This window comes from Arvicanthis niloticus, chromosome 16, assembly GCF_011762505.2.
Source record: "Arvicanthis niloticus isolate mArvNil1 chromosome 16, mArvNil1.pat.X, whole genome shotgun sequence".
In the NCBI taxonomy this organism is placed as follows: Eukaryota; Metazoa; Chordata; class Mammalia; order Rodentia; family Muridae; genus Arvicanthis; species Arvicanthis niloticus.
Window position 1 is genome coordinate 55,973,878 of NC_047673.1, and position 72,089 is coordinate 56,045,966.

Genomic DNA, 72,089 nt, shown 5'->3' on the forward strand with positions numbered 1-72,089 from the left:
CTTTTAAGTTTTCCCCTGACCTCCACATGTCCCTGCCCATACACATGCACACACACACAAAAGAGATGTTTCAAAAAGTCTTCATAATATTTGTTATAATCTGCACAAGAAAGGAATAGCTGTAATAGTTAGACGAAGTTCTTAGGTTCAGGAGACTTCATTTTTCAGGAGAAAAAGAGACAATAAGGGATAATAAATATAATAAGTAGTACCTCATTTCATAAGTATAACTTGAAGATATAGGACAGAAAAAAAATGAGCAATAATAATTCAGGCAGCGACTAATACTCGAGTACCAAGGTTGACTGTTTGAGGGGTCTCTTCTCGAGTGTTACAAATTCCTAGGTAAAATGAATAAATAATTCTTGTTCTTATGTAAAGAAATAATACCAGCAAAGGGAAAAGAACATATATGGAGAATAAATCTGGTAGACTGAAGGACTTCTCAACCAGAAACCATGGGGCACAAGAGAGGGGGAGAGAGCAGAAGACAAAAATAAGAGAGAAAATTGCATCCAGATCAAGATCAAATAGAGCTTGTAACCTAAGCTGGGCAATTAGGTTGCTTTTTTGCTTTTTTTCTTCTTCTTTCTTTTTTTCTGCTTAGTGCAAATATTTAGGGTTTGGAGCAGAGGGAATTGTCTAATTTTTTTTTCCAAAGTGAAGATTTCCTGTTTTCTCAGATTAACATATCCGTGGATCTCTTTGAAAGTCTAGCTCACTGACTCTAATGTAAAAGCCTGCTATAGGGCTGGGTGGGTATGGGGCGGTCCTAGGGCTCCCTGTCCTGGGAGCCAATTCGCTACTTTCTTTCCATTTCTGTCCAAGATGATCTTAGACACTGGCTGGAACTCAGGAGTTTTCTTCCCGTCTGACAAGACAGACAGTGTAAGGCTGGAGGCGGGACTCAGTCGTAAGAGTTCTTGAATAACATATTAGAGGTCCTGCCTTCACTCTCCAGTACTGCAAAGGCCATTGGTGGCCCAGCAGCATGGGACAGATATAGTCAGATATGGTAGCTACCAGCTAGTTGAGTCTCTGTGTGGAGACCATTCTTGGGCTTTGTGATTGTTTCCCCTTTTATTGTTGTATTTGATGTGGGCCAGTTACAAAATATTGGCTTCACAGAGAAAAGTCTGAGCTATTCTTAGAAGGGTCAGCTTTGTTTTAAGGTTTAAAACAGTTGTATCTTTGTGAAGAAGTCTTGTTTTCTGGAAATCCCTGAGGTCAGCAGCATCACACAGTTAAATGATCTGCAGGGAGGTCCTTGAAATATGTTTGAGCCAGGGTTATGGCTACTGTGAATATAATAGTTACGTTATTTCCCAGACTGCAGACTTCCGTTTCTTACCTTACCAAGGATCTTCTTCATTCTAACTTTTCTGTATCTGTGCATTTCTGTCATAAAAATGCACAGTATAAAAACAAACAAACAGAAATGCCAGGTGAGGTACACCTTTAATCTCTAGGCAGAGACAGGTGGATTTCTGTGAGTTCAAGGCCAGCCTGATATACAAACGGTTCCAGGACAGTCAGAGCTACACAAAGAAACATTGTCTTGAAAAACAAAACAAAACAAAACAAAACAAAACAAAACAAAACAAAACAAAAAAACAAATGCCACAGTCTATGCTTCTAAAATTTCTTTCTCTACCACACAAATATTTCTCCTTTTCCAACTAATCTTTTTACTGAACTATACATTCCTTCTGAGTAGGGCTGTGATTCATTAATCTTCTTGTACAAACAAGTTATACAGCTGTGCATAGCTCAAAACAATGCTAAATAAACGACTTGGGAATGAACAGATGAGTTCTGGAATTATCCTTGAACTCTGCTTCTGGGCCTAACTTTTTATTGAATGGCTGTCTTGTATTTTAAATTCCCTTTGGCATTTTCAATGAATTGTGATGCTTTCTCCTCAGAGTCAATTTCACACACTCATTAGTGTTTTCCAGCTTCTCCAGTTTTACAGACAAGGTCAACATCTTTGTTCTTTCCTAGGTCACAAATTTTCTAGTACGTTGTTTCAGTCTTAAGATTTTGAATTGTCAATTATTCTACCTCGTTGACTTAACCCCTAGTTTAGACTGCCATCATCCTGGAATTCCTGAAAAAAAATATATATGTAACATTTTGCTGCCCACAGAATTATTCTAAATAAAATGTTTTCTAAAACTCAGCTGCGTATCTCCGGTCATTATCAATGATACATATTATTCAGAAATCCAAGCTTTGGTTCACTTTGCAGGGATTTCTGTACACTGAATGCATTTTGGACAAGCCTTGCTTCTCCATAAAATCTTATTTAATGTTCTATAAACTAAATAAAATAGTATTTTTGTCTGTATTTTATAGATTAAAAAATTAAGATTTAGTTAAGCCAGGTTTGCATATTTCAAGAAAAATGATAGAATTGGGGTTTTAGGACATGTGGATTTACTTGAGAAATTCTGCCTAACTGTTGTATCTACCATCTTCCAGATGAATTTCTACTTCATCTGGAAGGCTTTCCAGGACACAGCCCACCCATCTTAACTTGCCATTGTTGTGCTCTTGAGTCGTCCATTCTATACCTCAATTCTCTGCCAAGAATTTACCTTTGCTTTTATTTATTTATTTTGTCTTTGTTGTTGTTGTTGTTTTTCGACACAGGTTTCTCTGTGTAGCCCTGGTAGTCCTGGAACTCACTCTGTAGACCAGGCTGGCCTCGAACTCAGAAATCTGCCTGCCTCTACCTCCCAAGTGCTGGGATTAAAGGCGTGTGCCACCACTGCCTGGCTTACCTTTGCTTTTAAAACTCACACTTGATTGTAATTATTTTAATGTGCAGGAATGCCTGGATTAACTCTTCCTTTACTCTAGTTGAGAGTCTTTTATGGAGCTCTTACAAAATATTTTTCAGTAAAAAAATATGTAAAATTTTACATAGTCCTTCATGAATATGTATGTCTACTAAATTGTTGCAATAGCAATATTATTCGGTGAGGTATTGATGCATCAAACTGAAGACCCAGAAAACCAGATAATTCTGATCTGATCTTTTCCTATGTCTTTTTTTTTGGGGGGGGGGGGGGATAATCTTGCCTATCCTGGAACTAGCTCAGTAGTCCAGGCTGGCATCAAAATGACAGAGATCCACCTACCTCTGCCTCCTGAGTGGTCGGATTAAAGGCGTGCAGCAACACCTGCCTTTTCTCCCCAAGTCTTAAGAACTTTGTGCTTGAGTGCCTTACAATCTGACTAAAAGATGTCCAGATTAAAACGCTACATTTTAGAGTCACTCCACCCTTCCTATGAAACAGCATCCACTATGATATAGCATTGTTATAACATCATCAGTAAAATCCTTCGCATCTGTTGCCTTTTCAATATACTGGGGAAAAAAAAGTTTTTGTTTTTTTTTTTCTTTTACGGTGAGAATGTAAATGTGCTTTTTATCTTCATTTAACTTTCAAGAGAAATTACTAAAAGTGTCTTTTCAAGACGTCCTGACTCAAGATTCTCATGTACAGAAACTCGTACTATAATCATCCCTTCATTCCCATCATGCCTGGAAGCCCTAGCTTTAGTGAGAAACACAATTCATTAAAAGTAGTGAACTCGACGGCCTTAGGACCGCGCGGAAGTCAGGTTTCCACGGTACTTCGAATCCTCCTATCCCTGGGACCCAGTGTCTCGTCGATGACGTCACCCGCTCTCCCGGAAGTCCCTTGAACGACGCCGGGGGCGTGTTTTCAGGTCCCTCCGCGTGCGGTTACCTGAGAGACGCGCGAGTTTTCGTGCGGCCGGGGAGGCGAGCGCGTCTTCCGAGAAGAAGCCGGAGCAAGTCTGCGGCCCGTGCGGCGTCATGGAGGTGGTGGAGGCCGCTGCGCAGCTGCAGACGCTCAAGTTCGGCGGCCTGGAGTCGGCAGCATCGCCGCCACCTGAGGAGCGCCGGGACGCTGAGCCGGAGGAGCGGGCCGGGCCGGCCGGGGTGCAGCCGCCGCCGGCTCCGAGCTCGGATGCGGGCGGAAACCCACCGCCGCCGAGCGAGACCTGCGTCACCGGGCCGGACGCTGCCGCGGAGCCGCCAACCTTGCTGCAGGATTCGGACTCATCGGACTCGGATTCGGACAGGTCGAGTGCATGCGGCAGCCGGGGGACACGGGCCGGGGGGACACGGGGCCTAGGTAGTGGTGAGCGCGCCCGCGCTCTGCGGGGCGGCGCCGCTGATGCTCTTGTGCACGTGCTCTCTGGGAGCTGGTACCCCGATCTCGCCGCAGTGCTTTCCCACGGTCCCAGCTCACTTGTAGGAGTTCCCTCTTCCTTTCCAAACTTGATAGTCCGCAAAGTTACAAGTGAAGGTAGTAATCTGTTTACAGTGTAGAAAGCTCGACGTTTGTAGCTTATTTGTAAAATTACTTTGCTCTGTTATTATCATAGGAACTCAGATTAACATGTACTTCAGGGTTAGAACTTCTGGATTTTTGTTTCAGTTCAGATTGCTACTTTTTTCATCGAGTCTGCTTTTTTTTTTTTTTCAAACCTTAGGAGTTGAGGGTCAGGAAAAGGATGATTTACGTTTCAAAGTTCATTCACCCCCTTTCCCAGCAAGGATCTCGTGTAGCCCAGACTACTGATCGTGTAGCCTGGGAGGCAGACGTTGAACTGGTTCTCCTGTCTACACCCTCCAAGTGCAGGGTGGTGCAGCAATCCACCACTTTTCTCTTAAAGTTGCTTCTTGACAGTTAATGTTAATCTGTAGAATCTTCATAGGGAACAGGATTCTGTGAAATTTGCAAACCAGTTTCTTGGTTTTGGGGGCTCTGTGCTTTACACAGACATTTCCCCTGTGTATTGTTTGTGGAAGAAGACCCAGAATATAGAAGGTTATCAAACTACAGATGTTTGAGTAAGCATGAGGTGAGCGGGGGTTTCTTTTGAGCGGGTGGACAAGATGGACTCATGATGAGGAGACGGGGCACTTTGAGGAACCACTAAGAGAGGCAAGGGAGAATGGTTTCTATTAGAGAAGGTGTGAAGAGATGGGTGGAGAAAAAAGAGTGACTAGGTAAAACACTTAAAAATAGCACATAAAATGAGCTGAAGGTTAGGGTCCTGGTTGAGTCAAGCCTAAGAAGTTTTCAGAGTTAAGCGGTCACCATGGCGACTTTGAAGAATTCCAAGGTGAGAAGAACCTCAATTGAGTTAAGTGGTTTTATCCATAAGTGAATCAGACAGGTGCTTGGCCTAGACTTATCATTAGTCACTGATTGTCATCTGCTTATATTTGTAGAGATTTATAACAGGGCACTGTTGGCCCAGAGAGGGTCCAGGTTTTATGTCTTTAATAGTTATAGCCAATGACATTTGTGGCCTCTTCCCACAATTATTCTTCATCCCAGTGTTAACTCTGTCCTTCTCACAACCTTCCCTCCTAATGAGCTCTGTTCTTGCTTTAAGTCAAGGAATTAAAAATGAACAAAATAACCTGGTGTTGTGGTGCACATCTTAATTCTAGCGCTTGGGAGGCAGAGGCAGGCAGATCTCTCTGAGTTGGAGGCCAGCCTGACCCATAAAGGGAGTTCCAGGACAGCCATGGTTACACAAGAAACCTTGTCTTAAAAAACCAAAACAAACAATAAAGTAATATCCCACCCACAAGTCAGTTTGAAATGTTTCCTACTGAAGCAAGATTTTATTTTAATTATGATAGTACTTGACCAAGTTCTCAACTTTTCCTCTACAGTGAAACGGATTCAGATAGCTCAAGCTCCTCCTCTTCATCGTCGTCTTCGTCTTCCTCCTGCGTATCACTTCCTCCTGTGTTGTCAGATGGAGAGGAGGATGTCCAAGTTGAGAAAGAAAGTAAGAATTTTCCTCTTAAAACAAAAGATGAATTGCTTCTTAATGTAAGTACTTACATTGATTGTTCCATAAACTTAGTGCCTCCTTGGCTTTTTGCATCTACCTCTGCTGGGCTTTGGCAGTCTTCTACAAGAGTCTATAGAGAGCCTGCTTCTAACCCTGACACTCCATACTTAACTGATAGTCATGCTGATGCATTGACTTCACTTTGGTGACTTCTTTGTTTTAAAATCTGTAGAATACTTTCGAGGCTGGACACAGGACAGTCAGTTTTGGACCACTAGCATCATGAAAAACCCAAGGGTCTGTGTTCATTCTCTCGCACTAACAAGACAATGTGGAAAATACTCTACTGGCGGCTTTTGTGTCAACGTAACACAAGCTAGAGTCATCAGAGAGGAAGGAGTCTTAGTTGAGGAAACTCCTCCATGAGACCCAGCTATAAGGCATTTTCTCAATTAGTGGTCAGTTGGGAGAACCCAGTCCTTTGTGGGTGGTGCAATCCTTGGGCATGTGGTTCTGGGTTTTATAAGAAAGTAGGCAGAGCAAGCCAAGGAAAGCAAGCCAGAAAGCAGCACCCCTCTATGGCTTCTACTTCTGCTCCTGCATCCAGGTTCCTGCCCTATGTGAGTTCCTGTCCTGATTTCCTTCAGTGATGAACAGTGATATGGAAGTATAAGTCCTTTCTCTCTGGCTTGCTTTTTGTCATGGTGATTGACATGGTGATTTTGTAGTTCATGGCATTTCTTTTTTTGTTTGTTTCTGCTCTTGGTCCAGAAGTCAGAAAGTTTCTTCTAACGTAATTGAAACCTTTGAAATTAATTCCATTTGGAGAATTAGAATGCAGAATTCACCATGTTTATTAAATGTGTTTTAAGCTTTTTAGGTTACCTAGTCACTTGAAACCTTACATTCATTATTTTTAAAAGTCACAATTGGGAAACAAGTTATAGCGGCACCTCATTGAGGTGGTTGGCATAACTTTCTGTGCGGTTATTTTATCTTACAGCATGTAAATCTGCCTTCGAAAAAGGATAACAAATTTGGTTACAATCTACAGTTCCAGAGGACAGTCTCAGAAACTAGAGTCCAGGCTAAATTGCTTGTATTTGGTCTAGTCTGTGTACTTAAGTTATTATCAATGCTTTTTAAAAGTTTGGTAATCATAACCTGTAATTGGTGTAAAAGACTAAATTGGTGACTAGTTTAATATGAAAACTGAAGGCTGTATAGTTCTTGGCTGGATTCTATCAATATTCCTTATTGCCCATAGTAAAGATTTTTGTTTTACTTAGGCTTGACATTGTAGGCTTATGGATTAGTATGCCATGGTTTATGTGTTAGTAGTTCATGATGGATTCTGGCAAACAAAGACTCATAAGCAAGTAGTTTTCTCAAAGTACAAGGAAGCCTGGTGTCTATTTTACCTATGTCCTGATGACCTTTCAGAAGTTCTCAGGTTATAAAACCAACAAATAGGAGATTTAGCTATGTGGTTTAATTTGCCTTATTGAGTCTGAATTTTTAACATTGGGAGTCCTTTGAAATTTAAGTACATTGTTATCTTTTAGAACTTAGAACAGTGACTAGTGTGTTTCTTTTTCTGCCATTTCTAAGAGATCTTTTGGGAAAGACCTAAGAGGCACTGTGGTAGTCTGATTAGGAACGGCCTGCATAGATTCATGCCTTTGAATACTTGGTCCATAGGGAGTGCATTGTTAGGGGTATGGACTGCAATATTGGAGCAGGTGTGGCCATGTTGGAGGAAGTGTGTCACTTTGGATGTGGGCTTTCAGGTCTCATATATAAGCTCAAACTATACCCAATGCAGAACAAAGTTTCCTCCTGTCTGCCTTTAGATCAAGATGTAGAATTCTTGGCTCACACTGCCATGCTTTGAGCCATGATGATAATTGGCCTCTGTACCTCTGCAAGCCAGCCTAAATTAAATGTTCTCTTTTATAATAAGAATTGGGTTGTGTTGTCCTGTCACAACAATGAAACTCTAAGACAGGCACTTACAGTTTTTAGCTAGATGCTTTTAGTATATAATTTACTTATGGTTTATGTTCATTGGTGTTTTGCCTACATGTATGTCTGTGTGAGCTGCCATGTGGGTGCTGGGAATTGAATCCAGATCCTCTGGAAGAGCACCCAATGCTCTTAACCGTCTCTTCAGCCCTTATTTACTGCCTCTATTTATTTAGGATTTTGACACAGGGTTTATCTACATAGCCTTGGCTGTCCTGGAATTTATTGTGTAGACCAGGCTGACCTCAAACTCAGAGATCTGCCTGTCTCTGCTTACGGAGTTCTCAGATTAAAGGTATACTTACATCATACCCAGGAAATTTTTAATTTTAAAATGAATGGATTCTTGATTGGATGTTAACATATTTATATTAATAGTATTAGGAAGGAAAACATAGTTTTGTTGCTAGAGGTAATGGAAACAACTCTCAAAGGATTCAACAAATTCAAGACAGGAGAGCATCTTGGGAAAAAAACTAAAAAAAATTAGAGAAAGCTGAATTACAAAGATAGTATGACTTCAGTGTCCTTCCTGCTCTGCCTCTGTTGTTCTGTAGGGGTGGCAGTTTGTCCACCAATAAGCATTTTTATGAGGGATTAAATCAGCTAAGTACACTTGGTTACACAGCCTTGAATGAATAGTGGAGTCAGTGGAATGAATTGAGTTTGCTTGGACATGAGCCTTGGTTTGTGTGGGCCTGTCTGTAGGAGGTAAGAATGTGGGAAAGTGGATGCTGGAGAAAGTGGGCTCCTAGTGACAGTGGGAGTGCCTGTGAGCCACTTGGCAGAAGAGGAGTGTGAGTGTGTGGAGTGACAGTTTTGGAGTTTTGGTTTCTTAAAAAAATACAACACAGAAATAGTTATAATAATGTGTTTTCATTTTAATCCCAGGTGTGGGATATGGGGCTGCTTCAGATTCTCCATAACAGTTGGCTGTGATTTGCCCTTTGCTCTGGCGGGGGCAGAGGGACATGCTTTTGCCAGCTGTAGATAATTTCTGCAATTGTGTGACATTTGAAATTCTGGGGACTTGTCAGAAATGCTAGAGCCTCTAGAGGCGGACTGGGTTGTTTGTTGTTGTGTGTTAAGAAGAAACAACAAGAAGAAATCAAATATCCTGACAGTGAAAATCAAACTTGCCCCAAAGAACTCAGGTCCCTCGTCACCAGGAAGCAATCTAAATATAACATTGCACCCTTTCCGACCCCTGACTTCATTCAGAGATCTTTACCTTTCTTCTCTTTTTTCCTCTCTTATCTAGTATTAGGAGGTTTGATAGGTGGAAGAAAGAAGAACCCACATAGTAGCAACAGGCAGCTGCTAATGTATATTATTTGGAGGAGGGTGGGTATTGGGTTATTGGGATGGTTTTCTGACAAGTAAGGGATACTGAGCCCTTGTGATGCTAAGCTAAGGTTGGAGTCACTGCTATGGGAAGACGACTTAACAAAGAGAACAGAAAGATTTTTTGTGAACTTGGGTTGGAAAGCCGTGGGAACTAAGGCAGCTATTAGGTCATTGTTTCTGTGCCTCTTGGGTATTCTTCCATCTCCAATGGAAGCCATGTCTTTCCATACTGGCTTCCTGTGCTTATCTTTAGACTGAACTTTTTCATTCTAGCTTTATGGACTTCTCTATTCCTGGCTCTAAAAATGACATTTTCTTGCTAATTGGCTAATGTTTTGTTTCTTTTATTTTGAGTCAAAATATTAGGTTTTGTTTTTGTTTGTTTAATAAGTAGCAATTCATTATTCTGGGAAGTGTTCCCTCCTTGCCACAAGTATATGCTATAGGCTATTTTGTTAAGACCTTAGGTGGGTTACTTGAACTCTTAGGCAGTGTTAGCATGTCTTAGTGTGGAGCAGCTGGATATAAGCAGTCTATTAATTTCATATCTAGTAAAATTTGGAAGAAAATGAGTTGTTTTTGCTAAATGTTTAAACAGTTAATGGCAGCTTTCAGTTTGTGCAGGTCCTAGGGATGTCTGGATCCCAGACATGCCCAGTTTACTGCAATTTTATGTCCTATCTGCTTTTAAAGTGTTTTTATCTCCGAGGAGTCATCTCCTCACTTGTGCAGAAGATTCTCTCTACTTCCTTTCAGTCTCCTTTCAAGAAAGAATGCTGCCTCTGCTTCCTTAAGTCTTTGCTATTGTTTGAAAACTAGGACTCAGTGATCTGGCTGTAGGTTGAGCGTCCTTAGTGTGAGCCATAGAGTAACTGAAAAAAGAATCCCAGTTGGCCCTCTTGATAATGTCACAGTTCCAGGCTCTGATGTGTGATTTGACTCATTGCATTTCTTCAGTGTAAACCTTAGAGTGCTGAGAGGTTGCTGTAGAACCTGCTCAAATGCAAAGCAGCATAGGCATCTCAGCCTTGGAGTCAGGTTAAGCCCCATAGCAGATTGTGTGTCACTGACATAGAAAATTAGATTCTGCTCTTACCTCTTTATTCAAACAAATGAAATATAATTTAAAATGTAAATTATTAAAAACATTAGGGATGGCAATGTTTCAAGCTATGAACTACAAATAAATTTTATACATTGTTGCCTATTTTCTTATCTGAAAATTGTGACTTCAGTGCTTATGGGTAAGATTCAGTAGGGATAATCATGTGTATGTATGCATATAGTACAGCATGACCAAGGGAATGTGACATGCTGGTCAGTGTATGTATGCATATAGTACAGCATGACCAAGGGAATGTGACATGCTGGTCAGCAGTTGATGAGAAATTTAACTTCTCATCAAGATTGCCTTTATTAATTTATTTTTAGGTAATGTACTTTGTATTTAGGTTGAGGACAAGCATTCACCTGATTTTGCTAAATCATGCATGCAGGCATGTCTAAACACATCTTCACATGAAGGAAAGTAGTACCTGGGCCACTTCAGGTGGTTAGAAGTTGTACTGAACTATTCACTCCTGCCTGATGTCTCAACTCCTGAGAAATTGCACTGTGTTTTACACTAATCATTACTATGTGTTTTTCAGGGTCTGACGTATTTATTATTTAGCTTATCCCTAAATATAGGGAAATGCTTCTTTAAATTTTAATGATACTGGGTAGTTTTGGAATTTACTATAATCTAACTTGGATACTGATGAAACTTGTCACACTGCCTGATATTTAGCAGTGTTTTATAGACTCAGGAAGATGATTTTTCATTAGTATTTGATGTTATGCAGTAGTCAACATTTTTTTTAAGGAAGAATTTGTCTTTGACAGTGCAGATGAGTCCATAAAGCCCATGTGCAGCATGCTGGAGATGTAGCTGTGATAAAGCACCTGCTTTAACAGCCACAGGGTCCCAGGCTCTAGCACCACACATAGTTATTCAAGACAGTAAAATGAATGCTTTGTTAAGCTTCAAATGAAGGTTTTTATGCACTAGAGCATCCTTACATTTCCAGTATGTACATACATGTGGTTATAATGACAGAAGCATTCCATGTTCTTACTTTCCATGACAGACTTTATAAGTACCTTTGTCTAGCTGCAGTGTGAGGATACATGTAAGTTGGATGAGTAACAGAATTAGTGACAACTTCAGAGGTGAGCAGTAGGACCTATAGAAAGAAGACAACTTGCCTTGCAGTGCTAGGGGGCACCAGTGCTGCGCAGACTTGGAGAAGAACATGTGAACTTGCACCAGCCACAGTGACTCTGTCCTGTGAGAATTATATCTCAGTCACTAGGATGTCACAGAATCATCCACACAGCTGATGTTAGTAGTTCTCAATGGAACTTTTGTTTTAAACCTTTATTAGATACGTGATCCATGGCAGTCACGGTACCTTTTCCCTTAGTTTTAGCTAAGATCTTAAATGAAATGTACAGTCTCAGGTAACAAGAGATAAGTTTAGAGATTGTTGTTTTAAGATTTTTAATACTGAAGTATAATTTTAATTCAATTTTATAGTTGAGTTTTGAGTCTTTTGCAGAGGTTTTTTGAGTTTGTTTTTGCGTTTTGCTTTTGTTTGTTTGCTATCTGTTTCTGAGACAGGCCTCAGTTTGTAGCTCTGACTGGCCTCAAACTCTACATAGACCAGCTGGCCTAGAACTTTCAGATTTTCTGCTTCTCCCTGAGATTAAAGGTGTGTACCACCATGCCCACTCTTTGATTTTGTTGACAGTCATTTGACAGGGAAAAACAGGATGAAAACATACTCATTGGAAAAGAAAAAAAAAAAAGGCATTTCAAAGAATGATTGACATTTTTAGGTGTAACTATTTATTGGCTGGCCTGAGACTGTTCAGTATCATTTAACAGTAATTAATAAGGGCACTAATGATGCAGTCAGTACACAGATGGCTGAGTTCTACAGAAATCTGTGACGCTTCTCCTAGAGAAGTTGAAAAATTATGAATGAGATATTAAATATGGTCATAGATGCCACAAATTGTACAGACCTAATCAATTCCTTTTTTTCAATATGTTTTACCAGATAATAGGAAAAATAAAAATTGAGTCATGGCTCTCAGTACTCCAGAGATTGGATCCTACTTTTCAAGCATATCTGAAAAGTGAAGGCTCACCTAATAGCATCAGGTAATTGGCATGCATTCTTCTTGGGTAATAAGAGAAAAGCGGCAGATAATTTATTCCACTTTTCCCACTTTTCTCAGCTCTGCCCAAATTAGTACCAGAAGGGAGTTTTACTTCTTTTTCCCAGAACACTCTGTTATTCTTACTCCATTTTCATGAGTAAAAACACTTGTAAGATTCTTTAGATAATTTTACCTTAGATCATCAAATCACCTTTTTTTTCCTTTTTGTTTTTCAATAGTAAACTTTCAAAAAAAGAGCTAGAGAAGTCAAAGCCATTTTAGTGGATGAACATCATCTCCTAAGGGGCCTACTTGTGGCACAGTAGCTCCTTAAATTTTTGTGCTGGAAGTTTTGTTTTTAGTAGGATTTGTTTTGAATGTTGTGTGTTACTCATTTGAGTATTTTGTTGAACAGAAAACCTTGTATACTTCACAGGTTGTTTACAGAATCAGAATATAATATTCTTACAACAAATATTTCATGAGTATTTCAGAAGTATTTTTAGGGTCTTCTTGTTTGGTTGGTTTGCTTTGCTTTGCTATGGGCAGTCTTACTGTTTAGCTCTGGCTAGCCTGTAACTCTCAATGTAGATCATGCTGGGCTAGGACTCATAAGAGAGCCATTGTCTCTGCCTTCTGAGTGCTAGTAGTCAGGGGAGGCACCATCACATCATTACTGGGTCTCGTGATTTTATGACTTGCTTATGAGTAATTTATTAGAAAATCATAGTAATTTTGTTTTTATCTGTATGTGGTTTCCATATTCATTATACTGCCTTTTTGGTGATGATTCTTCAGCATGTTGTAAATTGTATTGTTAGATGTATGTACCAAGACATTTTGCTCAGTTTTCTGCATTATTAATGGAATAAAACTAATAGCGGGAAGAGACTTTGCTGAGAACTTGTGAAGTAGGAAGGAACTGATAAGATTAATAACACAGTGTCTAGCCACTAAGTTACTTATATTTAGGTTTTGAATAATAGTGGATTATTTTGTCATGATGGAGAATCTGTTGAATATACGTTTTCTAAAATTGTATTTTTGTCAGGTTTGTCTCAGGAAGACCTTTGACTTAGCTGTGGAGTGTGTAGAAAATAAATGACTTGAATTTATTTAGTATATTGAATTTTAGTCATTTCTTTACCAAAAGTGTCTGGTATATTTTATGTTCAGGTAGCCTTTTGAACTGACAGTGTCAATCCTTACATATTCTATTATCAAATACAAAAATAAGGACTGTTGAGAAAACGTTTTTATTGTTTTTGGATTTTAAAATAGAGGACATTTTATAATACTTGTTTTAGATAAATGACAGCATAAGTATTTGTATTCAGTTGTAGATCATGTACATTTAAAACAAATTTTTAATTTCATTTTAATTTTGGGAACTAAAGTATAGATTAATTACACATCTTCATTTCCCAAGTAGACTATTTAGGTTAGCATTAAGGTGTTTCAGTAATAGGGTTATGTAATTTTACAGTTTTAACTGTGTCCCAGACTGGAAGTAGATGAGTGTTAGTGCCTGTGTATGTGTCTGTGATAGTCTCTCTTCGTGAGACTGTGCAGTGAGGTTATGCAGTAAGGTTTATGTGCAGTGATAAGAATATTTAAGGATGGTCTGACTTGAGACTGGCTCTTTTAATTTAATTTAATGAGTTAGCTTTAAACTTAACCAGTGTAGTTTCTTCCTATATGGGTATGTAAAAATGAAAGAGATTGTTTACAGTTAGATGTAGGGCAGTCTCAGCCCATTTAAATTTTCTAATCTGCAGATGAGTACCTTGTTTTTCTCAGCATCCTGGGTTTTGTTTATTACTTGATGGTTAGGGTCTTTCCCATGTCTCTCTCATTAGCTCTGCATTAGATAATTTAAAGATCCTCTTCCAATTCTGTAAATTCTGATTGGAATCAAAACACCCATCTGTATGTATTACAGCTGTTTTTTCCTATTGCTGTTTGTGTGTTTATTTCTTGTCACATGTATACCCTTTTACCACCTACAAAATAATATGCCTCTGAGGAGATTTACATATTGTCTGACCAGAACATTTGTTGTGCTATCGGGGAAGCTAGTGTTAACCTAATTGTGGCAATGCTTGCAGCTGTGGCTAGAGGTATCTATGCATCATTCTTGGCAGTAAGTTTTCTTAGGAAGCTTTATTTTATTTTGAGGTGGTTGGGTTCAGGTGTTTTTCCTTCCTTGAGGGTTGTATATTAAATTATATTTTCATTTTCTGATTTTTCCTCTGACTAAAGTGAACATTGACTTCTGAGATCTTTGATTAGCTTAGAGTGGTAGCATGGATCAGTCTATTTAATAGATATATAATGAATGTTCTAGTCATTGTGCTGGGTGCCACGCTGACTAGGTCCTAGTTACTGGGTTTATTTTCTCATTAGGGATGTGAAGAAAAATGCATAGAATGTTAGCATGAGTTGAAGGAGGAAAAGAGAGTCATCATGTAAAGAGTAACTAGCTTTGTTCCTGAGCTCTTTGGACTTAGTAGTTAGGAAGAGATGGTAACCCTTGCCGTACAGACATCAAGACAAGGCCGTATTAACACCCTGTTGGACATGGTGATCCAAAGAACGTCACTTGGAAGTTTTCCAGAGACCTATCCCTTGCAAACCTTTAAAAGTCTGCTTCCTTGATCTGCCAGTAATTTCCAAGGAAAGGATATGACTTAGATGATTTCTAGCTGATAGAACTTGAAATATTTTCTTTCTCTTTTCTCTCTCCTAGCCTCTTTATTTGAAGAAAATAAACATCTATTTTCCATTGATTTTTGTCTGAAAAGCATCTGTCATTCTGGACATAACTTTGTTGTACAGCTTGATTTAGCTGACTTGTCAAGGCACACTCTGTAATAAGGTCAAATTGGAATTGTGTGGTGCTAGTTTCATTACTTATCTCTTGCACTTTTGTGTACAATATTTAGTTGATTGTGTATGCTCTGTGTTCTGTAGAGTACTTAGAATAGAGACTTTGTTTATGGCACTTTATAGGTAGGTGCTCTGCTGTAAAGGGTGTTGTGGCATGTGTCTGCCACTCCATCACTGGGGAGGGAGGGTGTGACTACAGGTCTGAAGCTTGCACACCAGCTTGGGTAACAGTGAGCTTCAGGCTTAGCAAAGATACCTGTCTCAAAAACCAAAGTGAGAATGATAGAGATACTTATGTCAACCCCTGGTTTACACATGCACGCGCACGCGCGAATTAATGAGTGAATAAAGGTAAATTTAATTCCTTTAATTTAATGCTGAGGAAATACACATTCTCATGTTTCAGTCTCCTCAAGATTACTCAACTGACATTGTAAGTATAGTGACAACCACAAATCCCAGTCTTTAATTTTTCCCTGAATTTATTTTTCCATGAAATCAGATGTCCTGCACACTTTTAGTTTGAACTTTTCATAGTTATAATGATTGAAATAAGGTGATGATTGGCTTACTAGACTCCCATCTGACAACACTGAGCATTTGCTGTAGAAACAGTCTAAGTATATTTTATTTTCTTCTCCTAAAAGGATTTCTTAGAAGAATATTAGGACTTCACACTGTACACTGAGGAAGCTTAACCTACAAAAAAATTGTGTTAATAATAAGTGATGAAAAGACAGTGAAACTCACTGGGCTTCTTTTGATTAACCTCAGAGGAATAGTTATATATATATATTTTTAACATAAAATACAAATCAGTATGTAATTATTAACACAACATTCTTAGAATTAGGTATCATGCCCACTATTATACTTACTTGACACTAAAGAATCTGAAAACATAAAGCACTAATATTGCAAAGAGCATGCCAGTTACATTCCTGTAAAGAATCAGACAAAGCTGGGCAGAGTGATGTACACACACTTGGGAAGCAGAGGTTGGTGGATTTCTGTGTTTGAGGCCAACCTGGTCTGCCTGCGTTGAGTTCCCGCCAACCAGAGCTGTGTAGTGAGATCCTGCCTCAAAAGAACATGGAGGAAGGAGAGAACTGAGCTCATGGGGGTGGACTCAGGAAGGGGTGTGTGGGGCTAAATACTAGAAATTTATGTTAAAGTAGCTTATAACCAGCCTAAGTGCTAATGTAGGTATCAAAACCTTACCGTAATCTCAGTCAATACTAGCAATAGTAATATGACAATTCTGAAGTTTACCTAGTAACATAAACATGTAAGAACAATTAGAAAAAAATACCATTGGGGAAAATATTGATGGAGTTGATAGGGAGTTAGCTCGTCCTGAGTAGATGAGAGCCATAGTTGTTAATATACTGCTGGTGTCACAGGGCAGTGGAGCTAAACTGAGATTTTGGTAGAACCGTGCAAGGATAAGTATATTTAATAAGTCTGCTGTTCATGTCCATCTGGAAGATTATAGTCTGTGAGGATTGCCAGGTAGTATTTTAGGTAAAGATAAAGCCAATTTATGCTCTACTTTTATACAAGGATAGCATAATGAATGGACCAAATAAGCAAATACTGACTCCTGAAACTAGAGAAGTGGAGACAGTGCCAGTGGGTGTTTGAGCAACTCAAAGTAGTGTCAGATGTGTGCCCGACCAGCGAGGGTCAAGGGTGCAGATTTGCTGCATATATGAAACAAGGAAAATAGCCTTCAAAGTCCACAGTTCTCAGAACAGCCAGGAAAAGATAAACCCTCCAGAAGAAGACTGCATAAATTACATTGTGGTTCATGAACACACACAGATCACCAAGAAATATGTAGTCTTGCTTATCAGTCAAGTGTAAATCAAAGATGTTTGAAAGCAAGATACTATCTTATTCTGTATCAACTGGCAGAGATTTTAAGTTTACTTCTCAGTAGAGGCATGATATAAGAAGTGTGAATTGATACAGTGTAGGACAATATAGGAGGTCTGCTTACAAGAGTCACACAAAGAAAGTCATGTAAAAACATGTCAAAGATGTTTAGAGAGCAGATAAATACATTTTATGATTACTCTGTTAGATTATGCTACACCTCTACAAGACATTAGGTATAAACTATGATTGGGTAGATATTTATGTTTTGGTCTAGGATAATACACAGGCTGTAAAGGAGATTGGTAGTGTGTAGCAAGGATATTTCAGTAGAGTAAAAAGTGTCGAGCTAGGTAAAGCCTGTGTCTGCATGGTGAATGTATTTGAAAGGAGCACAGGCGAGTGACAGCAACCATGGTATTGCAAGGATGAGGTCAGGGACTTGTTCTGCACTTTGTATCCTGTACTGCTAGAGGGTGTTTTTGTTCTTTTTACATGAACATATATTTTACAATTAGAACTTACTCAAAAGTCTTTTTGATGTCTAATACGCATCAAAGCAAGAGGATCTTCTGTCTTTATTGTGTTAAAGTGCAAGTGGGGGCTGGACAGGTTGTTCAGTGGTTCAGTTCCCATCATGCACTTGATAACGCAACACATCTGTAACTCAAGTTCCAGGAATTCCATGCCCTCTTCTGAGCTTCTTGAGCACCATGTATACACGTGGTGTACCCACATACTTGTAACAAAAACATACACATACAATAATATGTTTAAAAATGGCAAGTGGTGGTTCTCTCCCTAAAGATGCTCAGTAGAAATCTGACAGTTGAAATCAAAGTATTTCCTTTAACACTAGTCATGTTTTAACTCTACTGAGGCAAATAGCTGCACTGAAACCATTGTAAGTAATCTTTGATTTAAAAAAAAAAAAAACAGTGTATTTCAGAAGGAAGTATATTTGAGACATATGATTAAGTGATTGTTTTAAAAATGTATATTCCCACAGGGAAAAATGTCTATCCATGATCGTGATTATTTGCGTTATATTTTGTATTACTTAGATTTTTCTCATCTTTCTCAACATTTTTCCACACATTATCTTACCAGTAACCACTGAGGGCACCGACTGGGCCTTTGCACTTTGAGGTCTTCTTCAGAAAGGATCCCATTTGGTCAAGGGTCAAGAGCAGAAAGCTCTGTTTACTTAATATGAAAGCTAACGTCAGTTTTATTCTTAGGATTTGCTTTAACTTTATCTATTTCAGTATTTAGTTTCTATAGCAACTGAGGTATGGTTTACAGTTGGGTCAAAAAAGAAATCTGTAGGTGTTAAGAAACTTATTTTTTAACCTGGAAAGAGAAGGTAGGAGGTAACATCTTTTCAGCTTTTACAGGCCACATTTGTTTCCAAGAATTCTGAATTTGATTGATAAGTGTCATTGTCAGACTTTCATGCTTTACATGGTGCCAGGAAAGATAGATTGTTTATTCTACTATAATTAAAGTCACATTAATCAATTAGCTAGATTAACAAAACAGCTTATAAAAGAGAAGCTCCTGCCGTGGGGGAATGGTAGTCTTTAGTAGAACTCTTCAAGTGGACTCTCTGGATTCCTTAATACAGCTTTTCTTTACAGAGGTCATCTCTTGGCAAGTGTGATTGGTAGCGTTTAAATCTATACTCTTTAGCTAATGTACAGAGTCACTGAGCCACTTAAGTGTCAGAGTTGTACTCAGCAGTCCAACTGTCTACTGACTACAAAGGAGACACTGAGGGGTGCTTTAACCCTTACCGTCCATCTTCAACAGTCTGCTTCGCACTTTAAATGGAAAATATTTCTCCTTTTTTTAAAAAAAAAATGTTTTTGAAACTGCAAGAAGATTAATGTTTTCCACTATATTATAGGAACTACCTTCTGTTGAAGAACTCACTGTAATTCTGCCTGAAGACATTGCAATAAAGCCTCTTGGGAAGGTTTCGAGCATTATTGAACAATTAGGTACGTAAATAACTTATATTAACAAAATTATATTATTTATATTAATAAAATTGATGTTCAGACATGCACTTGATGTCAAGGTCAAGGACTTGATATTAAGGTTTTTTTTTTTTGAAACATGTATACTTTTAGTTAAATATTTTTTCTTGTCTTTGGTTTTTTTGAAATTTTTATATTAAAACAACTACCCATTTCCCTTTGCTATTTGGTAATTAAGATTTTATTTACTGCCGGGCAGTGGTAGAGCACGCCTTTAATCCCAGCACTTGGGAGGCAGAGGCAGGCGGATTTCTGAGTTCGAGGCCAGCCTGGTCTACAGAGTGAGTTCCAGGATAGCCAGGACTACACAGAGAAACCCTGTCACGAAAAAAACAAAAAAAAAAAAAAAACAAAAAAACAAAAAAAAAAAAAAAAATTATTTACTAAGAAGGAATACTTACTGAAGTATATTATGCCACCTTAAATTTTTAGTTGTATTACACTTAAAGTTTAGATTATATTTAAAATTCTGGTTTATATTCTTTTTAAACCATAATCTGGTTTTGTTTATTTTTCAGTAATAATTGAGTCTGTGACTAACATACCTCCAGTTAATGAAGATACTGTCATTTTCAAAAGTGATCGACAAGCAGCAGGAAAGGTTTGTTAAAACTCATACAAATGCTTGTTACTTTGTTTTCTAGTCTCTTGTTTATCTTAAGAGCTTATTAAGTGGACAAGTCATCAAGTTATAATTCATTCTCAGTTCTTCGTGTGTGTTATAAATTGACTTAATATGCCTTAAAATTCTTTGTTGCATCTACCAGTAAATTTACATGTTCATTTTATTTTTCTCAGTGTTTTTTGTCAGATATTCAAAGGCAGAAGTTCAAAATACTGACATTGCTTCTCTTTCCATAGGTACTCAGAGCCGACTAGAATTTTCACAGTGTAGTAATAGCTACCGGTTTTGTTTTTTAAGTTTTGAAACTCTTCAGATGGAGGTTCAGAGGAGGAGTTTATTTATTGTTTTTTATTTTATCGGAAAAGATTTCAGCAACAAATTCAATATTGCTCTACATACAAGCTAGAGGGTTATCAATATGGATATAGTAGCCATATCCACGGGACCCCTTTTACCCTCTTAGTGGGTAACCATGCTTGTCCATGCTTAATGTGACAACCACACAGTTGGCCCAGTAAGTCAGGTAGTTCTGGACCTCTTAAATTCAAGAGCTTGAGTACTAAACAAGTGTTGAGTTTTGAATTAAGCATGCAGAGTAGATGCGTACCTTCTTGAAATCCTAAGTCAGAAACCTGTGGCTCTCTGCAACTTGCTGTTGGAATTTAGTTCTTCCCAGATGAGCTTTTTTGTTTCAGGAGATTAAAGTAAGTTACATTGGTCAGGAAGAAGGACATATTCCTAGGCAGACTTACCTCCCTTTCTTGGTTCTCTGCTTTCCTTGGTGTTTTAATTTTAAAACAGCTTAGATTCTGTCACCTTTTACCACCTACATATGTTAAATTTGGCAGGTTAGTATGCCATGGCCAATTGCAAAGCAGTTGGTGGCAGGATTTATTGGCATTGAGAACTTTAATTTGGTTGTATGAAGGTTGTGAAGGGAGGAAAGATTTGTATGTGGAGGATGGTGCTGAACTTTTCCTCCTCTGAAAACTTAGCTGGGTGTTTTGGGTGCCAGTATGTGTCTCCATACAGGGAGGAGTTAAAGCACCCTAGGTGGAAAGAAAGAGTGAGAGGCCACAGGCCTGTGCTGTGGACTGCTCTCTGTGCCCACGCTGCTGCTTTAGAGGAAAAATGGAGTGCTTGCTGCTGTCCTCCAGGAAGTGGTAACAGACAGGAGTGTGAAGAAGCGAGGGAAATCTGCTACTTGTTTGGTTTTTTTTTTGTTTGTTTGTTTGGTTTTTTTTTGTTTGTTTGGTTTTTTTAAATCTGAAATAAACTTACTAAAATTGATAGCTTTTCTAATTCTTACTATGTTTTTTGTTTTTTTCTCATCATAGCTGCCTTGGGCAATTTTAATTTTAGAATATGTGCTTTGGTAATTTAGCCTTAAAAATGGTATTTTTATACCACAAATATATGTGAATTTTCAGAGTAGTAAACGTTGATATGCATTAGATGAAGTTTACATGCATGGAGGTAAATGACACCTGTGTTTAAAGTTTACTTAGGGAACTTGTACATTTAAAAAGTGGCAGGCAATGTAGCATTCAGTGGTCTGAGCAGAATTGAAGAGATCCTACCTCAGAGAAGGAAATAAAATGTAATTGTAGATCTAAACACCTTTTTCTTGAAATGGGTTTAGAGAAGAGTTGGGTAAAGATATTTGAGAAACAAACCAGTGACCAGAATGAGAAAAACAAGCTGTTTAGGTCTGTTTCCTGATAGATTGCTACTTAGTGAAAGTAGGAGTAGCCCGGTCCCTTGTGGACTAGCTCTGCCCGGTGAAGGACTAGAAGGGAGATGGAGTCCATCCTCCAGAGAGCCTGTCAGCCGGCTAGGCCAGGGGCCACACACTGGGTCATAACCTGACCAGCTGTGAGGAGACTCTGGGAGACTGCATCTCTGTTACTAGTTGTTTCCTCACGGCTTCGTGTGTTATGTAAGTGCTGTGTTGTGGTGGCGGCATGTGTTAACTGCTTTGACAGGAATCCTTTGTATAATTGTACCTTATTTAAGATATAAAGATGCTTGTAGGTGGCTCAAAGTAAATGTTCTTATTGTTCTAAACTTTGTGTTTTATGCTTTCCTCACACTGTAAAAGTTTCTTTGTTTTAATTTCACATTCAGTGGTGTGCAATTACAAACTTTCCAATATTGAACAGAATGTTAGGGCAGGAATGCAAAGAACTCCTCGGGAACTCTGAGAAGGCAGGCGTACTACCCAGAGCCCACCTGTACAGTTGCTCTGCAGTTTCACCCTCAGGTGTTACCCAACATCAGATCTATATTCTGAGCATCAAAAGGTCTTTTGATTGATTCTTTGTTTGGCTTTAAAATAATGTTACTACATCCTTTTCATCTTGATTGAGTAAATGATATTTCAATCAACCAAATTTTCCTGTGACTGAGGTGCAACAATGAGGTGCAGGCTAAGTCTATAATAATCTTGCCATTACTTGCTATGTGATAGTTAAAAAGTAATTTATTTATTCACTTTATATCCCCAAATCACTCCTCTTCTCCTTGAGCCCCCCCCCCCGAAGCTCCTCCCTCATTTCCCCATTTCTCCGCTTCTACTCTGAGAAGGGAGATCTCTCCCTGAATATCTCCTCCCAACACATACATATCAAGTTACTCCAGGGCTAGCTAGGCACATCCTCTCTCACTGAGGCTAGACAGGGCTGTTAGTAGAATGGGTTCCAAAGGCAGGCAGCAGATTCAGGGACAGCTTCTGTTCCAGTTGTTGGGAGACCCACATGAAGACCAAGTTGCACACTTGCTGTGTGTGTGTGTGTGTGTGGGGGGGTGTCGGTCCAGAACTTGTATGTTATTTGGTTGGTGGTTCAGTCTCAGAGATCCCCCAAGGGTCCAGGGTAGTTGACTCTGTTGGTCTTCTTTGTGGAGTCCCTATTCTGTTAGTCCCTCACTTCCCCAGACTCATCCATAAGACTTCCCAAGCTCCGTCTATTGTGGGTCTCTGCATGTTTAGGTCAGCTACTGAGTGGAGCCTCTCAGGGGACAGTTATGCTAGGATCCTGTCTGCCGGCATAACAGAGCATTGTTAATCGTGTCAGGGATTGGTTTGTGCCTATGGGATGGGTCTCAATTTAATGAGCCTCTGTCTCTGCTTTATCTTTGTCCCTGCACATCTTATAGGCAGACCACATTTTATGTTGAAGGTTTTGTGGGTGAGTTGCTCTGGGAGCACTGCCTGGCTACAGGAAATGGTCACTTCAGGATCTGTGTTCCCTACTACCAGGAGTTTCAGCAAGAGTCATCCTCATAGCCACACTGGGACCTTACCCCAACTCTCCCCATGTCTTCATCCACTATCCCCCCTTCCCCATTCTCCATCTTCCCCCTCGTCCATCCATTGTTTTATTATTTTAATTGTGACTATTTTAATTAGAGTATTCCTAAACTTGAGAATACTCTTATCTTGCTAGGTCAGTAGTTTTGCTCTTTAATGAAGATAGATAAAATATTGAATCACAAAATGAGAACATTTAGAAAATTAGGTACCGAGGGAGTAGTGAAACAGGCACATTTATTGCCATTAGTAAGTTGGTAAAAAGTACTGTAATCCTCATGCTTGCAGCTCTGACAGTTTCACCCCTTCCAAATCAAGGATTCCATAGGATTTCATCATCACATGTGATACTGAGCAAATTTGCAAGTGCCTTAAACAGTGCAAGTTAGTGGAGTATGCCAGATCACAGAGGAGGGGTTTCTGCTCCTCCCACTGTAGCTGTGGAGAACAGGGCTGTGTCGGGTCTCCAGCTCCCGCCTCCATGGTTGGGACTGCAGTCTTACAGCAGAGCCAGCTGCTCTGCTCCTTTTTAATCTAGGAAAAGCCACAGATAGATAGCTCCACTTTCCAGAATGCCAGCCAGCATTTTATGACAACAGTGTAATTGACCCTTTAGCTTGCTTTTATGTTTTCCATAAAATTCCCATAAGATTCCAATTTTTGACTAAATTTGACAATTTTAGACTTGTATAACATATAACTCATGAACATTGATAGTAAAGTTTACTATTTGCATCTAGAATATACTAACAAAATGGTTAGAATTGTTCAAAAAAACCAAACTTTCTATTCCTTTATTTGCAGGAAAGGAATTTATAATAAGCTATTGTATTTGCAATAAATAAAAAAAAAACTTCAAGTGTAAAAAAAAATTATTACTGTAACAAAATTGCCTTGTTTTTAGCAATTATCAATGTTCTTAAAAATCTTGCTACCTTGTCAAATTACTATTGAAGGATACATTTTTCCATGTCTTCTGTTTTGTAGATATTTGAGATATTTGGACCTGTTGCCCATCCATTTTATGTGTTACGGTTTAATTCTTCAGATCACATTGAGAGTAAAGGCATCAAAATAAAGGACACTATGTATTTTGCTCCATCAATGAAAGACTTCACTCAATATATATTCACAGAAAAACTCAAACAGTAAGTGCTTCATTGCTGTGTGGTCTTCATGTGTCAGTCATTTGTATTTTAGAAGTGATTCTTCTTAGATGATCATTTCTTATACTTAAATGGTAGCTGTTTTTCAGAGAAGTCATTTTTTTTCTATGAACATCTTTGAGAGCTATGATTTGTCATCAGCATTAACAGGTAGAAAATATGTAATTTTATGCTTTCCCCAGATGCCGTGATCAGCCACTAGGATCACACTGTTTGCAGAACATAGAACTCTTATTCATTGTTTTTTTTCCCCATTATATATTTTGTTATACTTCTATGTAACAGACATATTATACTATGTATAATGTATACTTCAATATTAGTATTACTACATGAGGAAAATTATTTCCAAAAACGTTACAAGTTTAAAGAATTGTTTTAGTTTTTTTGTTTTGTTTTGTTTGTTTGTTTGTTTTCTGGTTGTTTAAGGCAGAGTGTCATGTATCCCTAGCTGGACTTATTCCTGGTCCTCCTACCTCTGTGTACCATGTGCTGAGTTTTCAAGTTTGTACCACAGTGCCTAGCCTTATAAAAAGATACTATTTTCAGATACCACGTAAGAAATTCTCTATGCCATTTTTATGTTAAACTAAGTTTCTAAATTTCATGTACTATTTCAGAAGTGAATATTCTAGTCTTCATAATGGACATGCCATCTATAAGAATCTAAAGGAGAACCATTTGGCTTCAATTATTTTTCCAGCTGTATGTGGTTAATTTTTTTTTTTACATGAAATGATGACAGGATAAATGAGTCATAAAGACATTACATTTTAAATAATGCTTAGGCAGTGACTATTTCATTCTTCTGTGAATATTAAGATGCTACCCGTGTATGTGCTACATATGTAACCTTTAACAGATGCCAGAAAAGGGTTTCTGAAAATGCTTACAACATAGCTAAGTAAAAGCAGATCTGTATTATTGATTTTCAGTTCTGAGAAATATGAATAAACCAGAAAAGGGAGCGGTGAGGCTGTACTGCAGAAACCCTACCCATTTATTCATTTTGGTGCCTCCTTGTGCCTACCTGTGTGCGGACCTTGGCTTTTGGAGTGGAGTGGTTCACCCATTTGTAGTTCTACACCTAACCTACTAGGACTACGTCAGCTCGCTGTCACTTGCTTTCTTGTTGCTTGATCTTTCCTTGGTGAATTTGAGTTTCTTGTGGTAGACCCACTAGCTGAGAACTTTACAATTATCTTTATAAACCCCAGATGAAGCATGGTAAACATCATTTCTAGTACTGATTATGTTCAAAAGGAACACTGAGTTCATGGAAGGTGAACAGGTTAATGACAGCTGACTTAAAAAACAGTCATTGATAATACCATTACAATGTCAAAGATCTCAATGAAAATTTTAAATTTAAAAATTTTAAAGCAATTTAGTTTTCATTTGTGACATTGGTGTCATTGGCACATTGATTTTAGTGGCACTGATTTTGGAGAATCTCATTTTTAAGATCTAATTTAAAGTAGTCAGGATATCTGGTCACAATAATTTGTATTAATATAGTTAAGAAAAATGCCTGAAACCATGAAATAGTTAAGATTAAACCGATTTTTTAAAATGAGGTTTTAGAGATTATAATTATACTCTGATACTTTTTTATAAAACATTTTTTATGTTTACTAATTTTGTCACTAATGACTCATTTCATATAGGTGTCTGATACACTACAGTGTCCTTCAGCGTATTCAGTGTTCCTTCTCCCCAGACTCACCACTTTCTTTTACCGTTTTGTTTTGAGAATCACTCACAAAATTGATGGTATTTCTTAGGTGAGGTAAGGAAAAAGAACTTGTGCCTTTGTCTCCACCTGTTCCTGCAGAGTTGTAGAAAGGGAATTGTTCTGTTGTTGTCATGGTTGCAGCAGCTGGAGCATCTTCTCATGTGAGGCTGTGGAACCAAGTTTTATACAAAGGATTCTCACATCTTCAAAGTGAGAATCAAGTGCAGAAGCACTTACTCCGAACAGCATAACCTTCTACTCATTTCAGATCTCGAGTGTCAGCACATGTCCCAGGTGTGTGTGTGTGTGTGTACGTTTCCTATAGGATGCCTGCGTTATTTGAGATTGATAAAAGACACCAAAAATAGTTTCATTTTCTTGATATTTTCATATAAAAGTAAAGACTGGGCTCATCTAATTTTTCATGGTGTTAGGTTCTATAGGCACTGAACCAAATATGGTCTTTTCCAGGGACAGAGGATCGGATGCTTCTTGGAAGAATGATCAGGAACCACCTCCAGAAGTTAGTATGAGCCTTTTTATTTAACGTTTCATAAGGCATCATATACATTGTTAATTAATTCTAGCTTACTTAGTTTAATTCTCATTTTTATAAATTTTGTTGATAGACAAAATGTTATTACTTAAAAATCAAGTTTACTCTTAAGTTTATTGAATGCCAGTGTGGGAACTGATAACCTTTGGCTGTGATGCAAAAAAGTAAGCCTCCTATTGGGGGTGTGGTAGTGTCAGGAGCATATGCCAACTCTAGTCCCTCATGTTTGTATAACACAGTTATTCCTCTAAAACTTCATCTCTTGATTTTATGTTTTGTGTGTATGTTCATAGGATCTTAGTTTCATCTCCTAAGGTGAGATAGTAATTTAATCTTTCTAGAGCTGTGGGTCTTATTTGAGAATCACAACGAATGAGTCCTAGTTATTTTCTTCTACGCCAGGTGATGGAGAATTGTAGAGATTTTGTTTTATGGCTTTGGTTTAATTGAATATGTAATTTCTGAATACTTCAAATATCTCAGTAGTACAGAAGATCATGGTCTGTTAATTTCTAACCTTTTTGAGGTGTGAGTCAGGTTATGGCCCCTTCAGGAGATCTTACGGGAATTAGTGAATCACTTAGGGAGTAGCTTGTCTTGGTATCTACACCAGATGTTACTTGATGATGCTAAGAATGTGTACTCACTCACATTCTCTGTTATACTTACATCATCTTAATAATGAAGTTGCATGTTTTAAAGCGTTTGGACATCAACATGGGCCTTAAAATTGATCCTATTAAATCCCCATTTTTAGGCCTCAGGATTAAAATTAGTAATTTTGGTAATGTCAAGTTCTTAGGAAATTTGTTTGCTTAGATTTACTCTTTTACAGAAGCAAATCCCACATGCTGTATGATTGTGGTTTTTGGGGGGTGGGGGTGGCAGACTAGCTCTTGGAAAATGTTGGGATTCAATTTTATATAGTAGTTAATGGCATCTTGCACTCTAGAATTCTCTAATTTTAGACCATGGTAAAATGCTGGACATAAAGGTTTCTTAGACATAAATCTTACTCATCTTTATAATTCTAATATACATATACAAACTTTATAATGGATTTAAATATTCCATGAATGCAAAATTGAATTTGTAGAAGAAAGATGGTTTTAGGGGATGAAAGCAAAAAAACTTGTCCCAATTAAATTTTTCTCCCTCTCACTTCTGAGAAGACAGTTAACCTGATCCTACAGTGTTCTGGTTCTGTTATTAGAGAAAAGTTTTGGTTTGCCTTACAGAGCCCATTTACTTTATGTACTCTATTTTTTGGACTGTGTGCTCAGTAAGTCTTTGCTGCTTTTTCCTTACCCACCTGACACTCCTCTACTATCAGAGTTGGTTTGTTGTATTGTGGGTTTTTTTTTTTTTTGATATTTTATTTATTTACATTTCCAATATCCTTTCTGGTTTCCCCTCGGGAAACCCCGTCTCCCATCCTCCTTCCCTCCTGCTTCTACGAAGGTGCTACCCCCCACCCACCCACTTCCCCCTTCTCACCCTGGCATTCCTCTACACTGGGTCATTGAGCCTTCCCAGGACCAAGGGCCTCTCCTCCCATTGATGTCCGACAAGGCCATCCTCTGCTACATATGCAGCTAAAGCCATGGGTTCCTCCATGTGTACTCTTTGTTTGGTGGTTTAATCCCTGGGGGGGGGGGGGGTCTGGTTGGTTAATATTGTTCTTCTTGTGGATTGCAAACACCTTCAGCTCCTTCAGTCCCTTCACTAACTCCATTGGGGATCCTGTGCTCAGTCCAGTGGTTGTCTGTGAGCATCTGCCTCTGTGTTTGTCAGGCTCTGGCAGAGCTTCTCAGGAGACAGCTATAACAGGCTCCTGTCAGCATGTACTTGTTAGCATCTGCAATAGTGCCTGGGTTTGGTGTCTGTATATGGGATGGATCCCCAGGTGGGGCAGTCTCTGGATGGCTTTTCCTTCAGTCTGCTCCATACTTTGTCTCCATATTTCCTCCTGTATTTTGTTCCCCCCCTTCTAAGAAGCACTGAAGCACCCACACTCTTGCCTTCCTTCTTGAGCTTCATGTGGTCTGTGAATTTTATCTTGGCTATTCTGAGCTTTGGGGCTAATATCCACTTACCAGTGAGTACAGAGTACATGCCATGTGTGTTCTTTTGTGACTGGGTTACCTTACTCAGGATGATATTTTCTAGTTCCATCCATTTGCCTAAAAATTCATTGTATTGTGTATAAGGTTGATGGACAAAGCTTGTGCTTGAATTTGAGTGAGCAAGTCATAGAATGATGTCTTTTATCCCTCTTTTGGATCTGATGATGTGTTAAAAAAAAAGTAGCTTAGTCTTCATTACTGCTTTCTTTGATTTTCTTTGGCATTCTCTGGCAGCTGGCATGATAATGAATCTTAAATTTAAGCATAAAGTTGGACTTCTGGCCAAGTAATGAAATATATTCCATATCTGAATATTGCTAATTTTGGCATTTTAAAGTTACCTATCTGAAGATTTCTAGGAATTAAATAGACCAAAACCAAACAACCAAACAAAGATCCAGAGTGTCCAGCTTAACAAACTTATTAGGGCTTAAAATAAAAGTAACCAGATTTTTTGTTATTATTTTAGTTGTTAACCCACATATTGATAGGTAGTACTAAGTTGAAGTAAGCACCTCTCCTCCGGTCAGTGAGTAAGCTATGGTTTGAGCAAGTGTCTACTGTCTCATTGGCAAACCGATGCTAAGTGTGTCTGTACTTTTATCTGCAAGGCCTTGGATTTCAGTGATGATGAGAAAGAAAAAGAAGCCAAACAGAGGAAAAAATCTCAGATTCAAGGCCGCAAAAAACTCAAATCTGAATTGAATGAGTCAGGTGAGTATATTGTTTATAAAGTCATTTTTGGCCTTCGTCTACAAATAGGTAAGTACAAATTAGCATCTGCTGGTGCCCCTCACCCTGGAGGTGTTACACTGCATGGGCTGTGTTGAGAGCCCTCTAAGGAGCTCCATCTCTAGTTGTCTTCTAGGGTGACAACTGAGCCTGTGAGGCGGCTGTGCTGCCAGCATAGTTTGTCAGCAAGTCTGTGTATGTGCCTATGATTAGACCTCAGTGCATGGCACCCGATTCCCACTATTTATTTTGACATTCTCTTTTATAATATCTTCATTTTTAAAAATTAAGCTTTTTGAGATAATTGTAGATTTACATAGTTGTATTAAACATCAGGAGAGATTTATTATATGTCTTTCACCCCATTTCTTTAACTTGCAACATCTTATAAACTGCTGTCTCATTTATATTTCCAGGAGCAGAACAGAGTGCTCATCAGTCCTCTGTCTGCTTTCTAGGTGTGGCTGCATCTGTCTTTCTCCCCTTAGTTCATGACAAGCATCGCTGTCTGTCTGCCTGCCTATGTTTCTCTGCCCCTTCCTCCTCTGTCTTACATGTGCAGTTGCTGGGCTTGGGGTTGCTTTGTCTGTGCTGGTCTCCGTTTCTTTAATATCTGGTCATTTCAGGAATGTCAGTGAAATCCTGTAGTTGATCACACAGTGTTAAAATCACACATTGCTTTTGGTGCTGATCATACTTTCCTAGAAATTCATCCAAGTTGCTAGCTGTGTAGATTGTTCTTTCTGGAGTTCTGTCCTGGAGGGAATTGTACCATAGTTTAACTACTTTTCCATTAAGGAACATCTGGTTTTCTTTTCTTTGTTTTTGTTGTTGTTGTTGTTTGGGGGGGGGGTCAGGAACAAATCTTCTATTGTACAGGCTTTTAAAATAAATTTTCATTTCTCTAGCACAAATACTGGGCAGGAATGTAGCCTTCCTGCTCAACCTTGGATGTGGACAGGGATAATGCTGTGGGGTTTCTGTGGGTGTGAATGCAGTTATTAGTAAATGGCTTCTGTTTTGCTGGTCTTCCCTAATCTTTAAGCATAAGTTGTGCCTTTTCAATTCATTTAAATTTACATTTTCTGTCATGTTAGTAACTTAAGGAATAGAAGTCACTTTTTGACAATGATCTTGATATAATAAACTAAATTTTAATTTTTCTTTTATTTCTGCTATCAAAGGTGAAGATTTTGGTGAAGTGCATCAGAATTGGAATGCTTGTAGCTCTTCAGAACATTCAAAAGGATATCACAACAGGGAAGTCACAAGAGGCTTTCCAAGGGGTAGATATTCTCGAGGAAGCCATGCCAGGCCTCCACCTCAACAGTACTATAACTCAGATCATATGGCATCTCAAGAGAGTTTGGGATTTCCACCTCAGAGACAAGATAATCCTGTCATGCCCCACTATCCTTTTCCCCCGCCCATGTTTGATATGCATAACTTTCCACTCCTGCCTCCACCCCCACCCCCGCCCCCACCAACTGTAAGCATGGGGTGGGCTGCACCTAGCATGGCCTCTCATCCTGTGTTTAACTTACCATACTCCATGCCCCCACCACCCCTTCCTCCACCTCCCCCCCCTCCCTCTCCTGGGGAAAGTAATTCTTCTCATTTTGGACCTCACTATTAGTTATATGCCTGTATTTCAGAGAAATATGGTAAATTTTTTAACATATATTATGGAGTTAGATTTTTTTAAAAAATTGTAAAATACTAAATCAAATGACTCAATTATATGTTCATATATATTTTAAATATCTCAGTTTTGAGTTCATATGTATTTGTGTTAACCTTTATGAAATGTTATTCATAGGAACAGTTCATCTCATTCTTAATAAACTCCAGTTCATGTAATATTTAAGTAAAATGTTGAATCATGGCCTCTACTACCCACAGCTGGTAGGTAACGTGCATAGTGGTGCTTATGAAGTAGGTTTCCTTACAGTCTCTAATGTACTGAACACTGAGTGTCTTTTTATGTTGAAGTCCTACTAAGAGTCTTTAAAATAAAGTATTTTTCTAAATTTGACACTTTTGGAATTGATTATAAGTGCAAGAATTCTTTAAACTTGATTTTCCTAAGCAAGTTAGGGGTGTGAAGGAGGAAGAAGACACTACTGGCCAAAGCTCTCGCTAGCTGGTTAGTATTAACTATGCTGACAGACTTCAGTGTCTATGTAGCTGTCCATTATTTAGACTCCCACCTGAAAGTTGGTAAATGGATTTACTGAAGGACATGGCTTATTAGGCAGTGCAGTTCTATAGCAGTGCACCACAGACTGAGTAATTCATATTAAAAAAAAAAATGACCACCCCTGTTTTGGAGTCCTGGAAGCCCAGTGTAAAAGTGCCAATGTCTGCTAAGGGCCTACTTGCTGCTTTATCACATGGTAAAATCGGTTGGGGAAAATGGGGTATTTTGATTGTCCTAGCCACTTTATGAAGTGACACCCCATTGTCGAAGCCCGTTTTTAAAGATCCCACATTCAGTTCTCTTCCAATAACAAACATGAGTTTGGGAGGGGACAGTCAGACCATAGGAGAACATTTTGGAAAAGTGAATTAAGTATGCCATGCCACTGTAATGAGATGGTTACTAAAAGTCCTTAGTCATCGATGCTAAGTCGAGAAGGGACAGAGTCAGGTAGAGGCAGCACCTCCTCTTTTGTCCACTTTGCACTGCTCCACTCCTTCTATACTTTCTGTTACCTTTATGTGTTAACTGTTTTTGCTAATAAAACATCATTTGATGAGAATCTGAGTGTTATCGTTTCAACTGCTAATGTGAAGGAGGGGTTTAAGGTCCCAATATTTAAAAGACGGCTTCATGTTCTCTCTACGGTGATACTCTCAAGCACTGCTGCTTTGAGAAGACACAGCTCAAACGTAGTGTATCACTGATGCTTCAACAGTAATGGCTGGTTTTTAAATTCGATTATATGCATTTATATATTTTGATATTGTAAGTAACTTTGATATTTCTGTTAGGTCTTTCACAAAATTCCAATTGTTGAGTCTCTACTACTAAACACCTTTAGTCTGCCTTACCTCCAAATGACTTAAGACAGGAAGTACAAACTCAGTGATGAAATATCCTAAGATTTAAACAAATTCTTTACATGGAGTGCTATCATCTCATTCTCAAGGTACTTAGAACTTGGTTAAAACAGTCATGCCATGTACTGCTATGATTATGTGCTGGGGACACTAGCTCAGTGGCTTATTAAATATGAGCCCTTAAAATTAGAAACTTGACATTTGCAGAATGGATTAATCTTCATGTTGACACACAGTGAGCCTCCCTAAAACACATGTTCAGACTCTGCTTGTTTGGCATCAGAACCTATGAGGTGTGCATGCACGCATACATACATGCACAGAACTTTCAGTCTGGTTTGGGCTGAAAATTTAAAATATCAAAAGACTCATTTCCAAAAACCCATCAGGTATTGTTAAAGCTGATCTATTTATGACTTAATCCAGTTAAGATTCTTAAGAAATACATCAGTATCTTTTGCAGACCTTGTAATGCCGAATACTCAGCTTCTCGTTTTTATGACTTTGCTCATCCTTATGTATGTGAATATAAATTAATATGGTAACAAACAAGATTCTTCACTGTTGTGTTCTGAGATATTAAGGACACACTATACTATAGTTGAAGCCAAGGTTGGACGATATTTTTTTTTTTATCTCTTCAATATTTCCTAGCAGATACTGTTTAAGCTTCTAGCAGCAATAATCTCACATCATATTTATACTGTGTGTCTAAATTCTTGTAGTGAATTAGATGTGTACGACTACTTAGTGTACTGGGAAAAAGAAACAAATGTATGCATTGGTAAACGAATAATGAAATCACAAAATGAAAAATAACATTCCTTAGTGCAAATAAAGTTTCATTGTGTGCTCTATATTCTATGCTGCTATTCATGCTTGTTATTTGAAACCTAGTATGAAAACCTCACCATGACATACCAGTTGTTCATTGCCTCTTCTCTTTTGTAAGGTTGATGAATGGCAAATCCATCTCACACTGTAGTACCTTACAGTTCATTTCATTACTTTATCCCCCAAACAGAACAAACCGACCTTGTTCATGTGGTAAAAGCTTTCATCTATGTTGAGGGTAGAGGAGCCAAATGCTTTTTCTAACAAGAGATGTGATCCTAAAGATAGCCTAGCACAGATACAAAGGGACAGATCTGTTAGCAGGTACGGCCCATTGAAGTGTGGTAAATAGATGACAGCAGTCAGTGTGGTGATGGTAGAGATGGTCTAAATAAAATGTTCTCAGTACTAATTGCCAGTCATTGGGCAAAACCTGTTAGCATACCTCTCTAAAGCTTTTATGGTGTGCTCTGATGACACACGGGAGTGCTGGGGAACATTTGTTCCCCCCCAACAGCTCTTGAAACATCCGATGATGTATCATGCAGTGTTTTGTTTCAGACATGATTTGGCACCATCAGGCTCAATTATGGATGCTGTTTCCGGGTATGATTCGTTTGATGTAGATAGTTACAGTGCTTTGGGTTTTGACTGTGTAATTATTGGTATATTAGTAACAATACAGGTTCAGATGAATTGAGTTTACAAGTTATAGGCAGGAATGGTTTTAAGAAAAGAAATAGCTGAAGGCATTAACTTTGTTAATGTATTCCAATACTGTTAATGTTGAGTCATTCAAAACTGGCTAAAATGTGGCAGTTGCGTATGGTTTAATCTGATGTATGTAGATTGTGGACATATTGCTTTCTGTATATATTTCTTCATAGAACTTTGCCTATAAGTGCTATAGGGATGGTTGGTGGGATTTTGTAGTATGGTGTGGTGGTTTGAATGAGAATGACCCTCATAGGCTCATGTTTGACTTGAATGCTTGGGTTCCAGTTAGCAGAACTATTTGAGAAGGATTAGGAGACACGCCTATGTTGGAATAGGTATAGCCTTGTTGGATCTCTTTCTTCCCTTCTCCCCCTCCCTCCCCCTCCCCCTCCTCTCCCTCCCCCTCCTCCTCCCTCTCCCCCCCCTCCTCCTCCCCCTCCTCTCCCTCTCCCTCTCCTCCCTCTCCCTCTCCCTCTCCCTCTCCCTCTCCCTCTCCCTCTCCCTCTCCCTCTCCCTCTCCCTCTCCCTCTCCCTCTCCCTCTCCCTCTCCCTCTCCCTCTCCCTCTCCCTCTCCCTCTCCCTCTCCCTCTCCCTCTCCCTCTCCCTCTCCCTCTCCCTCTCCCTCTCCCTCTCCCTCTCCCTCTCCCTCTCCCCCCCTCCCCCTCTCCCTCTCCCTCTCCCTCTCCCTCTCCCTCTCCCTCTCCCTCTCCCTCTCCCTCTCCCCCCCTCCCCCTCCCCCTCCCCCTCTCCCTCTCCTCCCTCTCCCTCTCCTCCCTCTCCCTCTCCCCCTCCTCTCCCTCTCCCTCTCCTCCCTCTCCCTCTCCCTCTCCGTCTCCCTCTCCCTCTCCCTCTCCCTCTCCCTCCTCCTCCCCCTCCTCCTCCCCCTCCTCCCCCTCCTCCCCCTCCTCCTCCCCCTCCTCTCCCTCTCCCTCTCCCTCTCCCTCTTCTCCCTCTCCCCCTCCCCCTCCGCCTCCCTCTGCCTCCCTCTCTCCCTCTCACCCTTCAGAGATAATAATCAAACTCATGATTAAATGCTTCCCTCTATAAAAGTTGCCTTGGTCGTGCATCCCTTTCACAGAAATCGAACAGTAACTAAGACACATGTGTGTCTCAGAGATGGCTCATCCTGCTAAGATAATTAGACCAAAAGCAACCACTGCTCTTTGGTGTAGTCTGTAGGCTTTTCTTACCCAATCTTTCTGAAATGCCTTAAATCCATGCTGTACACAGGATCTGTGCCTCACCTTGTTTTCAGGAGAGAGAGAGGACAAGAAGCAATCCATAAGATGTTTAGAGCAAGAACAACATGCAAAAATGTTTCTAAATCTGATAATGTTCAAATATTCAAATTTTTTATTGTAATTGTGCTTGTCAGCTGTACATACTAATTTTCACTTACCTATGGTACTTTGTAACCTTCCCTCCTTTCTTGTGTCTTCTTATACTTGTCCAATCTACTTTCAGGTCTATTTTCCTTTTTGCTCCCTAGCTTCACATTGGTGGGCGGTCAGCTACTTTTAGTTAAACATGGTCCCCCCTGCTTCATTCCATTTTCCTGAACAGGACCTGATTTGGGGGCGGGGGTTGAATACTCTGCTATGTATCGATATTATTTTCTGTGTGTTTAATCAGTTGATAGCCACATAGGCTGACTTCACAGTGTGGCTCTTGGGAACAGTGCTTCAGTAAGCATGTATGTACAGATGTCCTTAGTACCCTGACTTTGTTCCCTTTGAATCTTTATTGCTAGATCACGCGGTATGTATTGTATTACCTTGTTGTATTATTATATTAGGGGGGTATATATTTTTCATAGTAGCTATACTATGTACTAATCTACATTCTCCTCCTCCCACCCCCACCTCCCCCAAATTAATAAGGGTTTCTTTTACCTGCTCACATCCTTGCTAGCATATTTCATTTGTTTTGTTTTGGGCTTGTTTAATATGCTGTTGATTTTTTAAAAATTATTTATTGCTATGTATATATCCATATATGGAGACTAGAAGACAACACTATCTAGTCAGACCTCCCACCTTTATGTGGGTATCAGGAACTGAACTATACTTGTTTTAGAAACACATTAATATATTGGACCATCTCCTTGGCCCATCATTTTGCTTTCTGATGAAGCCGTTTTGACTGGACTGAGATGGGACCTCAGCTTTGATTCAGTTTCATTTTGTGATTTTTTTTCCCTTGTAGCTAAAGGTGTTCAGCATGTTCATGTATTTGTTGGCCCTTTTAAACATTTTTGAGATTCTCTCTATTTTTTTTTTCCTTTATTCCCTCCTTTTGTGTCTCCATCCCTTCTGTCCCTCATCTGTGTGCTGAGGATAGCAAATTGTAACTCAAGGTCCTCTGAGTCCCAAGGAACCCCTCTATCACCACTAAGCCACACAGTCAGCTTGAGGTCTTTAGAGATTCTGCATGTTAGTGTTCTATTGGATGAATAGGTGACCTCCCTTCTCTGTTGCTTTTGCTGTATAAAAACTTTTTTAATTCAATACAACCTCAAATGTCAGTTCTTTATCTTCTGAGCTATGTTAAAGGCGCTGCTCAGCAAATCACAGTCTATGCCAGCAAATCACAGTCTATGCCAGTATCTGGAAGTTTTTCCTTTGGTCAACCAGTTTAAAAGTTTGCATGAAGGCCTGTGCTCTATTTTGAGGTGATTTTTATACAATAAAAGGGATCTGATTTTGCTCTCCTTTCTTTGCATACAATGTTTTTGTAGCACCTTTATTAGAGAACCACCTTTTCTCTAAAATTTTTGTCACATTTATTCAAGAATAATTTAAAAATAATTGTTATGGACACCTGATTGTCTGTAAGACAGTTTGGGAAACAATTGAGTTTTAAAACTTTTTTTTTTAATGTTTTCTGTTAAAGAATGTTATGCAATGTATTTTGACCATACTCACACTCTACTTCTTTCCTTCAGCTCCACCCAGCTCCTCCGCTGTTTTTTTAAGGAACTGTAATTCCGCAAGATGGAGATGGAGGGAGAGGGTCAGGAAAGGAGGGAGGGGAGAGGGAGAGAGGGGGAGAAGGAGGGAGGGGGAGGGGGAGGGGGAGAGGGAGAGAGGGGGGAGGGGAGACTGGGTTTCAGATGGGCTGAGAGGAAGGTGGAGGGTGGATGGATTTTTGAGCAAGTACTGCCAGAAGCAGAAGCAGAAGAAATTTGACATCTGTGATATCTAAGAATGCCCAGAATGCAAGTTTCTTCCTGTAGGGAACTTAATTCTAGATTGCAAGTGAGAAATCATTCTTACATTACAAGAAAGGGATACCAGCTTCAGCTTGATGCATTTGCTTGCCAGTCTCTACTGTACATACTTATTGCAGGCAGACTGTGGTAAAAGTTGAAAGTTATGCAAGTTCTCAAAGTATATGGATATTCACAAATGAAGGAAGGAGGGAGGGAGGCAGGCGAGGAGAGAGAAGGAGGCAGGACAAGGAAAAGACAGAAAAGGTTGTAGAAGAGAAGTAATGGAGGCGAGGGCAGAATGAGGCCACTCTGGAGCCTGTTAAGCCAAGATTCTGTGACCTTTGGGCAGAGGATGTGCCAAGTGTCACCACATTAAAAATAATAATAATTAGCCCTTGGTATAATTTACCCAAGATTGAGCCTGGTTGTTCAGAAGAGTTCTTTTGATCTGTCCTCTGCTCTGATCTGAACAAAAGCATTCTATCTATCAAACAGCAGGAAAAATACTGTATAGAAAAGGAATGAGGGTTTTTGTCTTAATGAGTCTTTTACAGGAATCTCACAAGGGGTGGAATTGTCCTCCTCACCCTGTTGATCTAGAACAGCACACAAAGCCATAAGCAAGTATCATTGACATGCCCACAATATTTTCAACATTGGTGGGGGAATGGGGACATTGTCACTTGGTGCTTTGAGCGAGTGGTCAACATGTCTTATGCAAGGATATATTCTGAGTGAGACATGAATGGTTCACAAAGCAAGCTATATGTTTCCAGCTTAGCTTGTAGGAGTTAACAACATTGGGAGTCCAAAGTGTAATAGGATTGATTATATTGGTTCTTATAAAGGTCACTTCATTCTAAACAGGCTGAGTCCACAGTATGCAAGACAGAATACATAGCTGTAAAGAATCTCAACGCATAGCGTTAACTTGGTTACTATAAGCTACAAGAAGCATCTCTGAGAATAGCCATCCCCACAGACCTACATATATGCAATTCATGAAGTTTCATAACGTATAGTAAGGGAAAGCAGCACAGATTTTCCTTATGAAATGTGTATTCAATTATGCTAGCTAATACAACTTCTGGGTAAAGATCTTTTTTCATGAAACTGTTTGGACTTGGTAAGACATCAATGGCTATCAAAGAGGACATACAACAAGGCCTACTATGTAACTTTCATTTCTGTCTGTAAATGTGACCTGTCACAAGGAAACACCAACTGTGCTGACCTTCCACTACTGTGGTCCTCATCTGAGAATCAGGTAGGTACTAGCCTTCCTTTTCGGAGTCTTTTCCTCCAGGGCCAGCACTGGAAGTGATCTATCCCTGTACCTAACACAGAAAGATTATTTATGAGACAGCCACTGCATCCTTCTTTCTGGGCATCAGTAGCTGACTGTCGTCTCCCCTGGGAGTTTCTTTTGTGTTTCTGAGTATAGAACTTTACATGTGCTGATTGCAGAACATTACCAGAAGACCATTTAATGGCTGGTAGGTATTTCTAAATACCTTTATCATAAACCTATTTTAGCATGAAATTCAGGTCAGTTGCTTCTCACAACTTGCTTAGACCAATGGAAAATGGTTCACTTTCACTTTCTTCTTCTTCTTCTTCTTCTTCTTCTTCTTCTTCTTCTTCTTCTTCTTCTTCTTCTTCTTCTTCTTCTTCTTCTTCTTCTTCTCCTTCTCCTCCTCTTCCTCCTCCTCCTCCTCCTTGTCCTCTTCTTCCTTCTTTTTCTTCTTCCTCCTTTTTCTCCTCCTCCTTCTTTTCCCCCTCCTCCTCCTCCTTTTCCTCCTTCTTTCCCTCCTCCTTTTCTCCTCCTCTTCCTCTTCTTCCTCTTCTTCCTTCTTCCTTTCTTGTTTTTGAATGTTTAAATTTATAAAAGTTGTACTTATAGGTCATACAAGGCTGTATCAATGCATTTATATTTTGTGTAATGGTTGGATTTGGTTCTTACTATCTCCTTTCAGATTTATTACATTTTATGATGAAAACATTCTGCTACCTTATACAATTATTATTATACAATACTAATAGTTATCTATAAGCACTCTAGACCTTACTACTGTCTATAACCCAGGTCAAGTTGAACAACCTGTCCTTCTGCTCCACCCCTTATTCTCCCCAGCTGATGGCACCCAGTATTCTACCCTGAGATCCTTAGTGTAGTTTCTCACATGATGCCTAGGTTTGTTTGTTTGTTTGTTTGTTTGTTTGTTTGTTTGTTTTTGTCTAATGCAATGGGCTGGAACTAGTTTTGAGAAGACTTCATCAACTATGACATAGAAATCTCTGCATCTTAGAAAAAAGTGGGTTTTTTGTTTTAACCACTCACATCATAGTGAACTTTGCTTGAAAAGTAAGAGTTCAAATCGTGTCTCAGTGACTGTTCTATCGCTATGACAAAACATCACGACCAAGGCAGCTTATAAAAGAAAGCATTGAAGTTTGTACTTGATGACAGTTTTAGAGGGTGAGTTTATAAGTGTTATGGCAGCAGGCAGGCACCGGAGAAGAAGTTGACAGTTCTGAGCCAAAAGTCAAGCAGGCAGAGACAGAGTCAGAGACAGAGTGTGCTAAGTGTTGGAATTGCAAAGCCCACTTCCCGCTGACACACCCACTCCTGAAAAGTCATACCTCCTAATCCTTCCTAGACAGTCTACTAACTTGGGACCAAGCATTCAAACATATGAGTCCCTTGGGGCTATTCTGATCCACACCACCACAGATGGTCTATAAAAAACAAGGCTTCTAAACTCTTTATTTGAGGAAGATAAAGTCCGGAAGGTTTTAGTTCACCTCAGTGTTGTTGCTATTCCAGTAAGACTACCCAAGCTTCTGTATTTGTAAGGACTCATCTGGGACAACTGAACTTTAATGATACCATCTAGAGCACTGTTCTTTACAGTTGGCAAAGAATTATGGATGCTGTATGTATATATCAGGTTTCCTGTGGATGTTAAAGGATTAGATGATGCATTCCAAGAGATTTGTTTTGACCTCCAGGCTTGCTCTACTTTATAATAGCTTCAGGATGAGGAAGACTCTGGAGGCAATATACTAGATTTACTTGTAAAAATATTAAAAAGAAATATTAAAGGAACAAATCTGTAGATGTCATGGAGCAAGCACTAGGGGAGCACTGTATAATTTGTTTTTAATGAGTTCCTCTAGTAAATGTGGTTTAGAGAGCCTTTGAACTGTCATCTCATTGATTTGAAGAGTATTTGTTTTGTGATGATTATCTGATGATAGGGTATAACTCTTAGAGTTCAATGGTAGAAATTACACACAAAACAACACCAGGTGCTATACAATAAGTTTGTGTAAGCTACAGTGGGAACTATAAGAATGTGGACTGTTCTACATTGGGTAGGGATGGGAAGATGAATAAGGCAAGGGATTCACAGAGAACAGGACCTTAGGCTGAATAAAAATAAATTTGGGAAACACTGTGGAATCAAGAAATCAAGCAACCAGACTTGGTGATGCGGGCTTGCAGTTCCAGTATTTCAGAGACCATGGCAGATGGACCCTGGGTTCAAGTCTGGCCTGGGCTAACTATGACTTCGGTACCCACCTGGTGTGCATAGTTAAACTCTGTCTCAATAAATAAATAAATAAACAAGTAAGTAAATAAAAGGAAACAAAAAAGCTTATTAAATTTCTAAGCCAAACTTGCTTTATAAGACAATTTGATGTCATAATGATGACATCAATTCATGTGATAGTTTGCAAACATGAAACTTTTTGGTTTTCAGGATGGTTCCTTAAGCAATTAGTAGGGAACAGTTATGAAATTCTTTTGCATTTATATATATTGAGAACATTAAACTGAGACAGTTTGTACTATTTAAATAGGAAAGCATATTGCAACCTAGCAGCTCCATCACGGAACATGGCCCTGTGTGCACAAGGCCCTGTGTGCAGTCCTGTTATCACAGGTAAAGAAACAACAAATAACTAAAAACTGTAACCCGTGGGAGGCTCATTGAAAACTACTTGTTTGGTAAAAGTTTGCCAGAAGTGTTCAGCTTGCCAGGAACTTTTGAAAAAAAAAAAAAAGTTAAGAAAAATATTCTTTGAGCATGTTAAATAGTCAACAGATGATAAATGACAGCGGTGCTGAGTTTGACAGCCGCAGAAATGCTTCTTCTCTGGCTCTAATAGTTTTAAACTTTATATATAAAGAGTAGCAGGGGCATATGTACTCTTTCATGTAGTTGCTTCCAATAATTCTACTTTCAGAAGCTTCTGATGCTGCTATAAGAAATATAGTTGACAAGTATATCCAGAGTTAAAATACCATGATTCGGTATATGTGAATATAAGCAAATATTAGTCCACAAAACCCTTCATGCTAATACATTTTTACAAAAAAAAAAAAAATCAAATTTCTATCAAAACCTAAACATGAAAATGGACAAAGAAACAAAACATCAGCGAGGCCCCTTAACTATTAAGCAGAAGCAGCATCCGGAAACCAGCTTTGACACAGAGAATGCTCAGGGCCACATAGCTTCATGCATAAATTGTACGCATTTTACAAACAAATATTCAATTACATGGAAAATGAGAAAGTCGAAGAAGAAAATATCATTTATGAGACCAATACAGCTGCTAATAGACTCTGATTAAGACACTATACAAAAGAAAATTATGGGCTTGTTTCTTTTAGGAGTATAGACATAAAAATTCCATGGGGTATAGTGAATTAATAGGAATCCAGTGTATTTTTCAAAAAAAGAAACATCACCACCTAGGGCTCACATTATAGGTCCAGGCTGGTTCAACATCTCAATCATTGCAATAAGTCTTCCTTCTCTTCCCAAACATCATTTTTCCTGTATTGGAAAGTTGCCTCTTGAATATATATATATATATATATATATATATATATATATATATATATATATATATATATTTCAAGAATATATATATTGAATATATATATATTGAATATATATCGAATATGTATATTGAATATATATATTGAATATATATTGAATATATATATTGAATATATATTGAATATATATATTGAATATATATTGAATATATATATTGAATATATATTGAATATATATATTGAATATATATATTGAATATATATATTGATTATATATAGAAAAAAAATACATATATATATATTCAAGAGGCAACTTTGTCAAGTCCACGAATGACACTTACAAAGTCTGGAGATCTGAACTGATTTAACAAATTTGTAGGACTGATAGCATGTCTGAGCAGGCAGTGTTCCTCCATGGTCTCTGCTCCGGCTTTCTACTTGAACACCCGCCCTGGCTTTCTCTCAATGGATTGTAACCAGTAATATGAAATAAACACTTTCCTCCCCAATTTGCTTTGTAGTTGCTCATCACATCAGCAGAAAACCAAAGTAGAACACCATCTTCTTCTCCCTTGCTACCCACTCCTTTTACACTTGACTAGTATTCATCTCTTTGTTTATTATCACATCAGTGTTAACCTGTGGAGGCAAGTATTTGTCACTTCTCCCTCTGGAGAAGCAGCTAGCAGCAGTCAGCTGTGTTGTCAGCGATGTCTAGACATTTTGTCCAAATAAATTTGCATAAGGGAGTTTCCTGGGGAGCATTTGGAAAATAATTTCTGGGGTTTACCTTAATCCTCCCCCGACCCCCATGGGTAACTGTGAAAAAGAATGCAAATCGTAGTCATCGTAGAGGGAGAAGCAGGCTCAGACAGCTCCACAAGTTTTTAATGTAAGGCTTTAATTTGTTTTTCTGAATATGACTTAATATCTATAGATTGTAGTACTATAGAAAAAATTATTCTGTATACACATATTGGTTTTACAAACAAAAATAATCATTATGTCTACACAGAAAGAAGGTAGGCTACTATGCACATTATAGTTGCAGAAAGTAAAAGCAAAAGTCATGCAAGTATTGCACCCAGGCATTTAAAAGGCATGGTGTTTAGTCATTTTTATTGCACGGGGGAGCAGAAGACCCGTTCCTGTCCATTCAGTCCTGAGCCTATTTTAGATTCTGCTCAAGGACAAAAATAATACCTAAATATACACAGCATATGAATTAGTTCTGAAAACTACCTTTCTGTTAAAATGAAGGCAGATTTTAGCTCCTCATAGAAGACTATCCCCTCCCACCCTAGAGTTCACAGAAACATGTTTCACGTTGCCTTCTAGCTTCTGCAAGACAGCTGCATCATTATCTGTTGGGATAACCTTTCTTTTTTTATTTTTTATTTTTTATTTTTAAAAAAACTTTGTATTAACGTGTGTCTCTACATTTTCAATTGTTAACTCTACTGGCAGAGAGCTAAATGCTGACAGATTTTGGTATTTTCATTTCTATTGTCCCTCCCTCACTGGGCATTTCTACATTGTAAAATATTTGTCTTTCCTCACCTGTCTAAAGGCAATCTAGAATTTTATCAGATATTGTCTCATTGTTGATGGGTTATAGTAAAGATCTGATGGCCAATAACCAAAGCAGGAAGTAGGAGAGAGAACTTCCGCACAGAGTGGATAAAGCCGGGGAATAAAGCAGATGCAAGATATTTGGGAGTGGACAGTGGACACAGTGTGAACAGACAGACCACCACAGAGTAGAGTGGTATAGAGCTAGCCACGTGGTGGGTAATAAGTCGGGTTAAGTTAAATTAACTAGCTGGGAGATTGTCCTAGCAAAAGTCTTACACTTTAAACTGTATAGAAGGCTTCGTGTCATTATCTATACCGATGGCAGGTCTGAGAAAGTCCTGCTATAATTTTCTCTTCTTATTACTATCTGTGTGTCTTTGTTATATTACTTTATCCAATAACCCCAAAATAATCATTACCTGTACACTCAGGTTACTTTTCTTTTCCTAGATGAATTGAGATGGTTTGTTTCTTCTCTCCTCCAAATAAACAGTAGCAGTTGTGAGCCATCATTTCAGTATAGTCAAGCTGAATTATATTTGTGTTTCAAAGCCTGAAGTTAAGTAGTTCATCTTGAGTTAGTTTGTGGCATGAATTTCTTACGGCGTCTATGTTGCCATGAATAATGCAAAGGTAGTAAGGTATGAGGAGAGAGAGCTATTCTTGAGTTGTGTGTGGATGTGGTCTAGTCTGGCTGTATTCTCTCATGCCTGGCAAGACTGTTTTTTTACTGAGGTTGCGTTCACAAAAAGGAGGAAAGAAAACACCAATCTTTATTTCTTTATGTAGCTGGACTTTAATAAAAACAGAAATGCTTTCAAATACAAAAAGTACAAATAGAGAGTTTTAAAATAATTTTTTTGTTAATCCATACATAAGCCATGCAGAAAGAAAGTAAGAGAACAGGAAACTCTCCTGGATCTAATTGCTTCAAGGGGCTCTAACAGGGCTGGGGGTGGGACACTAACTCTTCTCTGATAATGAGCTAATGAAATGAGAAGGAACCAAAGGCTTACAGTGAACAACTGTTGAGTGAATGGATAATAGAATTATTAATCAACAAATTAGGCAGTATAGTGTTGTCTGTGTTGCTTCGGTTGAATAAACCATAAAACTATCTCATGATCTATGATCTTTATATTTTTATTAGTTAATTTTCTTACTCACATGAAGCATAATGAACCAAAACCTCAATGAAACAGGCACGTGTGTTGCTTTGGTTTTAAAGATTTCATGGTTGATCAATGATTATAGAGGAGAAAAACTTAGACTAACTGAAGTCCATAGGTTTATATAAATCTTAGCTTTTATTACTTTCTTCTAAATATTTTTAAAGATTTATTTTATTTATTTTTGTGTGCACACACATGCATGTCTGTCTCTCTCTGTCTATCTATCTATCTATCTATCTATCTATCTATCTATCTATCTATCTATCATCTATCTCTCTCTCTGTGTGTGTGTGTGTGTGTGTGTGTGTGTGTGTGTGTGTGTGCATGAACATCTATAGAGGCCAGAAGAGTGGTTTCTGCAAGAGCGACAAGAGTTCTGCACATTGGAACCATCTTTTTTTTTTTTTTTTTTTATCCCCAGAAACTATTTAAAGCACAGAGGATTCTCTCATGTTGAATTTAGTGATTGGACACTAACTAGAACTTTTTTTTTCTTTTCTTTTTTTTTTGGAATTGGTGGGAGATTCTAATCATTGAGACTGGGAAAATAAAGACAATTATTGAGAGCCAACTTTTGGAGTAGGATGTTTCACAGGAAACATGGGTAAGTGGCCGGCTAACACTGTGGAGAAGAATGGCTCCTGGAAAATCTAGAGTGTGTCATGTCTGGTAGTCTGTCTATTGTCCTCCCTTTCATCGCCCTCTCCTCCATGGCTTCCATGATCCTGTCTTGCTTATCAGAACTGCTAATGAAAATTGTGGATCAGAGTGACATGAGACATCAGAGTGACATTCTAGGTCCAAGACAAGTGACTTCAGATATTATGACTCATGAAGTCCAAATAGTCTGTCTCCAAAATGAAGTATTAATATATGGAAATTATGATGTATACAGAGAACATATTTTCCTGATGTTTTTCTCATTCAAACAAGTGTGGTGCTGTACTGTGATGCGTGTACACATTGTGCAGTGTGACACAAGCAAAGGCTCCTGAATGTGCTACCTGTCTCTAGTACTTCAATTCCTATGTATCAAACATTATCAAAGGGTAGTATTGCTCCCACAGATGTAAATCTTGATTCTTAGAAGGGTCAATGTTCTTCATCCTTTTATGTCTAAAATATGTCTACATATAATGATCATATATACCCCATATTTGGCATACTGAATTTTTAGGGTAAGGGATTAGAAAAAAAATGTCTGAAAAGACTCTTTGGAGGCACAATAATAGTGATGATGATGATGATGATGATAGAACTCAGAAACTCTATTACACTTTGTGCTTTTAGTTTTTATTAAAGATTTTTATCCTCCCATGCCCTGGCTAATGGAACAAATTGTAGAGAACTAATAGCTATATGGGGACCAATTTTTTTAAGTGGTTGAGCCAATGCAGGGCTGGCCTGTAAAAGCCTGTTTACAGCATGTGCTGAGTCTTAGACTAAAGCAAGGTTGCTCTTGTTTGAACTGAAGTCTGGTCATTTCTAAAGGACTAGGCGAGCCCCGGGCAGACAAAAGGGAAGTTATGTCCTAGACGGAAGATTGCAGTCAGAGTGTACCTGGACTCTCGGACTGAAGAGCCAGATTCAATGAGCCAGCTCTGGGCACAGCCTGACCATAGCAAGTGGACACACACGGTTCTACTCTGGGGCTCAGTCATGTCTACCTCTACACAAAGGAAAACATTTTATGTTCCTCTGAGGAAGCATTCAATAAATTTCATTTCATGGGAAATAAATTTTGCTTATAATAATAAAAAAAACTTGCTAGCCATTATATTTTTCATCTTACTAAATTCTGCCTGTAAATAAAAAAAATCTAAGAAAAATAGTTATTTTTGTCAGGACTTTGTAGCACTTAAAAAAGTCTGTCTTCTGAAGTCCAGCAATAACAAGAGAGAATATTCACAGTATATGTTTAATAATAAATATTGAACACATATTTTAGTTAAAAATAACAGAGAGTAGGTTCAAAACCTATAAACTTCATTTTTTTGTAATTATTCTTGTTTTTTTCTCCAATTTCTACTTGGTAGTTTAATTATTGGTAACATTTAGTAAGCATTCAAGACTATACATTGGGTATTCTTCAAACTGCAATTTAATAGAGAGTTTCTCAATACTTACTAGAATGCTATTATCTGAACGCTATTCTTAGCTGCAGCTCATAGTGAATAATTCTCCAGTGCTCACACTGCCAGCAAATTGCAGAGTTGAGTCAGCCTTTATCCCAATGCTGATCCCATGGCTCAAATCTCAACCTCGGGAGCGACTACCCCAGGAGCTGCTCGTTATGTCACAGTGCATGCCAGGAATAGCCACAGGGACTCTGCAGACCCGTGATTAAAAGGGAGGGGTCCCAGTGTCTCTGGGGAATCTCCCTATAGCAGTGCGTGAAAGCAGCTTTTAATAATATCGGAATAAAGAAAGATTTGTCTTGAGCATAATGAAAATCCCAGCTGCTGCCTTATGTGTTCTGTGGTTCTCTGAGATGTGGAATTTGCCAACACAAGAAAAAAAATGCTGAACAATTTGTTGAGCTGAGAATACAATTAAAGTGGATTTACTTTATATACAAATAGTTCTTCGGGTAATTAATACTAAACCACCAGGAGTCTCACAAGTCCCCCCATTCTGGCGGGAGCTCTCGCTCTGACATTATCCCAAAAGGGAAACAGTTAGTCTCCATTATATTCAACTTGTTTCTCAGTGGAATTTCGTTTTGGTGTTTTGTTATAACTCTGGCTTATAAATCAATAAGCTTAAGAAATAGGATAAATAAGTCTTCTTAAATAAAAATGTCTATCTTTGCCAGTGTAATACAGGAGAGTAATTGTAGGAATAAAAAAATATCAATATCTTTTATGTCTGTCTTTTTCAGTAACAAAATGAAATAACATGAATAAAACATAACAGCATGCGGAACAATTAGCTATTACCGATGTCTTTATAATCAGTTCTTTTGTGCATATTTGTGATGTGTTGACATAGTCATCGGTGTGTTCATGTGTGCATGTAGGTGCATTTCCACGTGTGTGAACCTGTATGGGGAGAAAGGAGGTAGACCGCAGGTGGACAGTTCTTCATATTACTTTACAAACAAACAACAATAACAACAAAAACAAAAAACAAAACACAGGGTCTCTCTCACTGAACTTTGTTCACTAGACTGGCTGGCCTCTTCCATCTGCCTGCCAAGCACTGGGGGTCTGTGCCACCACACCTAGTTTTTAAACATGGGGACTGAGTATCTGAACTCACACTTGCATGGCAATCATTCAGCCAAAGAACTATCTCCCAAGCCCCCGCCAACAATATCAACTTCATTAAAGATATACTTTTGCAAAATGCTAAGTATACCGAAAATGACAGCATTAAACTACCATCTAAGTCACATATTTATTTATTTGTCAAAGGAGCTTATTAAATTATCTGTCCCAAAGAAATCACTTGACGAAATTTATGGCCATCAAGTTACAATTTTTTTTTTTTTTGTAAACAAGTAGCTAAGAAAGGGTTAGAGAAAAAACTCCAAGGAAATATACAAAAGCTACAAAAGTCACAATGTGTGTAGTGCAGTCAAAGAGGAGCAGCTGCTGTTGTTGTTGTTTTGACAGAATAGTTGGCAGACTTCAGTGAGCTAGAATTTCGACAAAGACTAATTTCTATGAAAAAGAAATCCACAGTGGTGAGTCATTGAGTCACCTCACAGTTTAGATTATTGTAGGTTCGGCTTACAATGGGTGGATCTTTTAGTGCAGAAGAAGTCAGCTTTGTTTTTAATGTAAACTTTTTCTTTGTTCATTAGTAATCATGGGACAGTGTATGATGCATGTGGACATATGTCCCGTGGTGCACATGGGGAGGTCAGAGGACAAGGCTAGGGCAGTCATGTCTCTCTTTTCACCTTCCAGAAGTTTCTGGGAATGGAACTGAGGTTCCAGGTTTCTTGGTAAGAGCCTTTTACCCTGTGAACCACCTCACCGACTCAATTACATAACTTATTTTTCATTCATTTTATTCTTCTTTTTGCCTCGTACATTGACAGCAAAACTGTAGAGAGAGGAGAAAATCAGAACAGAATTCCTCCTCTTATAGATGAAAGAGGAAAAAAACTCAAGTTTCAAGGCGCAGCCTGCAGCAGAAATAAAGTTCTGAGGCATGTACTCTGGAAAAAGTCCGCAGTCGTAGAAGCTCCTGCAAAGTCAAGCAGATCAGAACTGAAGCACCTGAAGGAAATCTTTTCTCAGAAACTAAAAAGAAAGGAAGTAAACACCGAGAAACACAAACAAAAGCTAGGTGAGGACACCCTTCCTACTGGTTTTCAATTTTAAGGGTTTCTTTTGTTTTAATTATGTACATATTGTGCAGCGCCATCTGGGGGCAGAGGTGGGCATTGTATCCTTTGGTGCTAGAGTTAAAGTTAGTTTCATCTGGGTGCTGGGAATCCAGCTAAGGTTCCCATAGCCATCTCGGTAGCCCATAAAGGTGGGTTTTGAGGTTTCTTTGTTTTCCTTGGAAGCTGACTGTTGTGTGTTTAAACCGGCTAGGTTCAGTGAAGGCTTGCTTTCTTTCTCTCTCTTTCCTTCTTTTCTTTTTTCTTTCTTTCTCTTTCTTTCTTTCTTTCTTGTTTTAAATTTTTTTAAATTTTTTTTTTTTCGGGACAGGGTTTCTCTGTGTAGCCCTGGCTGTCCTGGAACTCACCAGGCTGGCCTCGAACTCAGAAATCCGCCTGCCTCTGCCTCCCAAGTGCTGGGATTAAAGGCGTGCGCCACCACCGCCCGGCTCTTGATTTCTTTCTTTCTTTTCTGGAAACTTAAGTGAGAACAGAAACATGATGATGAGAGTGAAGAAGTCTCCAGCTCCAACAGCTGCACATTGGGGCTCCTGCAAAAATGTCAGACTCCCGAGTGACTGAGATCTGGATTAGAAGGGTAAGCAGAGCCACGAGGCTGCTCACCCTCTCCAGGTTTGGCACAACCTCAGATAAAGAGGATTTCCTTGGACCCAGAATTTTAATGTGTTAATGAGGAAATTTAAAAATGTGAAAAATGAAAAGAGAAACACAGCTGAAATTGTGAGATACAAGCAAGATCCCTTGTCCATCCTTCTCCCCTCTCCTCCATCTCTGTTTCTGGTTTTGTGAGACAGTATTTTGTTATGTAGTCCAGGATTTCAGGGAACTATGTAGCTCAGGCTATCCTCAAACCTGGAAATGTGTTTCCTCAGCCTCTTGAGTGCTGGTGTAGAGAAATGAACCCCCGTACTCAGCTCACAAAAGCAATGATAAGAGAAAAACTAATGTCAGTAACCAGCTGTATCAAAAAGAGAAAAGATTATAGTTAAACATTCTAATATTACACATTAAAGAACCAAAAAAGGAAAGAAAAAAAAGGAACTCAGCCTGAAGTTAGAAGAAAAGAAATGTCAGTAATTCGACATTAGAGACTAAAAGGGTATGTGACAAGATCAACCTAGTGAAAACTGAGTTTTTGAGAAAAAAAATTAACAAACTTTAAACTTGAATAAAAAAGGGGGGTGGATTTAAACACATAATGAGGCATGACTTCTTCTAAGGATATAACGGCCGTAATAGAGTAGTCTGAGCAGTTACACACCAGTAAATTACAGCTAGGGAAAAAATGGGCTGATTCTTGGACACATATGAAGAAATAGAATATTGAAATGAAGTGTCAGTCTGAGACTGAGGCCTGTGTACTTTGCTGCGTGTGGTTCACGCCGCTGTGATCCCAGAACTAAAGCTTGTGGGTTTGAGGTCAGCGAGAGTTACTGAGTGAGTCTGACTTCAGTCCGGATATAATATTCTCCCGTTACCGGAAAGCCCTGGAAGCTGCTGTTGGCTTTGCCACTGAAGTCTATCAAACATTTAGAACAAATAGCAATAATTTTTAGAATCCCCAAAATTGAGGAATAAATATTCCTATCCTTTTTTAAGGCTGGTGTGAATATGATATCAAAGCAAATAAAGGTCTTGCAAGAAAAGAGAATTATAGGTCAGTGTTCTTGATGAATCTAGATGCAAAATTCCCCAACCAAAAAAATATTAAAATGATTGAATTCAGTGATGTGTTTATTCATCTCTGCGACACACAAACCAATAAACATGATTTAACCTTTAATAGAACAAAGGACAAAAACCCCACAGGATAATGATCATTACGTAAAAAAGGGGAAAAAGCCTTTGCCAAAGTCCAGCATCTGTTCACAGTGGAAACTTTCACAAAATTGTGTGTAGAAAGACTATATCTCTCAACAAAAGAGAGGCCAAGTATGAGAAATTCTAAGCTAATTGTGAGACTCAGCTTCCTGGAGAGCATGCTGGACCAAAGTTTCACACACTAGGAGAAAGAGGAAGAAAGGGATTGGGTGGGGCGGGGGGAGGCAGGATGGAAAGGGCAAGCCATGGACTGAAAGGTGTTTCTAAGGACCTGCTTCTTCAAGTGAGCTCCACCTCCAGAATTCTGCCACCTCCATTTGCACCGCGTCTTTACCACACAGCCTTTTGGGGGACATTTTAGAGCTAAACCAGTGCACGGTCCCTACGCTCTCAGCAACAGTGCTCTCATCAAAGTGATGCATTTGGTGCAATTGTTTCTTACACAGGGTCTTGTTGTGTAACTCAGGCCAGCTTTGAACTCCCAGTGATCTTCCTGCATCTTTTTCTATGGAGGGTTGAAATTATAGCCATGTGTCACCATATCTGGTACCATTTGTGACAAGGGATGACTTTGTACAGATACAGTCAGTCAACTGCTTAGTCCTGGGATTGTAACGTTTCTATTGAGTCTATTGTTGACATCCAGCTTTAATTCATAGCGGTCAGATAGGATTCAGGTTGTTACTTCAATTTCCGAGTGTCTGTTGAGACTTGCTTTGTATTTGAGTATGTGTTCAGTTTTGGCGAAAGTTTCATGAGGTGCTGAGAAGTGTGTTTTATAAAAATAAAGAGAAGAAAGAATATGTTTGGTGGGGGGAAGGGTTTATTTAGGACATGGGGAGGGGACTTGAGAAGGTAATAGAGACAGAGAAAGGGGAGGGGGGGGGGAGGGAGAAGGAGAGGGAGAGAAAGAAGAGGATTAGAGGCCAGCCATGAGCATGTTGAAAGAGGAGGAGGGAAATGGAGAAAGAGGATAAGGAGCAGGAGCAAGAGCAAGAGGGCAATTGAGTGAGGAGGGGGCAAGCAGCCCCTTCTGTAGTGACTCAGGCCCACCTGGCTGTTGCCAGGTAACTATGGGGGCAAAGCCTAGACTAAATGCCAACAAGAAGAAATCATATTCTTCTGTATTTTTGTGAAATGTTCAGTAAACATCTGTCAGGTCCATTTGGCTTGTAATGTCAGTGAACTCCAGCAATTCTGTTTCACTTCTGTCTGGATGACCTTTCGATTGGTGGGTACAGGGAACTGAAGTCTCCCACTCTTAGTGTGAGGGGGTCAGTATGTGATTGAAACTGCAGTAATGTTTGTTTCATGAATTGGGTGCCCATGTGTTTAGTGCACAGACATTAAGAGTTGCAATTTCTTCTTGGTTGATTGCCCGTTTGATGAGTATCTAGTGTCCTTCCTCTTCTGATTAGTTTTGGTTTTGAAGCCTATTTTGTCAGAAATTAAAATGGCTGCACCAGCTTGCTTCTTAGGTCCATTTGTGTTGGGAGCTATTTTGCCTGCTTCCGTGAAAGCCTGCCAGTCAGGTAGAGTCAAGTCAGGCCAGGGTCTACTGGCAGATTTCCTGGCCTGCTGACACATGGAACAATAGAAGGGGATACCTTGAAGCTCAAGGCGAGGGGCTGAATGTTCTGTTAATCTTGGAGGAAGGAATAGGGGGGCCTCCAGATGGGGACAGATAGTCAATGTACATCAGCCATTATCTCTGCTGGCTTGTGACTTTGTTTCTCAAGATCCTTAAAGTGTATAAAGCCTATGAGAATTAAACTCGAGGCTGTCACAGTGTTCGTATGATTTCTAACCTTTGTTTCTTAACTCTTCCTTTCCATCTTTCCTATAGCCATCCTCGCTCTCCACTCAGAGGACCGATCTCACATTTGCTAGAAATATCATTGTCTATCCCTTTATCTCTGTCTTTGAAGTTAAGATGTGTTTTTTGATGCATCAGGAAACTTCTTGTCTTTGCATTTGTTCTGTTAGACTGTTTTTTTTTTTTTTTTAAATTGAGAAACTGAGGCCACAGTTGTTGAGAGATATAAACTAGTTGTGTTTTTTGATTCCCGTTGTTGGTGTTGGTGGTGGTATGTGTGTGTGTGTGTATGTGTGTGTGTGTGTTTTCCCTTTTTTGACTTGCTGCTCTGGAATTTTTCCTAGATGTAGTTAACCTCTTTAGATAGGAGTTTCTCTCCTAGTGCCTCGGTAATTTGTAATTTGTTGACAGATATTGCTTCAATTTGGTTTACCATGGAATGTCTTATTTTTTTTCTATTATGATTAAAAAAATCTGCTTGGTAAAGTAGTCTTGGCTGACATCCTAGGTCTCTGCAAGTCTGTTGGATACCTATCCAGTCCCTCCTGGCTTTTAAAGTCTCCGTTCGAGAAGTCAGGTATTGATTGTCCCAGTAGGTCTGCCTTTATACATTACTTGGTCTTTTTCCTTTGCAGTTCTTTCTTTCTTTCTTTCTTTCTTTCTTTCTTTCTTTTTTTTTTTTTTTTTTTTTTTTTTTTTTTTTTTTTTGTAACTTTTATTTGTTTTTTTTGGAATTTCACATCATGCACTCCAATCCCACTCATTTTCCTCTCTCCTCATACCGCCCCTCCACCCTTGCAACCTCTCCCCTCAACAGAGAAAAAACAAATCTCATGGAAGTTGTACTGAATCACAGTGTTGTCCTACGGTACACCCTTTGGTCCACACTTCTTTGCTTACAAATGTTCATTGCACTGATTCAGTCTGGTAAGAGGCCTCTGGCTTCTGCTACTCTGTCAATACTGAAACCTCACCAGGACGCCTCTGTTGTTGCCCTGTGTCATGGAGATTCTGTAATTTTGGATCTGTAGGATCGGCTTCTTCATGCACTCCAGCAGTGGATTAGTGGGGTAGATGTTGGGGTGGGCCGATTCAAAGCCCTGGATCTGGGCCTGGGTAGCGTCTAAGCTGGTCAGCCTGCCAGCTGTCCCTCTCTCACGCTCTCTGGGCCAGCTTACCAGCACCCCCACAAACAGGGCCAGTCTCTACCCTGCTGCCCAGGCGAGGTGCAGGCCTCACTCTCCTGAGTGTTGCAGCTGGTGAGGGACAAGGCCAGTTCTCCCACTCTCATGACCCTGAGGTGAAGGACATTGCAGCACTTGAAGAGCAGGGTCAGTTCTCCTGCTCTCATGACCCCAGGGCCAGCTCTCTTGCCTGCCGTAGGTGACAAGGACACAAGAGAGGGAAAGAATCTCTCCCTTACAGCTGCCATCACCCAACAGAAGAGGCAGGGCAGGCTTTTCCACACTCACACTTTCAGTACTGGCTCACCCACAAGCCCCATATCCAGGGTCAGCTCTACTGCCTAGGAGAGGTGCTCTCCTGTCTGCTGTAGGGGACAAGGGGTGAGGAGGGCTTATCTCTCCCTTGCCCATGCCACCACACATGGCAGACAAGTGGCAGGGCCATCTCTCCTACACACACGCCCTTGAGGCTGGCTCTCCTGGGTGTCCTCCACCAGGATTAGCTCTACTGTGATGCCTAGGCGAGGTGCAGGGCCCAGTATCCTGAGTGCTGCGGCTGCCTAGGGTGGGATCATCTCTGCTGCTCTCAAGCTTCCAGGGCCAGATCTCCCATGATGCCCAGGTGAGGGTGGGGCCAGTCCTGCACACCCCTCAGACATAAACATGTCCCCAGGCAACAGCCCAGACAAGGAACAGACATCTGCTTGGCTTTTGGTGGTAACAGATCTCTGTTGCTTCAGGGCCAGCCATGGATCCAGATGTGGCCCCCAGTGGCAGCACAGTCCAGGACTCCACCACGGTCCTAGGTGGCATCACCAGCTACTTACATCAGGTTATTCTACACTGCTCTCGAGTCTCATTGTTCCCATATCCCTCTGTTTCTCTTTCTCTTCCATTTCTCCACCACATACTTGTTCCTCTTAGTGGCACCCAGTGTCTCGGAGTGTCTGGGATCATCTCAGGATTTCTATGCCCTGTTCATGAGTTATGGCAGCATATAGGGGTCACCTAGGATATGGTGTGCCTGCTTCAGGCCTGCACAGCACCAGACTGGTGGTCATCTCAGGCTCATGTTTTTCAGAGAATGTTAGGGTGTTAACCATTCAGATGTTCACAGGTCAGAACACTGAGCTTAGACACTGGCTCTCTCCCCTCTGCCACTTACTGACACACATGTGACACAGCAGCCATGCCTGCAATGCCTCTAAGGAGCAGGTCCCTTGAAGTTTTTAATGTTCTTCTTTGTTATGTCTGTTTAGTATTTTCGTTATTATATGGTGAGATTTTCTTTTCTGGTCCAATTTATTTAGTGTTCTGTATGTTTCTTGTATCTTGATAGACATCTCTTTCTTTAGGTGAATACATTTTTTAAAAAATGATTTTGTTGAAAATATTTTCTGTGCTTTCTACCTGGGTTTTTTTCTTCCTCTATTCCTATTATTCTTAGATTTTGATCTTTTCATAGGGTTTCAGATTTTTTTTGATTTCTATTTGGTTAGGATATTCTTTTAAATTTAACGTTTTCTTCAACCAACATGTTTATTTCTTCTATTGTGTTTTTAATACCTCAGGTTCTATCTTCTATCCCTTGTATTTTGGTGGTGAGGCATGCCTCTAAGATTTCTGTTTGATTTTCTATTTATTTTTATTTCTATATTTTCTTCAGTTTGGGTTTTCTTTATTGATTCTATTTCCACTTTCAGGTCTTGAACTCTTTTATCCATTTCATTTCATTGTGTTTTCATAGATTAAGAAATTTATTCATTTCCTCTTTTAGGATCTTTATTATATTTTTACAGTTTTAAGGGGTTTTTTGATGTTTGTTTGGCTGGTTTTTATTTGTGTGTGTGCTTCAGTTATGATGTGATATTCAGGGCCTGCCTTTGTAGGATGTCTAGGCTCTAATGGAGACATATTTTTCTGGCTGTTATCCATTGTGTTTTTTATGTTGGCACAGGCATCTGGGCTTAGGAAAATTGTAATTCTCGATGCTAACATCTGGTTTTGTCTTTGTTGGTGTTTTGTTCATTGGTTTATGTATATCTCTGGTTCTTAGAAAGGTGTGTTGGCTGTGTGTTCCCTGGTAGAAAATTCTTCTGGGAACCTGACAGGTGTGACCACTGTGGGTTTCAGGTAAAATATATTTCTAGGTGTTGTGGAGAAATACTTGGTAATGGGAAACAACTGGGAAGGATGGAGGTTTGAGCGGTTATTTAGGAGGACGGAAAGCTGGGCCTTCCACCTGTATCTGCTCATTTCCCTGAGAACAAGGCCAGAGAATGAGGAGAGGCCATAGCAGAAAGTCTGCTGCAGGACTAGGGATGAGACTGGAGGATTACATTTTTCCTTTGTGAACTGAATTTTGAATCTGTACCATACTTCAGTCACAGATGTCTAGTAAATGCTTTTATTTTTAAGTAGGGAAAAATAAAATTAGCATCACTTCAGTTTCTCCAAATGCGACCTTGTTTCTTTTCAGATAATGAAAGGTTGATGGGATATAAATTATGATAAAAATTAGTGCAGAGATCATTAATCACATCAAAGTCCAAGTTAAATTTCATTTTAAAAATACCAGTCATGACTTCTTGTTCCGAGTTACTTTCTGAACTTTTTTTTTCTGCTTTTAACATGTAGGGCAGTCACACCTCTCAACAGTGCAGGTTGCCACATTGCACCACTGTAAAAAGTGAGTGCAAAAAAAGAGATGGGAGTGGTTTAGGTTCTGTTATGAATAAAGAGGGTATCCTCCAAGTGAGGACCAGCAGAAGAATATACTCACACACAGGCCCTTTGGTTATTAGTTATAATTAAGCACTTACTTAATGCTTAAAATTGCCTTGAGGGTTTGCAGTGCTGAGGACTAAGGAAAGCTCTCTTTGTAACTTACCTGCTTTACAGAATTCAAAGTACCAGTCTCTTTTGTGCCTTCTAATTTGTAGGAGCCACTAAAGACAAGTATGCCTGAGTTGTGCTTGAGACATCAAAACAGCATCACAGTCGGAGCTTGCTATCTCTCTTTCCCATGGGCTCCTCAACTTTGGTTCAGTGTGATGTGTGAAAGAGGTCATGATAGAACCTGTGAAGCTGGAGTGTTGTGACATTAAGTTTGTACACATAGCACTGTAGATAGTGGGGTATTTTTTTTAACCGTAGAATTTATCCTTACAGAGCCAATTCATTCATTCATTCATTCATTCATTCACTTTCTCATTCACTTTCTTACTTATTCAACAAGCTGTTCTGTGATGAGTTTTGAGGACAGGTTCTAGAGCACCCACTCTTTCTGATAGAGCTTTGATAGTTGAGACTTGGAGGGGGCATTTAAAAGATGTTCTTAACATACAATTACAGAAAATACACAGCAATAAAAGCTCATAGAAATATCTACTAAAATTGAAGAGACTCTAAAGTGTTTGTGGACAAAGTAGACAGTAGATTTCTTTGTATTGCTGAGCATGGTAAGAAGTCATTTGTTTTCAAACATCAAAGCATGTCTCCTTTTGGAGGATTGTTTCTCTACGAGAAAGGGGGACTAAAGCCTGTGAGAATTTCTTCAGCAGTGAGCCAAATGGCATGAGTGCTAGCAATCCCACTCCAACCCCCATGCATGAGAAATAATGAACAAAGGCAAAAAGAAGATTTCATATCAGATTTTGTGAAGAGCTGAAAAAAACGCGCACACGTGCACACACACATACACACATACACACATATACACACAGACAGACCACACACTCACACATGTATACACACAGGTTTTGATCATGAGTTGCAATTTGTCAGCTCTTTAATCAACACTAATCTAATCTATACAAAAGATTAGACTCAATTGAATGGATTCCTATTAGAAGCCGATAATAGTCTTCCTTGAATGCTTTTCCTGGCATGTTTTTCAAGCCTGAACACTTTACTGTGTGACTGGTAGAAAGGGAATGATTATTTGGGAGTGGTACAATGATCTGGACCTTTATTGTAAAATGAATTTATAATTCTAGCTAGCCCATATAAAAGACACATGATCCAGGTATTTTATTTACAAGCCTTAAGCCTGGGTTGGGAGGCTTAGAGCTATTCTAACTTATTTCCTAGCTGTACATTCCCTTGTTGCTTGCTGGTTTTCCTGGCCATGTGCCCATAGTCCATCTCCTGTCATGGCAGCCTCCTCTATTCTCCACGTCCTTTCTTATTCATCTCCCTCTACCTGCAACCTACTCACTCGATCCTCAAGCCCCGCCTTTCTCCCTTCACTGCCCAGTCACAGGCTCTAGCCTTTTATTGACCAGTTAACTCGGGAGCAAGGTTTACATCCCATCACTTGATGTACATGAGGATCTCCTGGTTGGGGGCAATCACGTCTCGAGAGCCAATAGTTAGCTTTAGAATACAGGCAGCATCAGACCAACCCACTATACCTTACACTTCTTTTCTCTCCTCAGTTTCCTGATTGTGCAGTATCCTCCAGGTCTGTGTGGACAATCCACCCAGCTGTCTTGAATGGGTGAGTGCTAGGTGTAGTTTTAGGGATCTATTTTTAGGCTATCTTTGTTTCTGCTCTCATTGCATCATCTGTCTCTTGTGAGGAACGAGACCACATGGCTCCATGGAGTTTTCTTTGTTGTCGCTGCCATAATTCTACTCATCCAGATCGTTGCCAAGAGCTCCTAGTTAGTCTGTCTTTGGCTCATACCCTGACAGAGAAGATGGTTTTCAAGCCACAGTTGAATCCAGAGGTGCATTCAGCCATGCATACCTTTGCTAGTACCATCTCTTCCTGGGAACTAGATTCTTGGGAGCATGACCCCTCCTCCAGTTCTCCCAAAGCTCTCATGTTAAACTTCCTTTAAAGCAGTGGATCTCAACCTGTGGGTCACTAGCCCCCCTGTGGCTCCCTATCAACTATTCTAATATCAGATATTTACATTACAATTCATAACTGTAGGAAAAATGAAGTTGTGAAGTAGCAACAGAGCCGGGCAGTGGTGGCACATGCTTTTAATCCCAGCACTTGGGAGGCAGAGGCAAGCGGATTTCTGGTCTACAGAGTGAGTTCCAGGACAGCCAGGACTACACAGAGAAACTCTGTGTCAAAAAAAACCAACAACAACAAAAAAGTGAAGTAGCAACAAATAATTTTATGTTGGAGGTCACTACAACATGAGGAACTGTATTAAAGGGTTGCAGCATTAGGAAGGTTGTGAAACACTGCATTAGAGACCTTAAATTTTTTTCTTACTACCAGGCTATCACAATGTACCAGTGTCTAGAATGTTCCATCATAAAAACCAATATGATGTTTGATCATATTTCTACTAGAAGACAGCTCCAATCACTTGTGAGAATTCTGCGTCTCTCAGGGTGGGGTACAGACCTACCTTTGTGTTACCATTAAAAGTCCAATCTTGCCCTTTCCATTGGACAGTAGAGTCCCACTTATTAAGGATTTGTATGAGCAGGAGGAGCTTTTCAGATGAGCACTGGAGGGTTATTTGATTCTATCTAATTTGCTATATTTCATGGGGGAACGAATGTTTTTATTAGTCACCACAAAACATACATTTTTTGTTATTTAGTCATTTGTGAATATTTTAGCTTTTTAAAAATCACTTCATTTGTATTACCATACCTATTAATGAAAATTATCAAGGATAAAAGGAATGAAAAGACTTCAGATGAAAGTACAGTCTCAAGCGCTATGATATACATTATACATTTTTGAGGCAGGCAAGCATAGGGACTTACTCAGTGACTTAGGACTCCACTTGGTTTGGGCTGTGCACTTGGCAGCCCGAGACATTTACCTGAATATACTGTATATACACACATCCCACTATAAACATGTCTCTGATAAACATTTTAGCAACCCAAGACTACACCTGCACTGAGCTGCATGCACACCCCTCTCTAAACAATGGAAATGGTTTCTCCTCATTCAAACAACCATCAAACTAAGAAAGGTTTCAATCAAACCCTAGTTATGCTGAATATGAAAGTAAGGAGGCTTACTCAGGCAAAACTAGCTTTTGGTGCATGCTCAATAAGACAAACTGTGCCCTTAAAGTGAACTTTTAGGGAGAATTTTCAATTTATTAGCATATGCCTATGCATAATTGGAAATATATATGATTAAAATGAGATACAGTATGGGAAGGACCATATGAAGTAAAAAAAAAAAAAAAACTAGTTAAATAACTTAATATACAAGGCAGGATAAAGAACCATTCACACTATACCTCTTAGTAACCAAACTCTTCCTTTTGTAGCCATAAATGAAGCTTCTAACAGTAACTGTAGCCTTTGAGTACTCCCATTAATATAGCTTGCTGTCAATTATGATCATGCATCTGACCTGTCTTATCGCTTTGCTTTGGACAAGTATTCTTGCTACCTTTGCAAGTCTGTATGTCCCTTATTAACACTTGAAGCAAGATGCCAAGAACCAGAAATCGCCTGACTCAGACTCTGACCACAGGTAACAGCTGTACAGTTTACCTTTTAGAAGCCATTATTTGAATATATAATTTTGTGGCTTTTAATACTACTAATTTTGTGTTAATGTATACCAACTACATATAATGTATACCAAATACATATATGTTTGGTATAATGTATACCAAATACATATAATGTATACCAAATACATATAATGTATACCAAATACGTATATGTTTGGTATAATGTATACCAAACACATATACGTTTGGCAGCTTGAAAGCACCAGATGCAGTGCACTTGTTTATAGTTACCTAGGTCAAATCATCTCACCAAGATGACATTAAGCAGAAGTCTTGTCAATCTCAGCTCATGCACACTGCTGAAGAGTTTACAAGGGACTGAGTTCCTGTCACCAGTTCTAAGCTGAAGACTGAAAACTACTCTCAGACCCTTTTTTTTTTTTTTTTTTTTTTTTTTGGTTTTTTTGAGACAGGGTTTCTCTGTATAGCCCTGGCTGTCCTGGAACTCACTCTGTAGACCAGGCTGGCCTCGAACTCAGAAATCCACCTGCCTCTGCCTCCCAAGTGTGCGCCACCACTGCCCGGCTACTCTAAGACCCTAAAAGCAGCTTTCTGTTTGTGTCTAGATTCTTGGCTCCATCTTTAAGCAAACCAACTTATGAGTCTTTGTCACATTTAGAACTTCTGTGACCACAACCTAGAAAACTCTAACTTTTAGAGGCCACTGGACTAGGTAAACTCATCTGAATGCTCTTTCATTTTTCTTTTCTTTCTTTCTTTCTTTTTTTTTTTGAAAAAAAAAAAAAACAATTATTGGTGATTTTATTTATTTACATTTCAAATGTTATCCCCCCTTCTCCATTTCCCTCTGCAAACTGCCTATTCCATCCCCCTTCTCCCCTGCTCCCCAACCGACCCACCCACTTCTGCCTCACAGCCCTAGTATTCCCCTATGCTGGGGCATCAAGCCTCCACAGGACCAAGGGCCTCCCCTCCCATTGATGCCAGATAAAGCAATCCTCTGCTACATGTGCAGCTGGAGCCATGGGTCCCTCCATGTGTACTCTTTGGTTGGTAGTTTAGTCCCTGAGAGCTCTGGTGGTGGTGGTGGGGGGGTGATATTTTTTTTCCTATGGGGTTCCAACCCCCTTCAGCTCCTTCAATCCTTCCTCTAACTTTTCCATTGGGGTTCCCGTACTCAGCCCAATAGTTGGCTGCAAGCATTCACATCTGTATTGGTCAGACTCTAACAGAGCCTCTCAAGGGACAGCTATACCAGGCTCCTGTCAGCAAGTGCTTCTTGGCATCAGCAATAGTGTCTGGGTTTGGTATCTGCATATGGGATGGATCCCCAGGTGAGGCAGTCTCTGGGTGGCCTTTCCTTCAGTCTCTGCCCCACTCTTTGTACCTGAATTTACTTTAGACAGGAGCAATTCTGAGATGATTCCTAATATCCATGGGACCACTCATCCTCACTACACACTGAGTTTTTGTGTGCCTGAGTATATGGGACTATACTTCAATACACACACACACACACACACACACACACACACACACACACACACACACCTCTACAGCCATATGTGCACATAAAAGAAAGGGCATTGTACAAGGGAACAGTATTTTATACCACATTAGAATTGTGTCTATAACAATGTGTCCATATTCAACTGCTATTTACAGCTATTTCCCCCAAATTCTTAGACTTTAAGTCCTAATTCTTTAAACCCTATTTCTAAATGTTTACTCTGAACTTTTTACTGATAAGTCTTCTGGAGTCCAGTAAAAATACCTCCATATATATTATTACCTGCTTCACCTTTAAGACTTTTACAGTATTGTTAAACCCATTTAGACTTAGAAGAAACTTGTCTGTCAAAAGACAGTTTCTGATAGATCCAGAAATGTAACTCACTAGAGATCATACAGATGGTTCTTGATCAATGATGGGATGGGTGTTGCATCCCAGTAAGTTTGTTATTGATTGAAACTGTTGTAAGTTAAAGAATCTAATATACATAACTAATAGACCCATGGCTAGACTTCCCTACATTAAATGTACCCTGTATATTCCTTACAGTTGGGTGGCATCATCCACCACAAAGCCAGTTTGTAATAGTGTTGAATTTCCTGGAAACTGTATATGGTGAATATTGCTACTAAAGCCTGTGATCATGTGGCAGATAGAGGCCTGTGTCTTGATATAGTTGTGGAGAATTCTAAGGGCTTTGCTAATGTGAAGAACAGTCAAAATTCAAAGTGGAAAGAAAGATTTCTAGGGAACATGCATTGCTGTCACACTGTAATTAAGTTAAAATACTGACCTGTCATAAATTCAGAACTAAGTAATCCTAAAGCAGGCTGTATGAGTCTGTCTTCCCTGCTTCTAGATATAAGATGCTTCTAGAAGTAATAAGTAAGTTGTTAAATCCTTTCTTCTTTCCACATGATAACTTAAACTTTGACTTTCGTTGACTTAAACTTTATTTTACAGTCTTCTTTTTCCTCAGTGGAGGACTCCTGCCCTGGTATGGACCTTATCTCCTCTCCATTTGTGCATGGGTCTGTGTGCAGGACACGGTGGTGCTTGTCTGCATCCACAGAAGTGCAACCTTTTCTGAGCTGCTGTTACTAGCATTGAGGAAATGTTGGTGCTGGGGAAGAGAATCTATCCTTTCATACTAGTTTATACTTCTGCGAGTGCATTTGCTACACTGGCCATGCATACTTTCATGATAGTTCATCAGGTTCCATAGGTTTTTTTCTTTTTTTTACAGCTACATCAATTTTCTTTAGTAATCAGAGAGAATAATATGATACTGCCTTTTGTAGCTTTAGATCCAATACAATTTCCAGCTGTAATTTGGTTTTATGTCACTCAATACTTCAAAAAATATAATTTTCTTCAAAATGATCTCACCTTTTAAGATTTGTTGTAATCTTTCATGGGCTGTATAGAGAAGATTTGATACATAGATTTTACCTTTCCAAATGTTATTTTAGTAACTTTTATAGTGTAGTCTCAGAGTCTTGGATTTTATTTGTATATTAACAAAATTACCAAATGATGAAAACCCTATTTTCTCATTTTCTATTTCCTGGTTTGTTTTCTATCAATCTGTCTATGTCCCATCTATCTATCAATTATATATCAATTATACACATATCAATATTGCAATCTGTCAATAGTCTTCTTTCAATCATCAATTTTATTAATTATGTGCCATCTATTTTCTATCATCCTTTTGCATATCATCTATTATCTATTTATTGTCTATTTACACATTCATCAATCTATTTATATATTTTCTATTATTCAACAATTTATACCATCACCTATCTTATTATTTTCTATTCTCTATGTATGTATGTATGTATGTATGTATGTATGTATGTATGTATGCTGTATGTATGTATGTATGTATGTATGTATGTATGTATCTAGTATCTATCTATCTATGTATCTATGTATCTATCTGTCTATCTACCTATCACTTATTAATCTATCATCTATCTATCATCTACTTATTGATCATCTATCTATCAATTATTATTTATCATATATTTCTTTGTCCATCCAACTACCATTTATCAATCTAGATATCTATTATTTATCAATCAGTGGATTATTTATTATCTATTTATTTATTTATTTATTTATTTAGTTTTTTGAGACAGGGTTTCTCTGTGTAGCCCTGGCTATCCTGGAACTCACTCTGTAGACCAGGCTGGCCTCGAACTCAGAAATCTGCCTGCCTCTGCCTCCCAAGTGCTGGGATTAAAGGTGTGAACCACCACTGCCCAGCTACTTATTTATTTATTATTAAAACTATTAGTAAAATCAAGAATGAAATCTAGAATAATGGAACTGAAATCTAGAATAACAAAATGCTGTCATGTGATGGTTAAGACAGCAAAGTGTTAGAGGTTTATTAGTAAAAGTAGCAACTTGAGTTGTATAACTACTTAGTTCCCCCTTTAAAAATTTCTTCTATGTGTATGTGTACATGATAAGAATGTATGTATTCACATTTGTGTTGTGCATGTGTATGTGTGTGGAAGCTTGAGATTGATATCTAGTGTCTTCCTCTGTCACTTTCATCTTACTGAGGCAGGATCTTTCAATTGAACCCAGAGCTCATAAATGCTTCCATTCTGGCTGGCCACCTTACTTGGTCAACCCTGTCTTTGTTTTCCAGAGTGCTAGAACTACAGACAAACCATCAAGCCCAATCATCTTTTTTTTGTGGGTTCTAGAGATCAGAACTTTTATTTTCTCACAGTTGTGGGGCACCCAAACCACTGAATCATCTCTATAGCCATCACCGGCCTTTTAGATACAGATTTTTTTCTATGTAGCCCTTGCCGATCTGGAACTCACTTAGAGCAAGCTGACCTTGAACTTTCAGTAATCCTTCTGTCTCTACCTCCTGAGTGCAAGAATTCTAGGCATGCATCATCAGGCACAGTAGAAATTTATAATAATTTATCTTGAGCTGTTCCTTAGGGTGGTGATTAATCGCATAGCAGAGCCAGGCTAATGGCAACCTTATTTTATGATAATAAATAGGACTTATTCAGCTTTCTATTTATTATAGAAAAATGGAAATATGACATTTATTCAACGTATACAAAATTATGTCAAAATATAAAGTTAAAAAGAATGAGGTAGAAATCCAGCCATAGTTTATTGCTCTTAAACTCAAAAAGACAGATGTTGGCAAGCTCCCAGCTTCTCCACTGTGTCTATTAATCTGTGAAAAGCAAGGAACACTCTCAGGACTCAAAACCCAGCATCATGGTTAATGATAGTGGAAATAAATAGTGTGGTTGAGGAAAAGAATTAAAGAGTCTCTGATGCAGGTCATGAACACACAAGGTCTACCTTTTCTGCCTTTTTCTTTGCTATCGAGTTTGAAAGAGCAGCAAATGTCACTCCCAACATGCCTGGGTATAGTCTGAAGGCTGACTCATGTTCCTCAGGGGGTTATAATTATAATATCCATTGCTATACAATATGACAAAAAAGGAGACAGATGAAATCTGACTTGCAGATTTCTCTCTCAACCTTGTGTTTATCCATCTAATCTAACGATAAAAATGTGTTGCCATTTGTAATTACATGGTACTGGACTGTTGGTGCAGGATCCTTTCTATCCCAACTCTTCCCTGTTTATTCTCCAGTTCATTGAAGTGTACATGTAACATAGAAACTTTTATCGTTCTCACTATTTCCATATGGAGATAGTGAGAACTATGGAAATAGTGAGAACAATATATTTATATCTATCATAGATTTATATCTATGAGTCTGAACTATGAGAAATAATCTTCAGGGGAAAACGAATAGTGGAATACCCTTCTTATACATCCAGGACTTAGAAGAAGAGTGATGAGCAACTGTCTCACAGTGCCACCAGAAGATTGCAGACTCCTGGGAAGGTGCAGGATGTAGTATCTATTTCTAATCTAGCCTGAGATGGAAAGACATTCATTAATTTAGTTATCATCAAATCTTGAGATACATGCAGTAAAATATCCAATGCTAGCAAGAATCAACAGCTTAGAGGTTAATAGGAGAAAGACTCTCTCATGAATAATTGCAAAAGTTATAAAGAAATAGCTGTGTAACAAATGGCCTTTCTATATAAGTATGCATTAGGTGTACAAATTTCAAGATGTTTAAACTCTCTGGAGGAGTGCTTTCAAAAATAAAGCACTTATTGTTTATTTTCTGGTGATTTTGCTAGATAACCTTACACATTATAATTGTACATTGAAGATTATAGATAATACATGCTACAAGCATATATAATAAGGAATCTGAGAGATTGTTTAGACTTTTTTCAAATATCAAATGCCTGAACATAACCTTGGATAAGTGTTACATGGCTGCCAATTTGTACTGAGTCAATTATCAAAGAAGAGTAAGTTAGCAGAAGATAGGTGTGAAGGAACCAGTTTCTGTTTGTCTCCCTGTATCCCTTATAAAGATATTCTTTTATTTGGAGCCAGTTCATCATGAAAACCAGTCCCCAGTTTCAGACAATGAAACAGTAGTTGTGGACCTTTATTTCCTAGTTGTTCTGTTCAACATGTGATTTGAGGCTTACTCTAAAGATGAGAGTAATGACTATTATTAAAGATTTCTAGAATCTTCCCCATGGTGAAAACAACAGGAATGTAACTGATAATTGACTCCATCAGTCTTTGGCATTAATTATTGTGATTTCCTTATGGTACATTTACTATAATTCTCTAATCAAATACTTTACCTTAAAATATTCAAGAATATTTTGATTTTGTAATTAAAAGAAGAGCAAGGAAGACAAACTATATTTTCTTTTTTATTTTTAATACCTACTTATGGCAGAGTTAATAAATATGTTAATTGTATATGAAAATACATCGGAAATGAAAAAATACTTGAGATCCTCAAGGATATTTATCCAGTAGATTAACTTGTCTATTGCCTTAAAAACGATAGTTCATTTTCAGGATAAGCAATATTCCAAGCTAGTTTGTGTGACCACCTGAAAGCCACAATAAGACGGGACTTCAGGAAAAGTATTCATGTGAAATTCTAAGACATTTAATATCCTTTCAGTATTTTGAGCCATTCTAACAGGATCAGACATCAATGAGAACAGCCTAGTACTAAGATCCATAGTCATCCTTTGTATGTCCAAGCTCAGGTGCTGGTCTGCTAAGGTAGTCCACTTGTTATTAAGCTGTTATTAAAATACAGACGTTAATCAAATTATGCAATCTGGGCAGGAGTTGTTTAAATCTCTCAGTTAACCATTCATCCTCCTTATCTAGTTGTTTTGCTTTTTGTTATATTGCATATATTGCTTCCTAACTTCTAGCACCTTCATCCCATGCATCCACAGAGTACCCTATGAGTAACTAAACTCACACCCAGTCATACCCAGTCAGCAAGAAAGAAGAGAACACACAGGAAGGCTGGTGAGATGGCTCAGCAATCAAGCTTAAGCTCTATAGTTGCATAGGGCTGTGGTTCTGTTCTCATCCCCTACAGCAAGTGGTTCACTTCCTAAAACTACAGCTCCAGGGGAATCTGATGCCCTCTTCTAGCCTATATGTGTACCTGTGTGTGCGCGCACACACACACACAAACACACACCAAAAATAATAAAAATAAATATTAAAAAAGAGTATGTGCAGAACATAAGGGAAATGCATATTATTTATAAATGTAATCATTTGTTTTGATTACATCAGTTTCCCCCTTCAATCATTCTGACACCCTGCCACTCCCTCTTAAATTGATGGCCTCTTTTTCTTTATTATTATTTCACATATTTGCATAAATATCTATAACATTTGAATCTGATTTTGTTGCTTGATTATTATTCAGCCATTATTATTTTTATTATTATTTACTTTATTATTTTCATTAGATTAAAAAATACAAGAACTCATTTACTTTTTTATTATGTTGAACAATTACTAATATATAAGCAAAGTACAATGTTTTTCCAACATCACAAGATGTTTTCTTAACTTAGACTGTCTTTAGTTATAATTATCTATATTCTGAGTCTCACAATACAAATTTTTGATTATATCTCTTTTTCTTTCCTTCTTTAAAATTTTACAGATAAAACATTGAGGAAATTCACCACCAATGACACACATAATGGAAACAAATGACTTGACTTATCCTTTTTTGTGGAGCTCTTAGGAGAACTCTCTCTTCCTATTGGGAGAAAAATACATAACTCCTTTTATTGAGAACCGCCATGAATAACTGTTAGGATGGTGAATAATGGTGAGTTCTCTGGGAGTTGTCATTTCATCAGAGAGCATGCAGGCAGGTGCTCCTTCTGCATGTGTATACTTCAAACACACTGAAAGTGTAGAGTCACGCTAAGAGCCCTTATGGCTGAATGAAAGGCACAAGTAGAGATGAAAAGGCTGTAAACACGGTAAGAATTATAGTGCAGCTGGTTCTCGTACAAACTATTTGGATGGCGTACATTTAAAGGATCCAAGTAGGAACAAAAACATTGTTTGTTCAAAACATACCCAGCCCCGAGAAATTGCAGAACTTCAAAATAAGGCACAGACTTTCCACTGTGGTAACAAATACTACTTTACAAAAACAAAAACAAAACAAAACAAACAACAACAACAAAGCAAGCTTCACTGTGGCTTCTGTTCCACATTAGTTCATCTTGTCCACAACAAAGTGTTTCTTGCAAATATTTCAGGTGACACTTTCTCCCACTGCTTCATAAATCAGTTTTTGCTTTCGTTTATGAAAAGATAATTTTTAGTTGAAGCCAAAGGAGGCATTTCTTTTTCTTTAATATTGAGGCTAAAATACCAAAAAGCAAACACAAAATAAACAAAGCTTGGGCTGTCATGTAGGTTCAAGCCATCAAGCCTTTCAGCACAAGTGGTAGGACCTGAGTTCAGTCTCTAGCATCTATAGACTAAGCCAGTCATGGTGTTGTGTGGTGTGCTTAAAATCCCCGCATTGGAGAAACAGAGATCCTTGAGGCTTGGTGGCAGCCAGTCTAGCCAAATTTGTTCAGCATAAGACCCTGTCTTAGTGGGGGGAAAAAAGGGTGATGAATTTGAAGGAGAGTTTAGAGGGCTCTGTAGGAAGAAAGAGAAGAGATAAATTCTACAATTATAGTCTCAAAACAAAAATATGGTGGAGAGAGACTAAGGAAGATACCAGTTGACTTCAGGCCTCTCCATGCATATGCATAGATGTCCACACATACATACGCACACACATGTGCACACTCCACACCCCATACATTTTGTTCTAAATTAGGGCGTCTACATCTTAGCACTGTTGGCCTTTGGGTTAGTTAATTCTCCACTGTGGGGTCTGTCCTGTGCTCTTTAGGACATTTAGCAACATTTCACTCTCTACCCCTTAGAATGCCAAAAGCACCTTCCCACCAGGTAGTGACCAAAACACAGATATTGCCAGAAGGCCCCTGAGGACAAAAGTGTTCACTGTTGAGAATCGTTGCTCTTGATTCTGGCCCCATGGCTAATGTTAAGATTATAGGAAAGACAGTGAAATCGTAAAAGGATTCATAGCACTAAATGAAGGCTATTATGTAGGGAAATAGAGATTTCTGCCGAATTAAATGTTCTCACCTTTGAGAAATCTAAAGAGAAACAATAGCTTTAAAAATATTAAAGTTCACAACTCCATTGGCAACAAAATGCTTCTGTATGAATTACTTAAGCTAGAGGCATCTGGCACTCAATAGAATAATAGCTATAATTCACACTGTGTATATATATTTTAACACATCCTATTGTATATGATAAATATATGCAATTTTATCTGTCGGTTTAAAAATCCATTAGCATGCTGCCTTCGAAGCTGGGCCATCATCTTTTATTCATGGGATAATTGCTTAGTTGACGTGTTTTACCTGGTGCTTCTAACTGGTAATGCATTGTAAAAAGCTTTCGCTTGCTATTAAATGTATAATGGACATCTTTTCAGTTTCCTTTTTACACAAAGAAGACTAGCATGGATTCCAAGATGTAAGACTGGAGTTCCTTTTTTTACATAATAAATGTGCCAGTATTACCTGTTGGTGTAAGTATACTTAGTCTGAATAGGACATCACCTGGCGTTGTGTCAAGGGCTACAATTTTTGGAACAAGACAAAGGAGGGTTTCTCTTCCTTTGAGAAAATGCCACAGGTGTGTACCTCAAGCACATATTTTTAAATACCCATTGATTCAGGATTTATTTCTATTAAGCTCTGTAGTGCAGTCAGCATCAATGTGCTATCTGTGCTCAAATTATTTACATCATAGCAAACAAGAGAAAGGAGTAACTTTCCAAGAGGCCAGAGAACAATGCATAACAAAGGCAGGGGAACTGTTGAGAACTTATCTGCAAAGAATCCTTTAAAAAGTATTCATTTTGTGTATTGCCTACATGGATATCTGTGCACCACATGTGCATGTAATGCCAACAGAGAACAGAAGAGAACATGAGATACCCTGGAATTGGGTTACAGATGTTTGTGAGCATCATGTGGCTGCTAGAAATCCAAGTCTCTGGAGAAGAATAAATGTTCTTAACCACTGAGCATTTACTGTTACGTTAAAAGACAAATAAACTTCTGTAATGGCCCCCCAATCACACAATCAGATGTGTGTCAGGCTACCCACTTCTTGCCTCTATAAATACCTGCTTAAAATTAGATTTGGAGCTGTATCCTCCCATTATACTGTGCCAGGGATGGCAATGTGGCCCAAGCTTGGGCTTGTAAATAAAGATCCCAGTGAGATTGTGTCAGAGCCTGTGACTTGGTGGTTTTTGGGGGCTTGCCAACAGGCATAACAGAGTGCACTCATTGTCACAAGGGGAATGTATCCATGCAATGTCCATTTATTCAATCTCAAATTTTATGATCAGAACAGGTACATTTTGTAATCATTAGAATGTCCTTACTCTTGATTGATTCTGTGATTGGAATTATGACAGTTTTAGTGATAAAATACTATATTGAAATCTAAAATGACCACTCATACCCTCCATTGTATACACCACTAACTCATTTCATCAAGTACATCACCATATTTAGAAGAAAATGTTAGAAATTTGAGCCTTGAACACAAAGGGGATACAGGGTGGTAACTCTACTTTCAAGCTATATTTAATAAGTTCACCTTTTCTAGCTCTAGAGAAAGAAGATAAAGCCATAAAATGACACCGGACTATTGAGAACAAAAGCTAGCACTAGTTTCAGATGCTGTATCTAATGTGGGAATTACTTTGGGGAATATTAATACAGCTTAATATGCACTGTATGTAGCCACTGATGCAGTGGATTAGCTGTCATTGATCTTTCAACATAGAGAACAACACATCACTGTGTTTTGTACTTCCATCACAAGGAAGCACATATTTTAGCAGAACTACACATGGACTAAACATGGGCCGTGGAAGTAGCCTACTTCACACATGGGGATCTTGCTCTGAGTCATATATAAGGTTACATGGAAGGTTGCTCATTCTGAGTAGATTCTGCAGGAAGAAATGTTTCTGTATTAGTTGAGGTTATAGTAACAGCTAACTTGTAATCACTGGTTTTGCATGTCAACGTGACATAAGCTAGTGTCATCAGAGAGGATGGAACTTCCGTGGAGGAAATACCTCCATGAGATCCAGCTGTAAGGCATTTTCTCAGTTAGTGATCGATGTGGGAAAACCCCATCCCATTGTAGATGGTGCTATCCCTGGGATAGTGGTTTTGGGTTCTATAAGGAAGGAAGCTGAGCAAAGCCATGGGAACCAGGCCAGTAAGTAGCACTCCTCCATGCCCTCTGCATCAGCTCCTGCCTCCAGATTCCATCCCTGCTTGAGTTCCTGTCCTGACCACCAGTGATGGACTATGATCTGGAAGTGGAAGCTGAATAAATCCAAATCCTTTCCTTCCCAACTTGGATTTTGGTGACGGTATTTTTGTCACAACAATATAAATGCTAACTAAAACATCCCTAAAGTTTAGATTT

General features: G+C 38.9%; 1 protein-coding gene and 1 non-coding gene across 2 annotated transcripts; one reads left to right on the plus strand and one right to left on the minus strand.

Annotated features, from left to right (window-relative positions):
- The first annotated feature begins 3,675 nt into the window (after positions 1-3,675).
- Positions 3,676-33,414, plus strand: Naf1 (nuclear assembly factor 1 ribonucleoprotein). Its single transcript, XM_034520925.1, has 8 exons — positions 3,676-4,119; positions 5,732-5,894; positions 19,112-19,205; positions 19,763-19,845; positions 24,167-24,327; positions 26,552-26,603; positions 29,374-29,476; positions 30,679-33,414. The coding sequence occupies exons 1-8, from the start codon at positions 3,851-3,853 to the stop codon at positions 31,128-31,130; spliced, it is 1,377 nt and encodes a 458-aa protein (XP_034376816.1). The 5' UTR covers positions 3,676-3,850; the 3' UTR covers positions 31,131-33,414.
- A 21,768-nt stretch (positions 33,415-55,182) lies between these two features.
- On the minus strand, positions 55,183-55,315 carry LOC117722143 (small nucleolar RNA SNORA17). Its single transcript, XR_004608527.1, has one exon. It is a non-coding gene; the product is annotated as a small nucleolar RNA SNORA17 (small nucleolar RNA).
- Positions 55,316-72,089: the final 16,774 nt, after the last annotated feature.

Coding starts and splice junctions, on each gene's coding strand:
- Naf1 (XM_034520925.1), top strand. CDS start 3,851: ATGGAGGTGGTGGAGGCCGCTGCGCAGCTGCAGACGCTCAAGTTCGGC. Junction 5,895..19,111: donor AAGATGAATTGCTTCTTAAT/GTAAGTACTTAC, acceptor ACTATATTATAG/GAACTACCTTCTGTTGAAGA. Junction 29,477..30,678: donor ATCTGAATTGAATGAGTCAG/GTGAGTATATTG, acceptor CTGCTATCAAAG/GTGAAGATTTTGGTGAAGTG.